Source organism: Aricia agestis, chromosome 7 (genome assembly GCF_905147365.1).
Source record: "Aricia agestis chromosome 7, ilAriAges1.1, whole genome shotgun sequence".
Taxonomy (NCBI): Eukaryota; Metazoa; Arthropoda; class Insecta; order Lepidoptera; family Lycaenidae; genus Aricia; species Aricia agestis.
Window position 1 is genome coordinate 2971260 of NC_056412.1, and position 72089 is coordinate 3043348.

At 35.8% G+C, this 72089-nt stretch overlaps 1 protein-coding gene across 1 annotated transcript; it reads left to right on the top strand.

Annotated features, from left to right (window-relative positions):
- Window positions 1-15098: 15098 nt before the first annotated feature.
- On the top strand, window positions 15099-36221 carry LOC121728982. Its single transcript, XM_042117340.1, has 7 exons — window positions 15099-15227; window positions 28780-29142; window positions 29900-30017; window positions 33532-33701; window positions 35406-35477; window positions 35894-35967; window positions 36189-36221. Exons 1-6 carry the CDS (start codon window positions 15158-15160, stop codon window positions 35956-35958), a joined length of 858 nt encoding a protein of 285 aa, XP_041973274.1. The 5' UTR covers window positions 15099-15157; the 3' UTR covers window positions 35959-35967; window positions 36189-36221.
- The last annotated feature ends 35868 nt before the right edge of the window (window positions 36222-72089 follow it).

Below are 72089 nucleotides of genomic sequence, written 5' to 3' on the forward strand. Positions count from 1 at the left end.
TCATTTAAGAATAATATTATTGTCTTCTATCGTATTAGGGCCGTCCCCCGAGCAAATAACTATGACCATATTACATATTTTGCCGCGTTGCCGAGATCAGCTGAATGTCGCGCTGAAGTTTTCTTAGACTAGTGTATACTCCACTCGGGCTAACTTGTCGCTAGCGGCCATTGACTCCCTGTCAAAAACTTGTCATTTTCCATATAAAACCACAATTGACAATACCTGACACTTCATTGTCAATCGCGGTTTATATGGAAAGTGGCAGGTTTTTGACAGGGGGTCAATGACCGCTGGCGACAAGTTAGCCCGAGTGGAGTATAGTGTAGTAGACACTACAAAACTATAGTCGTACAACTCTATTATATACGTCATAAGATTTTTTTAATGAAATAAGGGGGCAAACGAGCAAACGGGTCACCTGAAGGAAAGCAACTTCCGTCGCCCATGAACACTCGCAGCATCAGAAGAGCTGCAGGTGCATAGCCGGCCTTTTAAGAGGGAATAGGGTAATAGGGAATGGGAAGGATAGGGAAGGGAATTGGAAGGATAGGGTAGGGGATTGGGCCTCCGGTAAACTCACTCACTCGGCGAAACACAACGCAAGCGCTGTTTCACGCCGGTTTTCTGTGAGAACGTGGTATTTCTCCGGTCGAGCCGGCCCATTCGTGCGCAAGCGTGGCTCTCCCACGTATATTGTGTCTCAAGTACACTTTGGCCGTATAAGTGGGTTCTAGACAGTTCTGAGACCAAATCATCTGGAAAGATACAGATACAACTTATCTTGTTAAAGGAAATTGTATTTACTGACCACTTAAGGTCAACCAGTTTAAGCCAGAAACTCTTTCTTGCACACTTACTCTTTGATCTGGCTTTCGATGACCACAGACCGCGATCTCTATGGCTCATCGACGACCTCTGTGGCTCAATGGTTAAGAGTGTGTGGCAGCTCAAGCCGGGGGTCGCAGGTTCGAATCCCGCCAACGGAACAAAAAGATTTCAATGTTCCTCGACCATGTGTATGATATTTCCATTGCCAAGTACCTGTAACACAAGTGTTTCAGGTAGCACGAGGCCAGACTGACGTGGTGTGAAGCGTCCATAGATATTATTATTATATCGAGAAGTTAAATTTCTGCACTGAATTTGACGGGAATTTATGTTGTGGTTTATAATGATGAGAAAATTATGCCGTTTTTATAACGCCTTCTTTCTTTGTTATCTTGATAATAATTTTGTATGGTAATTTAAAATCTACTCACAGCGCAAAATTTTGTGAGAAACTATACAGGATGTAACAAAACTAAGTGATAATACTTTTAGAGTTTAGGGTTTGTATGGTTCCCCTTTAACTAGTTCGCTGTGATAGCACCAGCGGTGAAATCTGGGAGCACGGCAGTGCTCCAGCCAAGCTTTTTAGCTAAGGCACGGCCGTAGCATACTTTTCTCGAAGCGGTTTGCGGCTTTTTCACACCCCCTTTATCTTCGATGTTAACAAAGCTAGGGATTTAGAATTTCATTGACTAGGAGCAGTATTAAAACTAGCTTAACCTCCAAATTATATAACATTTCGATAAATAGTTTTATAGTTACGGATGATCAAAGTTACTACATTTTGTTACTCACTGACTGACAGATCATCAAAATTACACCAGCCACTATAATAATTATAAAATAAAGAAAACTATTGATAAATTCACTGATTGTTGATTTAAATTACAAAATAAGTTGAAGGCTTGGCTTGAATGTGATCTGAAAACTTTTTACGATAGATATATTGCATGGCTATGCAATATTTTGCTTGGCTCCTTTTCACATTTAATGTTTTGGTGGGATTTGATCTTTCAGCGCTGCTCCTTTCACAGTGAACTCTTGTATAATTTGTGAGTTTCGAAATGATACTTGCCATACCAGCCAGTGATCAGCATCTTTATTACGTTGTGGTACTGGTGTGTTACCGGTGGGACAAAATATGTAACGTTTATTTAGGGCAAACTCACACCTACCACAACCATACCATATCGCAACGACAAAATATCGTCGAGCAGTGGTTACGTGTGAATGGTTTTTTTTTTTATAAAATAAGGGGGCAAACGAGCAAACGGGTCACCTGATGGAAAGCAACTTCCGTCGCCCATGGACACTCGCAGCATCAGAAGAGCTGCATATGCGTTGCCGGCCTTTTAAGAGGGAATAGGGTAATAGGGGAGGGTAGGAAAGGGAAAAGGGTAGGGGATTCGGCCTTCGGTAAACTCACTCACTCGACGAAACACAGCGCAAGCGCTGTTTCACGCCAGTTTTCTGTGAGAACGTGGTATTTCTCCGGTCGAGCCGGCCCATTCGTGCCGAAGCATGGCTCTCCCACGTATAAAATGGTGTCGCTGCAGCTTTTTAGTTGCGTTGTGGTACCGACAAAATATCGACGTGGTTGCGTTGTCGCCAGTAGTTGTGATGTGGTTACGTACGAAAGTCAATGAAACGGAGGAACGGAGGGGGGAAGAACGGGGGCGGTGTGCGCACACTGTCATTGCATCGACGTTGTGATTGCGATGTTGTCGGTATCACTAACTAGACTATTATGTTATGTTGTATAGTTTCGTATTACGGTATTCCTTTTCTTCGAAACACACAAGTGGTCGACAACGACTGCAAAATGTGGTACGTGTGAATAGTCCAGTTCATTTACAATACGAAATATACGCCCGACCACGTCGTGTGGTTGTGGTTGTCGTTTGGTTGTGGTACGTGTGGGTTGGCCCGTATAGTATGCAATAATGGCATACCTCCGCCATCCAAAAAATGACATTTTCAGAACTAACGAATGAATATTGGGCAATATATCGGAACTAATACCCAATGTTTGATAGTAAGTATATAATTTCAGATAAAAGAAAATTAAAAAAATATATAGATATTTTAAAATATGCTTTTGTCAAAAATATTATGTATTTTTAAAATTAAAGTGTTAATTTTCTAACATAATACCAACATGACCGTTTTCGATGGCCGCATCGAAACTTGATAGAGAAGCCCCAGCGTGAAGCGATAGGATAAGCCGCGGCTAATGACACCGCGGCGTAGACAAAATAGACCAGTATACTAAAATTAACAGCATACTCAGCCTTTCGGTCAGGTAGAAAAAAAAATAAGTTCAAATGTCAGGTAGAGGGATTCCTTGTCGGTTTAAATTTATATCGAATTGAAAAAATCAAAGCTTACACTTTAATTTGAGTACGCAAATTACGTTTTGACAATATTAATTTCTTATGTTTTGACAATATTAATGAAAACATAAATTAATAATTTTACGTTGCAACAATGAAACACAGATAGAAAACCTTTGCAAGTACTTCAAGCATGAAATGTAGCTTTACTCTTTATTTTATATTTAACTGAAAATTATGCAACAAGGGGAAAGAAGTGATGACATAAAATATAATTTTACAATAGTTCTTTACTTCATTTACGTTATACGAGAGTTTTCTCAATTATTATTATAGACTCATTTACTGATCGTTAATAGAATCAGGCGTTACTTTGCGGAAATCCATAGCTTAAAATTTATATATTTAGTTATAATTTTTTTAGCAATATTCCGCGAAATAAACCTCATCCTGTAAGTGAGTATACGCATAGGCATGCGTACAGCACCTCCCTCCTCTCCCACACTGCTTTTTTTCGTTTACTGATATATTTAGACTACGAACTCAATCGCTCACATAGGTGACACCATATGACACCAAATTAAATCCGGAGCTCCAAACTCGCTTTGACACCTCTTGATCCGCTTAAACGCTGCGATAGAACCCGATGGATGGAGTGACCTGAAATTACAACAAAATATATTTTGATTTAAGACACTCCCCCTACGGAGATGCCGTAATTTACCGTTTAGAGTATTATTAACTCATAATTTAAAAGCTACAAAATTATAATAAATATAAAGCAATAATCTTCAGTTTGTGAACAATCCTTTCATAGTTCTTAATTTCCTATTTTTGTTTTTTATACTCATGATGTCAGCTTCTAAAGTAGGTAATACCAATTTATTTAAATTCTAGCATACATTCAGATACATTCAGTATCTCCCTAGTATTTACAAATTACGATTATTTAAAACATACTAATAGATCGACAATTTATTTAACTACATACTGGACGTTTGATTTTTTAGGTCAATTTTGAAGATAAGTAAAAAAAATAGGATTTTAACGCGATCTCGGCAACGCGGCAAATATATGGTCAAGGTCGTTTTCTCAGGAGATGGCCTTAATTAGCAGTTGTCCGAATGTCTGTTGGTCTTGAACGACGTAGACTTTAGGAGCTGAGCGGATGTATTGCATGTTATAGCCCCATTCTATTGCAATGAGAATGGACCAAGGCTGGATTAATATACGTCCACGAGAACGCGCTTCGCCGCTACACCGCGAGATCACAAGCGAATGTAATGATTTGTCATTTACATTTTTTTTCTGAAGGCAGCTCACTGTAGCCTTGACGCACTGCGACCTTTGAAGATCTATTGTGAGTCCTTCGCAAATCGCATCACAATACGAAGTACCATCCCCAACCCAATGCTGCTCAAAAATTTAACAATATGGTTGGATTGTTGGTGCCACGAATTCCATCTGTGGATTACGTAGTAATTATTTAGTAATCTGTGCCGTGGATGAGAATTCGTATTGCTTGTGATTTCGCGGTGTAGCCGCTGCACCGCGCGTTGGGGCGGACGCATATAAATGGAGGAATGGCGCCTGAGCCAGCAAATAAACCGTCGCAAAAGGAAATGCTTAAACAAGTTAAATCAAATTAAAGTTAAGCGTTCGCCCACAGCGAGGTGGGGTCTGTTTGTTCTGTCCCGATTCAGTGGCGGTTTACCGACGACCCGCGACAGGCTCCTAATTCAAAGTCCACTCTGTGCACGAATCTAAATAAAGCCAAACGAAAAGCAACCAATTACTAGATGAAACTGGAAATAACATAAATATCTCGATAATTTGAAACAAGGCTTATCGCGATAAAACAATAATGAAAGGCGAAATTGACTGAATGGTAGAGGTAGCGTAAATAAAATTTAGTTAATTTTTCACAAATTAAATAAATTTTATTACCTGCGTTACTTCTGGATGTCTTGGACGTGATTCATTTTGACATAAAGCAGCTTAGGGTACTTAGGCTGCCTTTCCACCAGAGCTGAGCGAAGCTGTGTTGCGAGGAATGTGTTTTTGAAAACCAATAGAATCGCTTCAATGACATGACTTTGCCATGAAATCGCTCAGCGCGGCGATGCTATTGTTTCTCAAAAACACATTCCTCGCAACACAGCTCCGCTTAGCTCTGGCGAAAACGCAGCCTAAGACGAAGCTAGAGTACTCAATCAAAATTCATTCGATACTATACATAGCGAAGTTACAATATGTCAAAAATGTATGGGATTTAAGTGTCATGGCGCTTGCGATGCATTATATCAAATCCCATAATTTTTTTAATATTTAAATTTATTATCAAAACTAGCGAATACTTTTTGACTAAGCATATGAGTGCTTAGTCAAAAAGTATTCGCTAGTTTCGATACTAAATTTAACACAAAATAGCTATATTTTACAATAGCTGTTGCCCGTGACTTCGTCCGCATCAAAATAGTATAGTAACAAAGAATGATAATTTTCCCATTTTAGGGTTCCTTACCAAAAAACGGAAACCAGGGTAGGTAATAACGGACCTGATCAAACAAGGAACAAAACTGTATAAATTTCGCTTTAAAGTAGTAGAATCAGGGTAAAAGTCTCGCGCGTCATGAAAACTTTCATAAGTCTGAAGTTCACTCGTTCCATGAGAGTTGAGACCGATATGATATGATGTCTCGATATAATATTATTATTTTTTAACAAAAAATTTAACTGACCTCAAACCAACGAATTTTAAGAACAGAATTGGTTGAGGTTTAGTCGAATTTCGAAAAAGACGCTAATGAAGAATAAGAATTATTTCATACTTTTTAGATCATATTTTTAAGAATATTGTTTTTACCTTGGAAGTCGATTTCAATTTTTTGTTAAAAATAATAATTTCACTCTGTTAAGTTATCTACAAGATAAGGCTTCATGCCTAAATAACCACTACGAATGTTAACTAGGTACATATTCACATTATGTTACTGTAAGCGGAATTGTGGTAAATGCTTGCAGTTATCTAAATTAAGTTAAGTTCTGTTCAGTGTCTTCGGATCGAAATACACTTTTGTCTGAAAATTCACTTATTTGTAGCATATGTTTATTGTTAAAGTTACTAGAAACAACTTTTTAACCGCCGTTTGATTTTTAATAAATTTCAAGGATTTACCTCGACTGCTCATAGATCCCATCATCAGGTCACCACTTTCGTAATTGTTATAAAAAAATTAAATTATATCCTATACAATAATATAAGAATTTTTAAAATCGGTCCACAAACAGCGAAATAATCATCAAAAACATCAGCTTCGATGCAAAATATCACGAAAAGTAATAACAATTGGGTCATAATTGATGACTTCTGGTATAAATATGGTTGTGATGATAATGATAATCAAATTGATATATTGGCTTATGCTTTCAGTTGTTTAAATAACGCCGAAATCCCCGAACCTGTAGGTTTCAAAAGTTCTGTTGGGTACTTTTGGATCCAGGGTTTAACCTGGTACAAAATCTTACTTTTCAGTAGTATTTACCTCGAATGCTTCAGAAAAAAATGAATATCTCTATATGTTTCCATACAAATTTAAAAGATTCCCCTCGATTCCGCATGGATCCCGTCATCACCAGATCACCTTTTTTGTGAACATGGTACCAAAATCGAGCTAAACCCTATACAACACAAAAAAAATTTTGAAAATCAGATCATAAACGGCTGAGTAATCGTTGAACATACAAAAAAAAGATACATACAGCCGAACGTATTACCTCCTCCTTTTTGGAAGTCGGTCAAAAAGTGACAATTCACAAGCTATAAATTTTTATAATTCCAAGTTGTTTTTTTAATTTCATCATTACTGTAAAACAAAATTGTAAATTCGATTCCATTTTAACGATAACCTTACATTTTTCATTCAGTATGAAGAGTGTTAAAGTTTAAACTTGTGCAATTAAAAGCACCGCTGTTCGGGTATCCATACTTACTCATACTTACTAATAATATTATAAATGCGAAAGTTTATCTGTCTTTCTGTCTGTTATTTTGCTGAAATTTGGTATGGGGAAACTTTGAATCCCGGGAAAGGACATAGGATACTTTTTATCCCGGAAATTTTTACAATTCCAAAAAAAAAAAGAAACTAGTCTTGCTAGATAATATAATTAGAGAACGGACCGATTTGGCTAATTTTAGTCTTAAAATAATCATGGAAGTCTAGAGAAGGTTTGTAAGTGACATGTAGTCTAGATTCTAGTTAGACATACTTACTATAAATGAATTCAGTTAAAAAGGGCGCTAGCTTTTAAAGTTAATTAAACTAACATCTCCTATTGAATCTATAATAAAGCGGAATGAAAGTTTCTTTTCAATAAAAAGTAATACCGTTCTCGATCCAACGCTTCATACAATTATTTAACCGTTTGTTAATTAAAGCTATGAATTTTAAGTCGGGTTTTTTACTGACGCTTTATTAATAAAATTGAAATTCTCAACATATTTTGTTAAAACAATCTTCTGCTTCATTTTCACATTAACATTTTTAAAACCATGCCGGTTCATATACAATTTATACAATTCGAAAATGTGAATAAAAGAAAAGTTTTTGGCTTTTCAACACTTTACTAGTTAGAAATTAAATTATAATAATAATTTATAATAATATCTATGGATGCTTCACACCACGTCAGTCTGGCCCCGTGCTAAGTACCTGAAGGACTTGTGTTACGGGTACCAGATAACGGAAATATATTTAATACTTTTATACTATACTTACATAATATATTAAAGATTTTTATTATAATACTAGTTGCCCGCGACTTCGTCCGCGTAAACTGCATACAAAAAAGTAAAATATATCATCCTCTTTTTCGGAAGTCGGTTAAAAAGTAGCCTAAGTTATTTCTTACTACATCAGCTATCTGCCAAAAAAAGTCCCGTCAAAATCGCTCCAGCCATTTCGGAGATTAGCCGGAACAAACAGACAGGCAGACAGACTGACAGACTGACGACAGACATACAGACATACAGACAAAAATTGTAAAAAATGTTGTTTTGTGTATGTAGCGCATATACATTCATATGCATGTAGTAAAAAAACGGTTCTTTTAATATTACAAACAGACACTCCAATTTTATTTATATGTATAGATGTATAGATTATGTTACACATAATATTTGATACACATCCATGACCCAGGAACTTTTTTTAAACTTTTTATTCCGTCGGCGGGATTCGAACCTGCGACCCCCGGCTTGAGCTACCAAGTACCAACAGCCACAACAACTAAGCCACAGAGGTCGTCGTATTAAAATATAAGGTAAATATTTATTTCTCAGTACAATACAATATAGAGCTATTTAACAGTACATTCTTGTCCTCAGTAATTAAGTAAGTACATTCTTAGTCCCAAATATTATATTGTACGAGTCTGGTGCCCAAGCTAGGCTGGGCCTGTGTTTCAGGTCACCAGGCTCATCATCCTCACAATTTTAATTACAAAACATATACTTTTTCCAAAAACCAATTACATTATTATGGCAGAAACAAAATCAATATTATGTGTGTGTATGTGCGTGTGCGAGTGTCAGTGGTCAGTGCGCGTGCGTGTGTATGTGTGTGTGTGTGTTTAGGTGTGCGTGAGTGGGTGTGTTAGTTGGATCTTTTCATATTATGTTGGTAAGTATAATTTCAGTGTCATCATAGTTTAATCCTAATAACCACATTGTCAATGTATTTTTACATTAATATTTTGTGAGATGAAATATATTTTTCCAGCCTGTGTGTTTTATTGTAAAGGTACTTCACTTTTTCAGTTTTCATCAAAGTTACACAATCACATCCTCTTAGGGCGTTTCTGCACTACACGGAATTTTACCGTCCGGCGTTCATAACTTTCACGTTTGCCATATAAATAAGGTAGGAAATCGAGATGCCGCGCCGCGCCGGATGGTAAAATTCCGTGTAGTGCACAAACGCCCTTACAAGAGGGTCAGAACAAACATGTGCTACAATGGTGTGAGGTGATGTTCAAAAATCAAAATCAAAAATGTTTATTGATTTCTCCCACAACACAAAACAAGATGTACAATTATTTTGATGTACCAAGTTACAAAATATTATAGCAGGAGACTGGTGCCCTTACTAGGTTGCCCTGTATTAAGGGGTCACCAGGCCCCCCCTCAGAAGGTAATACATTCAGTTAAAATAGTGATTAACATCAGGTAAGTCACAGGTTGTGAGAGCATTTTATAAGACGTGTGTGTGTGGTGTGTGTGTGTGGTGTGTGTGTGATATTGTTTGTGTATTATTTTTATTCAGTGTCAACAAATTATCCTGTAAATTAAGTGCACAATTTGCAAAAAACAAACCTTTTGTTTTTTTGGAATGAATTCCGAATTTAGCTTCGGTTCTAGCATGAATAAGATAGCGTTTCGGATTTGAATAAGCCTGTAAAAGTTCGGTCGGATCACAGCGCCCTCTGCATATATTTTCCGGATTGGACTTCTGCGGACCCACATACTGTGGCTCATAACTTTGCTATCCCGGCTTTTAGTTTAAAACCTAATGAAAGCGTTTTATTTGTCAACTGATACTAACGTTTCTAATTCGCTTTTGTGCGCATTAGTAAGTATGCAACTTATAATTCCTACTATGTTTCTCATAATATGTGAGACAAAAATATTTTTACGAATCAAACAAAACATTAAGTTGTCTCTATTTGATGTTACGTATGACACCTGATAAGTTATTTTATAATTATAAATATTGTGTTATTTTAAATTTTTTTACTATGTAATAATTTTGAAAACGTTATATTTTATTATTAAAAATTATAAAAATATGTGTACTGACTAGGCGGAGAATGATCGTGATTTTAAACTTGTAAGATGAGACTGTATTAATAATAAAAATAAACAGTAAATGACAATCAGCTCTTGATACTGTTGGGGTGATAACAAAAATGAGAAAATTGCCTACATGCATAATATTATGTGACTAGCAAAATGTTTCAAATTAAAAAAAGAAACATAAAAAAGTCCTCAATAATAAATATCGTCATTATCGTGGTATTCACCGAATACTTTTTTTTTATTTTGTTTAAAACTTTTATTTCATGAAATAGTACATCTTGTTTGTTTACTATCTTTTGTATCTACACTAAATTTTATATTAAAAAGATGATTATTTCAGATCACGAATCATTTTTAGGGTTCCGTAACAAAAGGGTAAAAATTTGACCCTATCGTAAGTAAGACTTCATTGTCTGTCCGTCTATCCGTCTGTATATCCATCAGCTGTCCTAGCACGGGGATTGTCGATCTAGAAGAAATAGATAAAAACAAGAAATAACTATAGTTTCTTGGAAAATAGTTCCTGATTTAAAGTAAATAAGGTCGTAGATTCATCGGCAACAATAATCATTTTTTATGTAAGTTTTTCAAGCAACTTTTACGACCTATTGTTTTGCGAGCTCGGATTTATAAACATTTTATAAAATGTTACACAATTTGTCTAGCACTTTGGCGATATAGATTCTTTGAGGGTGGAATTATCAATTTTCCCACGCTAAACAATGGGTAATAAAAACAGTTCACAAAATGCACTTCAAAATAAAATAACATTGACAATGAATCTACGACCTTATTTACTTAAATGTAGGATCTTTTATCAAAAAAACTATAGTTATATTTTGTCTACGAAGATCGGAAACAAATTTCAATCCCCGTGCTAAGCAAGCAGGTACCGCTTTAGCTAGTCTCCTGAGTCCTGATTTTTTTACAGATTGTTTTCTTCTGCTGCCGCTATAACAACGAATACTAAAATCAAAATAAATTATTATGTCTGGGCTCCCATACAACAAACGTGATTTTTTTACTTTTTTTGCTCGATATCAATAATGGCAGCAGGTAGGATTTTTAAATTTTCACAAAATCCTCAATGGTGTGTTTACTTTAATAATTATGAATAAAATTATTAAAATAAAAAAATATTGAATTTAACTAAAAAACATAAAATTTGTCTAATTTTGCTCTTTAACGGTACGGAACTCTTCGTGCGCGAGTCCGACTAGCACTTGGCTGATTTTTTTATTTGAACTCAATAGTCAATACTCACGTAACTAAAAACACATGAACAGTTCCATCACTCCTGATTTACATAAAACTTTATGAGTGAATGAACATCAAAACAACAAAGTATTCATTCAACATCACGTTCGTGGATTTTCAACGAATGAGTTCCGAATCATGTTATTTGCCCAACCATTATTGAGGCAAACTGAACTTACTTCGCAATCAACATAACATTTGCATCCATGGTCCAGCGGTTCTGACTTTGACTTTTCATTTGTAGTTGTTGTGATTACTAGGCGGCTCACGGCGTTTCCCCTAAAAATATAATTTTTAAGGTCTTTAAGGTTGTGACGTGATTATTTGATTGAAGTTAGTAAGTAGCACAATATAATTATTACTCTCGCAATATTGAATAGCTAGCCTAGTTACAACAACCATGTGATATGGGAAGCTACGACATTATTTTCTTATATCTATTACAAAAAAATATATTCAATTAAATAATTATACACTTTCCTTGCACTTATTCCATTTTATTTTAATATATTTATTACAAAATTGTTAAATACACGACCGGTTTCAAAAAAATCATCATCAGGTTTTTTCGAAACCGGTCGTGTATTTAACAATTTTGTAATAAATATATTAAAATAAAGTGGAATAAGTGCAAGGAAAGTGTATAATTATTTAATTGAAGATGAATTTCCACCAAGAAGTGACAGTACATTCAATATTATATATAAAATATATTGTTTCCTTTTAAAAAACAAAGTCTCTTGTTTGCATTGCGCCAAAGCTTGGAGGATGCTCGTTCTATTTTCTTATATCAATATTGATGCAAGGAGGGTTGTCGATAATTTGCCACCAGGGAAATGGTTGGGTCTTTCGCGTCAATTGTCGTGTCAGACATACATATTATGACAGCTATATCAGAGTAGACAGGCTATATAGTATATAGCCTGTCTACTCTGATATAGCCGATATGCCGTGGCATGTAAAAGCCATTTTAAACATATCATATTATGACAGCTGTTTAATGCGTAAAACCCGGCCACATAGCTCTGCCAAAAGGCAAATAAAATATCGAAAACCCTCGTTATGTTACAACCTATATTCAAATATATTATAGTAAAAAATATATTATAGTCAAAATTTTGAGCACGCTATTGATCACAAAATTATTATAGTAATTATTCTATAGAAGCGACAAGTTAGGCTTGGGGCATTATATTTATTAATACGCGTCAGGATTACAAAGGAAAATATTATTTGATGTCACGTCAACGACATCACTAAAAAAATCTTCAGAAATGTGGCACGTTGATAAGGTAGGTTCGCCATCCCTGACCATTATTTATTATTATACCTCTAAAACTGCTCTGAAACAGTTAATGAAATCAGGCGTTACTTTGCATAGTTTAAATTTAGTTTGTTATTATTTTTAGCAATATTCCGCGAAATAAACTTCCACCTTTAAGTAAATGAGTGAGTGTACGCATACGCATAGGAGTGACTTAACGGACGTTGTTCGTAGAGTCCACATCCTGAGGATGCTCTGGTGTTGGGGCGAAACGCGCGTCGAGGTTTTCAACCTGCATGGTGGTGAGGGGCCTTGCACGGATTTGCCAACATTATTGCTTGTGTGGTGGTGGTGTTTGCAGGTTCTTGCATGCGAGTGTACGCATAGGCAGTGTGGGTGCTGTACGCATGCCTATGCGTACACTCACTCATTTACTTAAAGGTGGAAGTTTATTTCGCGGAATATTGCTAAAAATAATAACAAACTTTTTATGCTCTGAAACATCGCTACCGTTCGCAAATCGAGTCTTTACACAGATTTTGTGTTACATATTCTCGTATTAAATTGAACAACTATTCCAATGGAAATCCGCAGTATTAGCGCCTCGCTAGCGGTTACAGATAGTTTCAGTCGAGACCTAGTTCTGAACTTATACGTAGAAATCATAGACAATAATGATCTACCCGACTGTGAAAGTTACTTTTATTTTAGTGAATGTTTTTGCAAAGTAATTTTTGTAAAACAGAGGGCTTTCCGAAATAGGAATGAGAGCTGCCGTTCGATATGTGTGGGATATGCGTGGAGGCCGCAAAAGAAGATCTTCCGACCGAGCGAGATGTGCTCGGTCAGGCCGAAAGTATATCCGTACCAAATTACAGAAAAATCGGTTCAGTGGTTTTGGCGTGAAGAGGTAGATAGACACACTTTCACATTTATAATATTAGTATGGAAATCTGATTACATCATAATAATTCCTGCATTTATTCCTAGAATTTAAAGAGAGATTTTCAAATATTCATAGGAAATATTCAACTAAGTAGCAGTGTTTGCGATGCGAATCATTATGTGAGTGTAACAATTGAAAATTCCGAGTTCGGGCGCTTGTTACTGCGGGCAAGTTACAGACTCAGTGTTTATATGAAGTAATGAAGCGAACACACTGGGTTCCATTCGTAGTTTTTAGTTCATTTGTCTACTTTCCGTTCGGATGCCGGATTAATATACCATTATTAGTGTAAAAGTTTGTCCGGATAAAACTTTGTTACTCTTTAGCCGCGTACTGACCAAGCAAGCAGCCTCGCGAGGTGAATCTCCGGTTGGTCAAGACGTGCCTCGCCCGAGGCAAACGCACGCGCTGCCTTGCCCAAGCATGCCGTGTTCCGAGCCGAGCGTTGTCGGTTTTTGTCGATGCTCAAAGGCGCATCGGTACGTCTAAGTTTGCCGCGCTCACTCAAGATTGTAGTGTTTTGCCTCGCTTTTTCGTTGCGTATTAGTTGTGTTTCAAGTTAAAATAAGCGTCGATGCTGGCTCGTGCAAGGCAGCCTCGAATTAGAAAACTTACAGACCGAGGCCGCCTCTCGCGGCTTGCATACTGTGGCAAATGTCTGAGGCTGCCTCGCGAGGCTGCTCGCTTGGTCAGTACGCGGCTTTTTATGTAATGCCTAAACAATTTTGAATGTGGTTAGTTAGTTTAATTCTTAATTTTCTTGAAAACATTTTTCTAGTCTACACAAATATTATATTATAAATAAATAAATTATAATATTACATGTTAGTTCAATAAGGTCTTCAAATTTCCTTAGCAATAATTGTGATAAACTTTTCTTTATGCATAGGTACTAAATGTGCTCACTGCCCATTTCTTTTGTACAATGACATAAATCATGGGAAAGATCTCATAATTACCATTTCTTACTTCAAGCATTTTAAGAATCTCACACAGGTAGTGGCTTCTGAATGAAAATTACTCGTATAAAAATAAACCGAAGATAGACATCGAATTCTATTTTGTTTATTTTCCCTTAGTATAAAGTATAAACGATATTATGAAACCATAACATTTCTCCATTGGACACATTCGAGTAAGATTGAATACACAGTTTTAATAAATTCGAAAAGCTCTAGAAAGCTTTAAGCTGTGAAAAACTCGAAGTAGAAATCTCAGCAAAAGTTGTTCATAAAAGCTCACAAATCGCGCAATAAACCTCGAAGTTTGTAAGCTCCGGGCAAGCTTTTGGATACATGATATCAGACCGGAATCGGGCTGCCCTAGATTTCGGATTCTAAAGTCATTTCAAGAATACTGTATTAGATTTTCATTCCACTAGTAAAAAGATTAATTGTTTTAAACGTCCATAATATTTTGTGTTTATATGTTGACAGAAGTCGATTAGTAGCAAATTATGAGCGGCTGGCATTCATTGTGCTCACTAATTGGGGTCAATTACCGAGTACAGTAAAAAGCGATTGAGTACGAACTAATGACAGGGCACGTGGTGCCGCGGGTAAACACAAACAACCTCCTCAGTCCTCCCTCAGTGTCGGGCGGGAGCTCGGAGAGGGCGGACGTGTCGGCGCCGCGCGGAAGTTGGTCGCGTGTGTTGTGTTGTGACGATGGTGCGGTGTAGGCGCGGGCTGCGGCCGGCGTGTGTGATGGTCCTATGGCTGCTTACCTGCGTTAACGGTAAGCGAGTTACGATAGCCATCCTGTGGAATGGTGAAGGTGCAGATTACCGTGACAGGACGTTGAGTGTAATTGCTGCGATCAATGTGGAATTGTGGACTAAATAAGTTAACGAGTGAATTTCGACACAAATTTGTAGGTAGTTGATGCCGTACTCGTAAGTGTGTGAAAAAGTTAACAGTGCAGTGCGGAGATAAATGACTAAAAGGGATAAGTTGACAGTTACTGCTACACAGCTGTAACCCAGTGATAGAGTTCAAACTAATCGAGGCATAAAACTTTATACTTACACAATGTAAATTTGTATGAATTTCACCTCATATTTTTGATACCACAGAAGCGTGAAAAACTCAATTCCGATGAATTTTCCGCGCGGCACAACATGCCATTTTATTTCAATACAATTTCTGTATTTTCACATATGACAATATTTTTATTAAAATTGTTTCTATATTATACTTACCATTGGTTTGTTAAATGTCCCTGCGAGTAGCATTTTTATTTACCGTAAAAACTAAATCCAAGAATTCCTTGAAAAGTAGACGTGTTAAAGTAGTTCCGTCGTATGGAACAGTAACTAACATACAGATAAACAAACCGATTGCAATAGCAAACGAAAGTACTCGTATTTGACTCTTCTCACTGAGAGAACATATTAGTAGGCACTTCATAGTTCAAGGTTGTGTCGTGGTGATGCGAAAACACGAGAGACTATGGGCCAGGCTACAACACTGCCTTGCGGTGTCGCATCGCAAAAACAACATCGCACAGAAATGCGATGCGATGTCGCAACGCAAAAATTTCATGTAGTAAATTTTCACGATGCGTTCTAAGGCGTCGTGGATTTATACGATGCGAAGCCGCAACGCAATTTTATTGCCTGGGCCCTATACTACACTAGCGGCCCGGTACGTGCTAAGTATTTTTTATTTTATTTTTTAATATAGATACTATACATTAGAAATGTTATACAAAGTGACATACAAATTATAGAACTAGCTCGTACTGTCAACACTGAAAAAAGTTTCAATTTGACAGCAAAATCCCCATTAGTTAATTGAATTCATTAGTTACAAAAAATGTGATACAATTTGAAGCACTGCTCGACTGATTTTGTGCAAACTTCACATAAAGCATCTACTTAATAGTTCCAACAAAGCCGAAACACTGAGTTTGAATGGGTGAGTCCGTCCTTGTGAGTTATATATATAATTACAACGAAAAGGGGCATTAATTTTTATACATAGAGATAAATATTATAATATTCTTATTACCTCGATGAAACTTGGGTAAGATTAGGTTAGTTCTTAGTCTAATATTATGCTGGCAGTTATCCGAGTCCCGCTCTCAAGCCTTTAGGGAGAGGGTAGTAAATTATATAATATTATATATAAAATCATAGAATTTTATAATATTATAATAGAAGAGTTTTATAATCGGCTCCTAAAAGAGGAGGTTCTATGCTCGGCTCTAATTTTTAGGGTTCCGTACCCAAAGGGTAAAAACCGTACCCTATTACTAAGACTTCGCTGTCTGTCCGTCCATCCATCTGTCTGTCTCTAGGCTGTAACTCAAGAACGGTAATAGCTAGAGAGTTGAAATTTTTACAGATAGTGAAATGTGTATATCTGTTGCTGCTGTAAAAACAAATACTAAAAACAAAAAAAAAAATCAATACTTAAAAGGGGATCCCATAAAACAAACGTGATTTTTTTTTGTCTTTTTTGCTCTATATCAATTATCAATAATGGCAACAGATAGTTCTTGATTTTTTCTCGAAATCCTTAGTTATATGTGTACTTCAATATTTAATAATAATATTAAAATAAAATAAAAAATTAAGGGGGCTTTCATACAAAAAAAAAACATAGTTTTGGCATATTTTTGCTCTATAATAGAACGTGTACTATTATTATATTCATAATAATAGTGCACGTTCTATCTGCTGTCTCAATCCAATCTCTCTCCGTAGGGCTGCTAGAAGAGATTTCTATTAGAAATAAGCAGATCCTTTGTTTCGTTTTGCTGTGTATATTGTCTTATTGTAATTGTTTCTTGTGCACATTAAATTGTTAAATAAAAAAAAATATAATGCTATGGAAACCTTCGTGTGCGTGTACTCGCACTTGGCCGATTTTTATAGATACTGATAATAATATATTATTATGTTCTCGTGATCAACTGAAATAATTTACTGTTGAACATAACAATACTTTAGTCAATTTGGCTATCACACAAACTAAGTTTTCTCTTTATTCCACTAAAAGATAGATAAAATACAATGGTAGATAAATGACTATTGACTGACGAGGCATTGTTGCGAGTCTTTTATCCACGTCTAATGAAAACAAACTGACATTATTGTATTCAAAGTGGTTTCTATTTAATTTCCAAACGTTTGTTAATGAATTTTCATTGACACAGATTATCTGTTTGATTCTTTTAAATCTTCTAGCTAAGGGGTTAAAGTTTATTATGGGGTAAATCAAAATTAATTATAGTTGGAAATATAATAAGTTTTCTGGAACTTTGTCCAAGCAGAAACTCCTTTATTACGCAAAACATTACTGTATTATATTTTTTACACTAAACATCCTTTGTAATATAAGTCCTTCCCCAGGATTCTAAGGCCGGTATAAATAGTCAGTACTTAAGATGCGACCCGGTCTCAAGACCCGGTTCGGCTCTATGATTGGTCCAAATTTTGACAGCCAACCAATCACACAGCCTGAACCGTATCTTGAGACCGAGATGCATCTTGAGTACTGACTATTTATACCGGCCTAAATGTCACATAAGCAGGGACGTAGCTACCACTGTATCTGCCGTATCAATTATACGGGACTCGATGCCCAACGTGCATGCAAAAATTAATAAAAACTGTCGTACTTTTACTTTTTTTTTCACAGATGACAAAGTTAAAAAAGCAATTCCTTTGTTACCCGCGAAATGCATTTTTTTTTTTGTAAAAAGTTTCAACTTTCCTAAAGGTTTTCAAAAAAAAAATACGAGGCACGTACGCTTTTTCTCGTGAGTTATCAAAGTACAGATGTTTACCGATTACAAGTGAAAACGTGACAGATAGACAGACAAAAGTTAAAAACTATCAGGCCTTATCCCTGCGGATAAGGCATTTGTTTTGGTAAACATCTATCAATAACCCAGGCCAGCGACTGTACGTAACATTATAGTAATAACGATAATATTATGACATTTGTCCACTGGACAGCATCCAAAGACAAAATACCTAATAAAGACGCGTCCAACAGACCAGAGGTCGGACGGGCTTTTAGCTGATTGCTCCGGTCGATATAGAACGGAAATCATAATATTTCTCTGTCAAACTTCGGGGCTTGTGTGCAAATGTTTGTGGCTTATTTGCTTTCCCCATTGAATATTATATTGTTACGCCTTTTCCACTGACACTGTAACTTTGGCCTACGCCTCCGTGCTCTAGTGGCATAGAGCGCGGCTCTTAACTCGTCGTCGCCGGTTCGATTCTCGCGTTGGAAACATGTTGTTTCCAAGTTTGGTTAGGACAATGCAGGCTGATCACCTGATTGTCTGACAAGTAAGATGATCCATGCGTCGGATGGGCAAGTAAAAAGTCGGTCCTGCGCCTGATCTCTCGCCGGTCGTATCGGTCTTCCGTCCCACTGGGTTATGAGAGTAAAGGAATAGAGAGTGCTCTTGTGTAATGCGCACACACTTGGGCACTATAAAATTACTCCTGTGTAGCTGGCCTGGGTTTCAATGAAACCAACCACCGTCACCGAAAATCAATTCAATATCAATTTCATTCGTAAACCACTTTTTATGCGACTTTTCAAAATTTCTTTTTGCATAAGAATATTGTATATATATATATATTTCATTTTTTGTTAAAAATAATAATACCTGCCTATAGTCACAGAATAGATAATAGTACAAGTTTATAGTGTAGCTTAGAGCAACACGGGATTAAAGTATTAGAAATTTCATATATATACATATATGTATATATATGTATATATATATATATATATATATATATATATATATATATATATATATATATATATATATATATATATATATATATATATATATATATATATATATATATATATATACATATATATATATATATATATATACATATATATATATATATATATATATATATATATATATATATACATATATATATATATATATATATATATATATATATATATATATATATATATATATGTATATATTGTTTGGGACTTAAGTGCTAGTTTCCCGTGACATTTTGTATATCCAATCATAGTGCGCGAAAATGTCGTGATATACGAAACGATACACGTACGCGTCGCCTATTGGCTAATTGTTCCTACCCCCCTATCCTAGAATATTGTAACTTTTGCGCTAGAATACATTTTTTGATACGCTAAGAATATACGTTGTTATTATTTCAAAATTCACCATAGGCCTTAGTAGTTCGAGTTTTTTCGAGCCTGTATATGTAGCTAAACACACGCCGCTACAATATATATATATATATATATATATATATATATATATATATATATATATATATATATATATATATATATATATATATATATATATATATATATATATATATATATATATATATATATATATATATATATATATATATATATATATATATATATATATATATAGGCGCGCCAAGTAAAAACGGGTCAATATGACCCGACGTCATAGTCGTTGTAGTATTTTCGTGACTAACTTTTATCAGTATTTAAATATTGTTTTGCCTTATTTTTTTACGTTTTGAAGAATAATGTCAGTAACTAACAGTCCAGAAAGTATTTTAGAGTTATTAGAAGAGTTAGACTTTGACGATGACGAGTCTCAGGCTGCTTTTTTTTCAGCTTTTGAGCATTGAACTTGAGGACCATGTATCTAGGTAAAAGTGAAAAAATCCTTGGAACTTACAAAAGATATGAAGTGTTTCCATCTAAAAAAGATAAAAAAAACACTTCACACATGCACAGCATGTGCAATTTTTAAATGCTAGGGCATGACATATTGTTTATAACTGTAGTAGTTCTATAACTCTAAATGAGGAAGTAGAAGACTGATTTCTTTTTATTTTCATGTTAGTGAGTTATAGCAAACTCTCCTTAAATTCATCAATATTTTTTTCTTTCATAGGTAAGGAAATTTTGCGAAAATATAAAATTAACGTACACGTTAAATTTTTAAGGTTGATTTTGCATCTGCCGTAAAGAAAGCCAATAACAAAAATATTTATTTTATAACACAGGTTTTTTTTATTCTATGCACAATAATTAAAGTTCCCTTTTTAAATAAATAATAAACAAAATTGTGGTAGCTTACTTAGTTTTATTAAAATTTATCTACAAAGTTCGGGTCAAAATGACCCGACGTCATAGTCCATGTAATTATTTTCACGTCATTGACGCCGGTTAATAAAAAAAGATCAGAATAATCTTTATTGCATTTATGTTGTGTAAATTGGAACTTACAACACAGGTATATATATTATGGGTTACACACATTATTAAAATAGCTTGCAATATTATTATTATTATTTACTTCCTTTTTCATAACTTGTTGTTTAAACGAATAATATTATTACACTAATTGTACACCTACTAAGTTTAATTTTCCTTTCATTACCATTAAAAGTGGTCGCGTATGACATTATGGTCGCGTGTTTATAAGGCCGCCTTTGCCCAAATTTATTTATTGAGTTTAGTTTTAAGTAAATGTTAGTACCTACTTTTATTGCTAATTGATAAATAATATCCTACTTTCACCTTTATATTCGACCACAATTTTTGTTTTTCAAATTGTATACTTTGTTCAAATGCGCTTGGTGTTGGAGGGTCTATTTAATGAGGAAAGCTTTAGGCTATAATGTGATATCGCACTGTGACTAATAGCAGCAAAGAATTACAGAAAAATGTCTATGTTTGTTATTATGTGTTAACGCGGACGAAGTCACGGGCACCAGCTTGTTCTCATATAATATTATAAAGCTAAACAGGTGTTAATATAATGATACTTCGTGACAAATGGCCAATAATAGCCACTTACGAGCCACACGAAATATGATAAATCATTTTCATAATGACCTGTAATTTTGTTTTTTGTTTCGAAAGTAAAATATTTTGTTTTAAGGTAAACGACCCCAATCGTTAACATCATTTTAGAAAATATTTTAACAGGCATTATTTGTATGGACCTAGGTCTATTAGTACAGAACAAAGAGTCAATGCAAAAAGTAAGTCAGGCAACTTACATTTTTTCTCGTAAAAATAACGGATAGACAAATAAAGAGAATATAAATACACACACTAGATTATAATCTAAAACATTGAAACACGAAGCAAAAAACAATAAATCCGAAATGAAAACATACTCTGAAATTATAAACGGATTTTGTAACGTATAAATAAGTAAATCTGTAATATTCCAGCCGACTATCATGTTGAGACTCGCTGAGCCCTGTGCTATCGAGTGAAAAGGATTAAGACTTCAAAACAAAATGAAAGCAGACATGCTGTCGTTATTTTCAACAGTTATAATTATATTTTGGACATCCATACTAATATTATAAATGCGAAAGTGTGTCTGTCTGTCTGTCTGTATGTTACCTCATGCGAAAGTGTGTCTGTCTGTCTGTTACCTCTTCACGCTCGAACCTCTGAACCGATTTTGCTGAACGTTGGCATGGAGATACTTTGAATCCCGAGAAAGGACATAAAATAGTTTTTATCCCGGAAAAATGTACGGTTCCCGCGCGATAAACGAATTTTGGCGCAACGGAGTTGCGGGCGTCATCTAGTTTATTATATATCATCAGAATTGAAAATTATAAGACATAGGTATTTATACTAATATTATAAATACTATCTTTTTTATGAAATACGGGGACAAATTTATTAAGCAAGCAATATATATAGCAATTTATTTTTCTCCTCGACTGTACGTACGTTTTGTTTCGTGTTAATAGTGCAATAAATATGAGCTCGCACAGAAATGATGTTTGTGTCCAGCGTCCGGCGTCCGGCTTCCGGCACGTAACGTTTCTGTTACAGCTTGTCATAATCCATGCAGTACAATAAAATGTGAAAAGTAAATGCCATGCAAATCCGCACATATACTGAGATTAATAATGTTTTTGTCCTACGATAAAATGTAAGATGGCTTTTTATTAATTTAACTTTTAATTTCGATGATTTCTTAGCTGTTTTTTGTTATAGTTCAATACGAAATTGCAATTAACTGGTTCCTTTGATGATTTTGTAGAAGTTGGCAACCAAATTAAATTTAATATATCAATTATAGTGTCACAGAATGGTGTTGGACGTTTTCAAAAATGCCTATCATTTTTTGGCTTTGCAAGTGGAAAATAATGAATTTAAAAAGGTAAAAGAAAGAATGAAAATCATAATCGACTTCTAGCGTATTCCTAAATCCTAATGAGCCGGGACACATAAACTCGATACGACGTCGTGTCGCACCACGTTTCACGATGCGACGTTGCGTCGTGGGAATCTACGACGAACATCGTAACGTGCAACGACATACCTATAATTTATATGCTCGTCGTGGATTCCCACGACACGACGTCGCATCTTGAAACGACGCCGCGTTGTGGTACGACACGACATCGTGTCGTTTTTTGTGTCCCGGCCCTTACGCAGCTACGTCGTCGCTCTACGATCGTGTAGAGGTGCAGCTACAGCGTAGCGCTACGGGATTGTAGCTGTGCTACGCATTTTACTTCGCTACGATGATGTAGCCGCTCTACGTACAGCGTAGCGCTACGAATTCGTAGCTGTGCTACGAATTTGTAGCTTTGCTACGACTGTCGTGTGCTCTGCGGACTACGACGCGACCGGCTACGGCGCGGCGTAGCAATGCTACAATACGTTGCAGTATCGATGGTTGTATTGTCAAATGTCCGACTTGTTTATTTCTTGTCTACCTCCCTTTGAGGCACACTAGCAGTCTAGTTAAAAGGTAAGGCGTCGTATAATATTACTTCGTTTCTCATATTCATAAAAGGAAAGGCATACTATTTTAACACAAGATTAATCTTTAAAAGCGAAAATCAATTTTGATTTCTACTTTTATCGTCAACACTTAAAATATTATACTCAGCCTCTTTATAAAAAACTTAGTTTAAAAAAGCAAGGTGCTATCACGTTTCAAGTGGTAAATTTACTATGTCTTACCTATGTAAATATAAAGCACAGTTCGGCTAAGCCACATAAACTTAAACGTTATCTGAGTTGGACCCTCGCCAGCTTCGTCCACGTGCCCTCTCCCTGAATAATGAATGAAGCACACGTTTGCGGTTATATTGAACAGTTTTACGATTTGTATTTTACGACGCGTCTTGGTAACTGCTCATTTTCCTCTTTATGTCGCGGCTTTAAGGAAAAATTTTCCGAATTATATAGGTATATTAAGATGCTTAAAACGTAACACTCATAAATATTCTTTGAATCTTATTACACACACAAAAATATCAATCGGTGCAGCGATTTGTATAGCCATGGTTGTATCCGATCCGATCGCGGATTCTTAGAAATCTATTCTTTACGCGATCCAATTCGACCGCTTGGGAGTTGATAGGTTAATGTCGAGGATGGGGGATCCCACAATCCCAACTATGTGGGTCTCTGATACGAAAAGTGGTAGTGGACCACTACTTGTGGACTACCTGTGGACCACCCTATCCACTAAAAACTCGGCTGCACTCCGTTTTACGCCCTGTGCGAATCGCGCGATCGCGTGAGTTTACGCCACGGCTATTTGTCAACAGCCTTCGCACTGGATTGTTGCTTGCTTGGCATATGACATTACAGTTGCCATCCCGTTATTACAACAATAGCTTTCCTGGGCCTGTAGACAAGTGGCAAAGCGCTAACGCTAACGCTAGCGCTACAAAATGTATGCGATTTGACATAAGTCATCGCTTTGCTAGCGAATACTAATGTCAAATCCATACATTTTGTAGCGCTAGCGTTAGCGTTAGCGTTTTGTCACTTGTCTACGGGAGCCGCCCTCCCAGTGAAAAAAAGTTACAACATTTTCCATGATAAGGATGGGCGTTAATTATACCATACCATATATATGTCGTAGGATGATTTGATAAATCCGTGTTTTCGCGAAATCCCTAGAATTTTCGCGAAAATTCGATTTATCAAATCATCCTACGATGTCGTAGGATGATTTGATAAATCGAATTTTCGCGAAAATTCTAGGGATTTCGCGAAAACACGGATTTATCAAATCATCCTACGACATATATATATATTAATATAGATAACATTCCATTAAATTTTCATAAATAATACCACAAAATTGTTTCAAAACATTAGTGTAATGTGCACGAGACTGAAACACGAAGATAAGGCGTCGGCCACCGGACTTTCGGCCCGATACTCACGTACAAATACTCTGTTTACGTTCAATCCACACAAACAAATGCGAAAGTGTGTCTGTCTGTTCCCTCTTTACGCAAAACCGCTGAACCGACTTTGCTGAATTGCTATGGAGATACTTTAGGTCTCAGGAAAGGACATAGGATACTTTTTATTTCGGTAAAATGTACGGTTATCACGCGATAAACGAAGTTTGGTGAATCTGAGTTTCGGGGATCATTTACGTACTCTAAACGTAAACTTAAGTAATGTATTATGACTCCAGAGCCCCTAGCCAACACGTTTTCTTTATCGCTTTATTTTATAGAATCACCGATCAAAACTGTATGTAATTGACAAAAACAATTGATAACATAAAGTCGACATTCGACTCATGTCGTGTCAATTTCATACATTGTTGTATTGGTTGTATAATAATAACTAGATGCAATGAAAATTATTTGCATTTCATTTTATTTTCTCTTCGGAATTTATGGGTAATTAAGTGTATTAAAACGTAAATTAACTTTAAAAGCAGTTATCTACCATCACTGAGTGTATGAAGAGAAACACTCAACAGCTCTTAATCAAAATTGTTTCGAAAGTTCCAATAAATTCTGTTAAACTAACCAGATTGTTGTATAACGCGGTGGTTTTTCTCAGAAATATTAGCTGAGCGATAATTCCAACTTGGTAAATGAATAATACATTAAAGTTGCTATAGCCCTTTTGCGTTGAAAAGGCACTTTATCTTACGTAAAGTGATTCACGAGAAATTTTGTACCCATGGATCAATACATTTATGACTTGATTCTATTAGTTAAATGAGTAGCAAGCTAGCGAGAATGCTCGCTCACTCACGCATGTACTATTTAAATGTGATTTTAATGTTTTAAAGATATAGCATGATTTTTAGCTGTATGTGTTAAGTTGGCAACAATAGTTACGAAAATTAAACTTCTGTCTACGTGAGAAGCGTTTGCATAACGTAAATTGAAGTTTGATGAAGCCGTAACCAGTTTGAAAGTAGGTTCATAGCCTCACTTCCGACAGTTCTGTATGATGTCAAGAAGGTAAATGCGAAATAAATAGCTTCGGAAGCAGTCGTCTTGGCATTCAACCAATGAAATATTCACCATACATATTCATTGCATTTCAAATTTTAACGTCATTAAAATAAGGGTTGCATTCGTTTGAATATAAAAGGCAGCTCGTTGGAAAATGGATGCAACAGTAATCATGCAAATCAAGTAACATTGTTTTCATAGAAGCAACAAAGGATTGGAGCGTGTCAGATGTATCGATATGCAAACCTTTGTGTTTTGCAAACGTGTATCTTTTAAGGCGACTGCATAGGTGCAGTATTCGGACATTTGAATGCATAAAATCGGTAGAAAATACATTAAGGCTCTCCCCCTACGGAGATACCGTATTTTACCGTTTTTAGAGTATTATTAACTCATAATTTGAAAGCTACAAAATTATAATAAAAATACAGCAATAATCTTCAGCACATGAACATTCCTTTCTCTGTGTTTAATTTCCTAATTGTGTTTATTATACTTATGATATCAGCTTCCAAAGAAATACTAATTTATTTAAATTTAAGCATACATTTAGCATCTCTCTAGTATTTACAAATTACGTTTATTTGAAACACACGCCAATAGATCGACAATTTCATTAGCTATATTATATTTGTCGCTTAAATTTTTTTTAGGTCAATTTTGAACTAAGATAAGTAAAAACATAGGATTTTAGTGCGATCTCGGCAACGCGGAAAATGTATGGTCAAGGTCGTCAATGTCGTTTGCTCAGGGGATGGCCTTAGCTGACGCAACAGGTTCTCGTACAGAAAACGTGTGTATGCGGCTAGTCTAACACCACAATAGAGAAACAATACGTCAAGCATGGCTCGAATTATGTTAAACATCACTTAATATGTATATTTGTCATACTACCGTATTCAAAAATTTATTGATATCTCGTCATATTATTGTGATCATATATCTTTGTATTACAATAGTAAAAATGTTATGTAACAAGCAATGATGAAATACTCAAAACAGATATGTTACTACCGCGCGCGTTGTGAAGATTCAAATACGGCCCAATTAGGCCGTCTGTTGTTTAGTCTGCATCGAGCGCAGTCACGAACGTGCCGCGTCTTGTCTTACCTAAATAAATTGAAAATGACGTCGTGCGCGTTTCGAAAATGTATCAATTATGACTCAAAAAAGAACAAAACACATGGAATCTCTTACCACATGTCTTGATTGCAATAAATACCTCGATTATTTACATTTTCAATAATTTTTTCGAACAATCTGGAAAAAACGAATTTTCGTCATAGCTCAGGCGAAGAAAGAGACAGCGATACGATACGACGTTTAAAAATAGAACTGTCTCTTTTATTACGACGTTTAAAAATAGAACTGTCTCTTTTATGAATAAACATTTGAAATAAACTAAAATAATTGACAAATTTTAAAAGTTGACAAAAATAAAAATAAAAACATTTTTTATATTTATAATGAAGTTGCTAATGGACAATGTAAATGGGAAAATGTAAAACTGTTTTCCCACTTGTAAGTATGTATTTGAAAATGAATCAAAACCACATAAATACTACATTTTTGCACTGAACATTATAATAAAACTACTCAGAATACAATAAATTAGTACATAATAAATTGAATATCTAGTTATTAAGAATCTTTTTTTTAAGAAACTTTGTAGATTTTAATCTTTGCAGAAGTGAAAAACGCGCATTTTTTTCAAAACTGACATTTATTTGATTCTGACATGACACTTGATACTTGAAAGGGCTGTGTTGCTCGTAAGATAATGTTGTAATTATCTTAGATTCTATTTGTGTAAAAAAACATAAAGGTTGCCATTTCAGAGATGTTTGGAATTTTAGCTAGATTGAGAAGGTGGGAAAATAGTTCCCCGTGCCCGATTAATGGCTTAATTTGGAAAAAAACAATATAATTGACTTGACTTTATATCAGACGAAGGAAGGTTAAAGGTGTTAAGAAAAAAATAAATTGATCCGATTTATTTATGTTTAGCCTCATAAAACCTTTGAATTTACGGCTAATTTTAAGCTAACTCGGTCCTCACAAAATCCACTAAATAATTCAAGTTCAAAACAGCATTCATTAGCTTTATTGTTTAAAATAAATTATTCGAAAGCTTAATATTCGTATGAACGGACTCATTAAGACTGAACACAAAGACAATAATTATTAATATTGCAATCAACAATGAAGATAACTGCTCGAATAATATTATAGTAACGACTTGTAATTATCAATGCACAATATTATTTTGTTGAAACAATTTGATTGCGAATATAATATTTAAACAGAATTGAGTAAATAGACTTTAGTGCTTTCATTAATTACATTATTATCATAACGCTTCCGTGGTCTAGTGGTATAGAGCGCGGCTCTTGACTCGTGAGGTCGTGGGTTCGATTCCCGCGTTGGAACATGTTATTTCCAAGTTTGGTTAGGACAATGCAGACTGATCACCTGATTGTCTGATAAGTAAGATTATCCATGCGTCGGATGGGCATGTAAAAAGTCGGTCCTGCGCCTGATCTCTCGCCGGTCGTGTCGGTCTTCCGTATCACTGGGTTATGAGAGTAAAGGAATAGAGAGTGCTCTTGTGTACTGCGCACACACTTGGGCACTACAAAAGTACTCCTGCGTAGCTGGCCTGGATTCAATGAAACCGGCCACCGTCACCGAAACCGGTGTTAACCGGTTATTATATTATATTATCATAAATTATAATGTTTTATTATTTCATAGTTATATATTTGAAACCCTGGCTAAAATCATGACTGAGATAATTCACAATTAATTTCGCCACTAAAATGTTCATTTTAGAGCTAAAGAGGGCGAATGAAGCAAAAAATCAAACATCGTCTTACTCTCTTCACAATCACGCCCGTCTTTCATGTGCCAGGTGAAAAAGGATAACGGATCATCGCAAAAAAAACGGAAATATAATGTGGTATATAATATGTTTAAAAAATTAAACAATTCGGGACTTATATAAAAATTTATTATAAAATCGATAGTTTCATTTTTATAATGCTACCTATTTTTCTATTGTTTCAGAATTCGATGCCCTTAAAATAGTGAAGCTAATAGTGCCAGACGTGATACAATATGGTGCGCAGGACACAGCGCTTTTGGACTGTGATTACACGTACGGGAACGATACCCAGGGGATGGTGCTAAAGTGGTTCTTTCAGAGTAGGATGCGGCCAGTGTACCAGTGGATCGCCGGTCACATGCCACAAGCTATCAACGTGCTGCGCGGACGAGTGGACCTGACGTACCGCGCTTCCGAAGACCCATTCAAGATGTACCGCGCGATAAAGATCGTGAAGATGAGCACCGAACTCTCCGGGGAGTACACTTGTGTGATCTCGACCTTCATGGCCGAGGACGATGCTACCAAGAGGATGGTCGTGTTCGGTATGTCAGCTATTTATGTATGTACCATCGAGGAAATTGATTCCTAGACAGTTGACAGACCAACGTCATTTGGTCGGAACAAAAAAAAACAAAAAAAAAGAAAGGTCAATTCAATGTTAATTGTGATCTTTCTGGCTGGGTTTGACCTAACGCGACCAAACTACGTAGGTCCCCCATCTGCCTATCAGCGTTGGTCGGCGCATCGACGCAAATTCGCGCGGATGCGCGCGCCTTTATGAATTATCAGAAGTAATAAAGTGCGTTAATGCTTTGGAGTTAAGGTTGAATTTGTTATGTTCAGTTTTAATAATTCGCTTCGATGCGCTTCGACTCTGCGCTATTATAAATTGACCCTAAAACAATTATAAATAGCACTTTTGGGTTAAAATTATTGTAAGCAACTGCAGGTTGGTTAAAAGCAACCGGTCGCATCATTGATCGATTTCACAATTTGGTGATAATGTCACATTGTTTAAACGCAATTGAAGACGTGAGTGGAAGAACCAGATAACTAACATTTTGTGACATACGGACATTTACTAATTTTTTCTTATATAATTTGGACAAACCTCATAACTTCTACTCCGTCACCTGGCTAACATATCTGGCTACACATAACAGCAGTTTTTTTTTTGTTTCAAATATATTTTTCGGCTCTAAAGCTGATTATGCGAAAAACGGCAACTTTTTGCTGTTAGTCATAGTGTTCTTCCGCTTACGTCTTCAATTGCTGATTAAAATCTGGTGGAATTTGTAGCGCCGGAGACGAGTTTCCGTCTGATCCAGAACAAGAGTGACGACGACACCGTCAACGTGATCTGCGCGGCCGACGGCGCCTTCCCCGCGCCCATCCTCACACTTTCCACGCCCGAAAGGTGTGTATACTGAATAAACATTAAGAGTAAAAAATAGAGCCATTTTGTCGATAAAATACCATAGTTAATAACATAATATAATATACTTATAATAAAAACTTTGGATGAACTGTTTTGTGTGAAACTATTTTGTGTTTCGGTTATTTTTCAATTTTATGCGTATAATAATGAAGTTGCTTTATTTGTATGTCTGTAAATTCTAGAATGTCATATAATTTTTATATAAGACTTGTCTTTTGTCATATTTATTGATTTTATATTCAGTTGAATTTACTGACAATTACTGACGAATGCAATAATTCCGTTGCGCAAAAGTTGATTTATTGTGCGAGTAACGTACATTTTTCCGGGATTAAAAGTTTGTCCTTTCCTGGGACATAAAATATCTCCATGCCAACAGCAAGATTTCAGTGGTTTCAGTTCAGTGGTTCGGGCGGGAAGAGGTAACAGACAGACAGACAGACTGACAGATACTTTCGAATGTATAATATTGGTATGGATAAGAAAGTGATTGATTGTTTAATTTTAATTACAATATTGATCACAATTTGTCGAATTATTATATTTTAAGCCTAAGTTCCTAAATAAAGTTGATTTTTGAGTATAATAATACCACTTTGTTACTAATACCCTTGTTTTGTTCCCTACCCTCCCCAATTCCCTTCCCATCCCTACCCTCCCCTATTACCCTATTCCCTCTTAAAAGGCCGGCAACGCACCTGCAGCTCTTCTGATGCTGCGAGTGTCCATGGGCGACGGAAGTTGCTTTCCATCAGGTGACCCATTTGCTCGTTTGCCCCCTTATTTCATAAAAAAAAATAGAAAATAAGATACTTTTTTGTAATTGGACGTGGTTGTTTTATTGTTAAAATTCATTTGCTTTATGTTAATTAAATATTACAGTGATAAGCATTATTCTAAATTAATCTCCATTTATCAAATTCGACAATACAATATTAGGGTATGTCATACCCACCTCATAGCTGGTATAATAATTTTTCACTCATTCACGCCGGGTTAAGTTATCTGGTACCGACTTTATTAATGAAGATTGAGTACAGAAATAGTTGAGGTTTAGGTTAGGCGAATTCTAAACCTCAACTATTTCTGTATCTCTCTCTCTATCTGAATGGTTTTTACTTTGGAAATGGGGTAATTCTTTTGTAAAAAATTTTTTTTTTTTTTAATGAAATAAGGGGCAAAAATAAACGAGCAAACGGGTCACCTGATGGAAAGCAACTTCCGTCTCCCATGGACACTCGCAGCATCAGAAGAGCTGCAAGTGCGTTGCTGGCCTTTTAAGAGGGAATAGGGTAATAGGGGAGGGTAGGGAAGGGAAGGGAATAGTTGAGGGTAGGGAAGGGAATAGGGTAGGGGTTAGGGGATTGGGCCTCCGGTAAACTCACTCACTCGACGAAACACAGCGCAAGCGCTGTTTCACGCCGGTTTTCTGTGAGAACGTGGTATTTATCCGGTCGAGCCGGCCCATTCGTGCCGAAGCATGGCCCTCCCACGTATAAAACAACAACGAATCTAAAAGGCAGGTAACGAATACTGATATTGTTGCTGTACTCTTATAACTAACTTAGTATCTTAATTTTACGTATACATAATATTTTGTTTGGTACATAAAATATAATGACTCTAATTCTGATGATTCATGACAATATCGTGTACTTTAATATAGATTATTTAGGTTGAGTTGCACCAGAGGCGAGGTTAAAGTTAAAGTTAAGGTTAAAGTTATGGTTATAGTTAAGGCTAAATTTAACTTTAACCTTAACTTTGACCGGAGAAATTGACAGATGACAGCTGGTCCAACAAGGTTATAAATGAACGTGGGCGGGGGCGCTGCTGGTAAAGGAGAACTGTCAAAATGGCGTGTTTGTATGATGACAGCGTTAGTTCCTTTTTTCCCCACGTGCATTTAAAACCTTGTCGAGCTCTATGGTTATGGTTAAATATGGCGTCTTGATGGCGTCCATTTTTAACTTTAACCAAAGATTTGACATTTTGCATTGTAGTTAAAGTTATAGTTAAAGTTAGTTGGTGCAACCCAACCTATATCTATGCTTACGTAGTCGGATTATGGTTAAAAATCTATATTGAACATAACGCTGCGAACCTAGTATTGTGATAACAATTTACAAAGCTATTAGCAATAAAAATTTCGATACGCTCATAAATTTCCTGCCGCGGCGAGTTTACCCGTCCAGGGATTTCTCCCGGTCACACCTGCCAACCGGCCAACAACTTTCTTGATGAAATATTTTTTGCTCGATTTTCCGTGCCCCATTCGGACTTACGTAATCACGTTACTATAACGTAGCTGCTTTGAAATATAGTAAGTTAAACGTCTACGGGCTACATTTTGAGAAGCGTAATCTTTTATTGTTCCAAACATGTGAAGATATCACATGTAAATATTATGGATTTTCTTTACTTTGTTGAAAAGATCAGCTATAAAATACAATTCTAAAATATTATAATATTATAAAGTTTAACTAACAATCTGATAAACAAAAAACAAAGAGCGTCCGTGGCCTAGTGGGGATTCGACCCCGGGTAAAGGCGTGTACCAATGAGACATTTTGAGATCTGAAGTACATAATATTATAACGGACGCTCGTACTGTGAAGGAAAACATCGTAAGGAAACCCGTACGTAGTTGGTCCCAGACGTATTGACTTGCTCATTCCTATGGACTAGGCTAACCATGCCGTATAATAAGTATGCTTGGGCCACCATACGCTCATTCAAAATCTTCCCAGTCAAATCAAATCAGTCCCAGATATTTGAAGAGTGGTTACTTCGCTCTGAAAATACTATATAAATCATCCATAACGGATGCAAACGTCTTGTTTTTTTTAAATACAAACAACCCTGACCTAGCAGAGGCGATGAAGTAGAAAAAGCGAAATGTTTCATAGAAAAATCACGCGAAAATCATAGTTGATTGAATAACTCGAGCGTCACCGGTGACAGGAGAATTCCCTCTAATATCCTCGAACACATTTATTTCTATTTCGTTGGCAGACTCCAGAAATGCCGGTGAATTATAAAACACTCACGTAATACTACGTGAGAATGATTTTTATTTCTATCAGGTCTTAACCAGATAGAACCGTTGGGGATACGTGCAAAATGCAGTTTATTTATAAACGTGTCTTTTGGCTTTTATTGGACTTAAATGACGTGTGCTCACATCGCCGACTGTTGCAAACGAGGAATCAATTTCCATTCCATTCGTAGACTTGGAATAAAAGGCCGCCATTTGGTTAATAGTTATGCTCTCTGATCGCGTGAAATAATAATATATATAGTATCAAACGGGAACAAGAAAATATAAATACTTTAATTTCCCTAGCCAAATTGTTTACGTAAAAAAATCAATTTTGCTAAAATTTAAACTTCTTCTTTTTTCAAACATCCGCCCATCACATAGACACACTCTATCCTAGCCAACTTTTACTCTATGTTAGTAGCATTTTACTGATTGTACACTGTGTTCTAGGCGTTTGGACGACGTTTCACATAGCGCAGAACTAGTCGGTGATCGTTACTCCGCCGTCGCCAAGGTCACACTCAGGGATGAGATCTTGCCATCACCTGCAGAGTTCGTCTGCACCCTGCGGATCCCCTCAGCCAATTACGTCGTGAGGAAAGAGGCGATCTACTACCCGGGTAGGTATGCGTTTCCTCCATCACAAAATCGCCGATCAAAATCTATGGTATTGACATGACAGTCAATCCCTTAATTAGAGTCTAATGTCGAATTAATAACGACGAATAAAGAACGAGCATTCCAACGATTTCCCGTCATGTTGCGAAATTGACGCTTCCGGTGTAAATTGAGCCCTATTATGAATTATTGGAATTTGAATTTTTAAACGACTAAAATTTCTTATCGACAAAAAAATAGTAGGTTCATACTAGCGACGACTTCATATTATTACGAACGCATCAGTCAATTCCATATTATTATTATCTTATTTTAATCAGCGATCCCATAAAACAAGTGATAAGAAAAACGTGTCGAATAATGCCAAATGCTTTGGTGTCTAAAATGCGGCTTTCCCATAAATCGTTTCGTTCCTTTTATTATGAATCTTAGTTTTGTCCACACTGTGCCTTTTTTTGTTCATCAAGGGCATGCGTTATAGCGCAGTAAACATCGCACGTGAGGCATGCCCGCGACGCTATGCTATGACACTTTTCTTTCCAACGCGGGTGGACATTTTGACGCATTCAATTATTGAATATGCTAAACGAAAGTTGAATAAAAAGATGCTGACGAAAATTGAAGATTAAATTGCATAGTGTGGACATAGCTATTGGGATGTATTTGAATTTTTAATGTCATAGTTATCGACCTATTGAGATTAAAATTTTAAAAAATAATACTTATATTGAGATTAAAATTTAAAAAAATAATAGGTTCATTAAATAATTATGCCAAAGTGGACGTTTTGAGCCCCCTGATCCAATTTTTATTAATAGTAGCCATAGTTTCATAATAATAACCCGGGTAGCAGACTATTATAATCATAATTTGTGTTATCAGATAAAGCTTTTGAATGATTTAGACCAACATCATGGAAATAATACAGTGTACAGATCATGCACACTACATGTAAAACCATGAACAACTTAAAAATAATCTCACTTTTAAGATTTCAATTCCAAAATGTCTAATCTAACAAATTTCTTTGTAGCACGAGTCTGAACACGTAATAGATGATAAGAAAATAACAATTTCTCGTAGTATTTCGGACGTTTAAGCTTTTTATCAGGCGACGGTTGTGTGCACACTGCACAGACATCTAGCGGGCGAAGCCCTGAATAATTTCATGCTTCGTTACATCTCTTGTTTGAAGAATACCGTAATAGCGGGTCTAAACGAAAATAAAATCCCTCTCATTATTAAGAAATTCAAAGAATCGAGAAGCTAAAAAACTCATAATCGATGAAGATTGAAGAATGTATTAAAATATTATATCGAAGTTACCAATTTCGATAATAATTACTCTCAAGTTACTGAATAAAGTTTCATTATTTGATATTTAACTGAGGGCACTTTATCTACACAGACTGTACTTTTTATAGAATAACGTAAATTATCAAGTGTCACTGAAAAATATTTAGTGTGGTATTGTTACCACTCGATGGTGTTTTTTTAACCGACTTCCAAAAAGGAGGAGGTTATTTTATCAGTACATAAATTATAATACATACTATCTAGCTGTGCAGTTCACAACAAGTCCTTCAGACACGTATTGTCAATATCCATAGAAAAAGAAATACTGCTAATTTTTATTATCATTAAAATTACCAAGTTTTATAAAAATAGTTATAAAAACATAAAGTAATAAAAAATAATATTCTCAGGTCCAATAAGCACCACGCCCGAGATTGTGACAGCAGTGGACATGCAGCTGGCAGCTGCAGTGGGGTCCTCAGGTGAAATACGATTCTATACGTAACTGTGTCAAAAACTGGTTCCACGAAAAGGCTATCGCGTAAGGGTTGATTCAGACCGCAGCGCGACGCGTAGATGCATTTCTACATTTGTATGGATTCGACAGACTTCAATTGGCTGAGACGTCACGCAAGTCAATTCAATACAAATTAAATATCGTCATGTGCAAGCCGGAATGAATTGATTTGGAAATAAAATCAATGAGTGCTGAAGATATAATTTTATCGCATGTCTTTTTATACACTTTTTACCACTATTATTCATTTCTGTTATCCGACCATATAACTAACTAATTCGCCATCTATTGATACGCCTATTATTAGTACAATGAAAACGTTTATTGACACTTCCATTAGAAGCCATTTTAATTTTTTATTAACAGTTATTTTTGTTACAGGCACATCATTGTGTCTTCTGACGTGGGCACTTCAGTTGATGTTGGCTCAAATATTGTTAGTCTAGAGTACTAATGTAAGTATAAGACCAATTTTAAAATAGTATAAAGATTAAGTAAAGCATTCCTACGCTACAAAAGATTTTTAAGTTATCGCGACGGACAGTTTTTGTTTCTAGTGCTGGTAATTGACAAAGTTATTTATTTTAAACGCAACCATTAACGTAATTTCTAGCATTGACTTGACTATTAAGTCTTATAAAATCATTTTGAAATAACACAGGGATTTTTGTTACAGGTACAGAATAATTTATTATTTACACTGGATGTATTATTTTTAAGATAAATTTAAAGTCACCTATCTTTATGAAATGCAACTTTTATATTATATGCATTGCATACAAAATCTTTGTAAATGTGAAAATGCATTGTTTTTTATTTTTGGCTGTAAGTACTTCACCGACCTAATCTGGTATAATTTAATAAATAATAACTATTTAAATTTTTTAAGATATAAAATAAACTAACATGGAGTGAATAGATATGATTTTGTAGAAAGAAGAATAGGTTACACCGGGTAAGAGCCTGTCCACATATCCACGTCATGACGTCGTCAACGTGGAACGGTGCGGTGACGTGGCACGGTACGTTGACGTGAAATTTACGTTAACGTAACGTAAAATGCACATAGCAAAATAGCAATATTGTACGTCGCCATGCCTTGTAAAACTGCTACATTCTTCACTACTGGTCTAGATGTGGACCGCACAATACGTGAATACGTATTGCTTTTGCTTTTGCTATTGTTAAAAACGGAGAAAGAGAAGAAAAAAGACGTGCATTTTTACGTTACGTTGGGTAAATTTACACGTCACGTCAACGTACCGTGCTACGTTACCGCACCGTTCCACGTTGACGACGTCGTGACGTGGAGATGTGGACAGGTCACAGAGAGATCTTAGATCTGTGATTTTCAACTGAAATTATAAATGTGTGTTCAATTTTACTATAGAAGATATTATGTTGCTTATAACCTTAACTTGAAGCATTTAATCATTCACTACGCAATGACCAAAAACATTTAAGAGGAAATGGTAGTAGCCGGCCCCTAGACGATCAATTGTATTGTGCAATATCACGCTTAAATTTTATTGAACAGTTTATTTGATAATAATTAGATAGAAGGCGCGCGATGTTCAATATCAACTCTAGACGGTCAATAATATTACGGAATACGTGATATTTCGCAATAATCTTGGGGACTAATTTGCTCGTCTTGGGGCCCGCTTAGATTTAGGCACTTGGTAAATGTCACATGTCACACACTGTACATATTGACGAAGATTGTCACGTATCGATTGTTTAGTGCGAATCTCTCTTCTGTCCATCATATTATATGTTTTCTTTGACTGCTCTGATGTAAATAGTTTAACATTAAGCAGTTAAGCAGTTAGCCTTAGTTAGCAGTAAGCTAACTAAGGTCCTAATTTAAAACTAGAATTAATTTAATTTAAACAATAGCAAAAAGACATCTCGTACTTTATTATATATTATGTGTTTTTTTTAACTATTTATTATTAAAATTATTAAAAAAAAATTGTTAATGACACTAAAACACACAAACAATCCTAGTAGGTACAAGATAAATATTAGAACGATATTTTAATTTAAGAATTTACTTATAAATTATCAACTTTCTCACTAGGATAACATGTTTTGTGGTAATAGAGTAAGATCCAGCAACATTCAGTCTTTCGTCATTTTATCACAGGTGAAAGTTTTCCTGTTTAATATGACCCCTTATTTATAGAGGTAAGAACGACCAGCAACTATGGAGTTCCAGTCGCGACTAGTTTAGGAAGTATCCAGTTTCGAAGGTCTACCTAATCTTTGATGAAGTATAAAGATCAATTTTTCATCTTATTTCCTCCGTGATAACTGCAGGAATCTTGTCTCCTACTGCTGGTCATTATTGGCAGTTGCATTTCACTGCCAGACACCCCTAAAGTATTTGATGTCATCTGGCAGTGGGAAGCAACTCGGCCTACTGTCGTAAGTTTCCGCCAGTGGAAGACGAGATTCCTAGAGTTATCCCGAAAAAAAAAGACAAAAAATTTACCTTTATACTTAATCACAGTTTAGCTAGACCTTCGGAACTGGATACTTCCTAAAGTAACCGCGACCGGAACTCAATAGTTGGTGGTCGTTCTTACCTCTATAAGGTATGAACCTTTCAGGTTTTTTAAAATGATGAAAGTCTGGCTGTCGCTGGCTCTTAGGCCATAAAGGTAACCAAAAATAGTGCTTCTTCTTTATTTGAGGCGAGGTAAGTTGCCAATGTCAAAGTGGCTGTTGTAGACTTTGCTCTTCATGCAATGACAAGAGCTTAACTTAATATATCTACAGTAATTGTCATAATATTGTAATAAGTGTAAATGATATTTAGATAGGATACAATTGAGTATTTTAAGGCGTTTTAGGTGATGGATTATGGTCAATTCAGACCGCAACGTGACGCGTCGATATGCATTTCTAAATTTGTATGGATTTGACAGATTCGCAAGACGTCTCACGCAAATAAAATATGTCAATTCAGTACAAAAGAAATGCAACTGCGCGTCGCGTTGCGGTCTGATTTAACCCTTAGTCTTGATTGTGTGCTGCGTAAAGTTTAATATTGATTTTTTGATTACCGCTCTACCAGGTGAGGCCAAAATGTAGTAACGCTATCTCGTAATGTGGCACTTAAAAGACAGCTGTCAAATTCACAACAATCAAAGTAGCCGAAAAAATGACTAGCACTGGTTCACTTAAATGACAGCTGCTTAGAATCCACGCCCACATGATATTTGTAATCTCTGTAATTATATTATTATTGTGTGAATGTCAAATCAATCGACCTAAAGGTAGCCTTTCGAAGCGAGCGTCAGTGACGCCGCGACCGTAAAAATGTATGTAAATGACGTCACAGTTGCCGCGTAGCGTCACTGCGCTCGACCTCGAACCATAAATTTTTCAGTCGCGGCGTCACTGACGCTATAGACGCTCGCTTCGAAAGGCTACCTTTACAATTAGAAATGTGACGGGTAATCACACTAGTCAAGCATGTCAGACTTAAAAAGTACGATGAATAATAAAACTGATACCAAAGAAAACTTAGTAAAATATAACGAAAGAAAAAGAATAATTCAGAGAACTTCAGTGGATTCGAAACTCTTCAATCCTTCATATTATGAATAACTTATTTACTCGGCATTTCCGAGGTGTTACAATTTTTATAAATGGAGAGGAATTATGGCAGCGTTATAATATTCCGTTCGAGTAATTGAATACGTATTGAGGAGCGAAACCGATTGGTGAGCTGGAGGCTTACTCCGAAGTGCAAATTTCAGTGTTTCGGCCGAATTATCGGGCCGTTTTCTATTTCGAAATACTTTTGTTCGAAAAGTTTGTGAAGTGCCTCCGAAGTTTATCACTAGACTTATGTATATCGATAGACGTTATGCCCAATGTGACTTCGGAATAATGTAATTTGTAAACTTCGGTCGGCTTTCGGTGAGATCCGAAGATTTGAATGCGTCGTTTCGTAGTAGGCCTCCTGAATCGGGGGAATATCATATCGTACACGCGAGTAATACTTTCAATATTTGATTTATCCTGTAATGTATCTTTCGCGTGGAACACACCAGAATTGGGATTTTGAAAAAAAAAGTATTGATTTTTTTTATGTATTTTAAAACTTTATTATTAATTATATTGATTTTTAATGCAAAAAACTTGAAAAAAAATTTTTTTTAATTAATTATAAACAATTAAAAATTGATAAAATTCAAATAAAAATCACGTGACTGTAAACGCGCCATGATTGGTCGCCATACTTGTGACGTCATAATGTTAAAGCAATTTCATGATAGTACAGTGTTTATGGCTATTATCTTTGACTTGATAAAAATATCTCAAATTTATTAGTGAAAAACGATTTGAAAAGTTTATTTCGACTAACTATGTGTGATAAAGGATTTATAAAAGCAAAATCGGATAATATTCCTGATGTTGATATATTTATGATCACTAATTTTTTTAAAAATGACGTTCGGTTTAATTCTGCTGAAGTTCGAGGTGCTAAGGCATCAAGGTAAGTCTGTTAAAAAATACTATTCTAAATGAAAATAAGTATTTATTCTCTATTAAATATAATTAATAATTATTTCATTAATTGTAGAGCATCACGTGAGAGTTACGGTGATAAAGCTATAGGTTATGTTCAACTTAATCGTAAGAATGGTATTTGTGTTTTAAAAGGACGTGTGTGTCCAGAACACCGAGTTCGGAGTAAAGCTTACTCAGTTACTCTAACTATCAATGAAAAATTAAGAAAAGTTATAATATTATGTAATAATATTATTAAGTAATATTATTATGAATACTTACATTGAAATGATCTTCACAACAAAAAAAAATTGATTTTGTTTTTGAATAATCTCGGTGCACTGCTTGAAACCATTTCTTTCGACGTTTTTCGTCTTGTGGAACATTTAAAAACATTTTTTCAGGAGTTGTTTTTGTAGTATTTGTACATAATGGTACAAAACAAGAGCGATAACTTTTGAGTTTTGACATTTTTGATTATTTAACAATGCCAACAGAATTTACTAGATAAAAACTCAAAACACTGTACTAATTATTATATCTCTGTATGCTACAATGAGCAAAAACTAACATTGTGACGTCACACGCGCTCGGGTTTATTCGGGAGCTGTCGGCGGATCTTCGGTACTGAATTTAAAATTTAATTTTTATTTTGAAATAACTTTTTAATTATTGCAAAAAAAAAATAGTTTTGTTATAAAACTTATATATGATCTTTCCATTTATCACAAAAAAAAAAAAATTCAAAAACGCAATTGAGTTGCGAGATTTTGTTTCTATTCATACCTTTTGTTATACTACTACTACCTGCAGTAAAGTCTACCTCTATTTTTTCAAAACCTATTTTAATTTTTAACAGCATTTTTTTAGGGACAAAATTTATTTTATGATTAATATATTTTTAGAAATAGAAATTTTTGTATCCCCCGTAACTACGATTGCAAAACTTCGGGATGCCCAAGAGAAATTATTCTGTCTTGTCTCTTAACGAAATTAAACAAAAATATTGAAAAAAATACGTATTAGTTAGTCTAATATAAAGAGAAGAGCCGTCGAAATCTTCTCACACAGGGTATCGAAATTTGTTTCATAAGTGTTCTATAAAATTGACTTTATCATTATTGACAATACATGTGATGTAAAAATAATGAATAAGAAGTTGAATAATTGGGATGGTTAACCGTATGCGTTACCGGGCAAAGATTTCAACAGAGCAGGTATGTGAAGATGGATGATGCTGCCGTGGCCAGGAAAGGATGGCGCGATGAGCTGGAGCAAGCCAGAGTCCAGACTGACCAGTGGTGGATGACCCTTAAAGCCTTTGCCCAGCAGTGGGACAATAAAGGCTGAAAAATAATGTAATCAGGTTGCTTTGTAGCCCACCCGTATGTATCTATATACCTGTATATAAAAATGGATTTCCAATTGTTTTAGAAACGCTATAACTCGGTAACGGCTGTACTGATTCTGCTAATTTTAGTCTCAAAATAATTTTTGATGTCCAGGGAAGGTTTCTAAGTGACACGAAGTTCACCGGGACAGCTGTTGTTATTTTCCTTCCAACACTAACATAGATGAGGTCAAAAATAAAATGTGAGTGAAAAAAATTACTATGTATGTAAAATAGCTACTGTAAATTATTGTTATTTCTCATCATCAATAGTTGAAAAATGCATCTTCCCATTTTGAGTCACACAATCTATTGAAAAAATAATATTATTATGTACAAACGTTTAACATTTAAAACATACTTGATCTCAATGTTTTATGTAATTAAAAAATATTTATTTCTAAATACTTAATACGTATTTGATAAGTGAGAATATCTTATAATATATTTTATGAAACGAAATAAAAATTGTAAATATTTCATATGTGGCCTAATTGTATAACCTATTCATGTTTTTTGTTGAAATTTGCTGTACATACTATGCTAGTGGATAAGATCCAGTTGTCTATGAAATTTTTAAATAAACGAAGCCGATGTTGTGCAAAGTTATTGTCGTTTTATCTATTACTAGATGACGCCCGCAACTCCGTTGCGCCAATATTCATTGCTCGCGCAGGAACCGTACATTTTTCAGGATAAAGAGTATCCTATGTCCTTTCCCGGGACTCAAAGTATCTCCATACCAAATTTCAGCAAAATCGGATCGCCGGTTTGGGCGTGAAGAGGCGACAGACAGACAGACAGGTAGACAGATAAACAGGCAGACTGACACACTTTCGCATTTATAATATTAGTATGGAAGTATGGAAATGGATCTTCTGAAGTTAAAAAGACTGAAATTGACACGGACTATGAAAATATTAGGACTACTTGAACATTACCTTAAGAACTGGGTGCCTCACTACAAGTCTTAATTAATATGCAGCAGATATTTTTATTGTCCGTGGTTGGTATCAATAGTCTTTTGACATAAATTACGTAGTATGGTTGTTATAACACCTCATATACCTACGAAATATCAAAATTATGTGATAAGTCTCGTGTTTTGGATCAAAATAAAATGTGACGATCTTCACGTATTGCTTTTTTTAAATATTCTTTATCCCGGGGTAAAAACATATCGAGCAATCTAATATGTGGGTGACTTTCTAAGTACAACTTCCTGCTTATGTATAAGGAAAAGTGATCTGAGGCTTGGAGTATATTATTTATTTTCACACAGAAAATAGAAAGGAAAAGCAAAATTATTATTATTTTTTAACAATAATATATCAGTTTCTGAGACTCCAATTTCTTTAAACCAACATAGGAACCGGTTAAGCAGTTTTAAGCGTAAAGGTACCTAATACTCAACAGACATGAAAGACAATTTTTCTCATTTAGTATGGAGCTAGTATCTATGGCACAGATACTAGCTCCATACTATATGAGAAAAATTGTCTATACGTGGGAGAGCCATGCTCGGCTCGGCACGAATGGGCCGGCTCGACCGGATAAATACCACGTTCTCACAGAAAACCGGCGTGAAACAGCGCTTGTGCTGTGTTTCGCCGAGTGAGTGAGTTTACCGGAGGCCCAATCCCCTAACCCCTACCCTATTCCCTTCCCTACCCTCAACTATTCCCTTCCCTTCCCTTCCCTACCCTCCCCTATTACCCTATTCCCTCTTAAAAGGTCGGCAACGCACTTGCAGCTCTTCTGATGCTGCGAGTGTCCATGGGCGATGGAAGTTGCTTTCCATCAGGTGACCCGTTTGCTCGTTTGCCCCCTTATTTCATAAAAAAAAACTGGTTAAAATAGCCGTTCAATCAAACAGCTAGCCTTTTGACTGACAAACGCCATTCAATCACACGTCTAGCTTTTTAATTGAATACTGAAGTCGCTCAAAACGTTAAACACTACAGCTGATTCAAAAGCCGCCGTTTGATTGAATTAGTTCAACTTAGTTTAAATTTGTTTACAATATGGCGTCAACTATCCGGTGTTTTGTGGTTGTAATTAGGATATTTTTCGTAAATATACGTTACAAGTGTTATTAAAGAGACAGAAATTATTGGGGCACATACGAGTGAATCAAAATTTAAACTAATATTCGTGTCTAGAAATTACGGTATGAAATGAAATGCCTCACCAAGATATTTATTGCAATTGTGTTCAAAATGAGTTAGAATACAATTAATCTGCTTGTTACGAGTAGCATTAAGTTTAGTGCTATTAGGTGACCTAATGGTCACCTAAGGAGACCTAATGGTCTCCTTAGTTAATTTACTATTTTAATATAATCAGTTAGCTAAGCGTCATCTAGCTATAGTGTTGAAGGTTGCAGTCAACAGGTCGGCTAAATGACATACTAGCCGTGTGATTGAGTGGGGCGTTTAGTTAAAGGGCTAGCTGTTTGATTGTATGGCTTATTAACCAGTCGACTACGACATCTGCATACCACTAATACAAAGATTTTTCCAGGTTTAGGTTGACTACTATAGCACTAACACTAGATGACGGCCACAATTCCGTTTTGCCAAAATTAGCTTATTAATTTGATAAAAATATGTATCGAACGTCCTATCCCGGGACTCGAGGTAGATCAATACTAAATTACAACAAGACCTGTTCAGTCGTTTAGGCGTGAAGAGAACAGACAGATAGACACACTTTCACATTTATAATAATAGTATGGATTATAAAGTCGGCAGCACAATAATGCTACTAAATTTTTGCTGCAATTTCAAGTAACTTTTGAGTTATTGAATATATTCAATAACTCAAAAATTACGCATACGTAATTTTTGAGTATACGTAAGATAATATTATGTTAAAAGATATGAAACTTTTTCGATCACTTGCCAGTTAGTATTACTAAATATAAGGGGGATTGGGAACAACAGATTTATAGAAACCTTCGTCGGTCAGAGCCGCTCAATTATTTACTCCGGTAACTCGAGTGAGGCCGTATTTATTATTCAGTAGAGGCCGAAACTTGATGGCGGTAATGCGTACTAAAATATATCTTAAGTGGGACGCACTTGGGTCGGGTTTTGATTGAAGGCCGGACCGGGAAATGTTTTGTTGACTGCTAATTTTCAGAGATAATCTTTTTGGGAAACTTCTTTGTAACATCCACGTGCCTTTGGAATTAACTTTTGCGGATTCGATTCGAATCTTTACAAGTAAGAGAGTTAGTAATTATTCAGTATTCTAATTTAAATTTTGAACACCAAAGTAGAAGTTAATATATATTTTTTAATTTTCTTTTTGTAACTTTGGTAATTTATAGTTACTGATAGAATTATTTGATGTAAAAATTAAGCCATTTTTAAGTGGCAGACGATTGATATTATATAATCTTATATCTTTAAACGAGCAATTCTTGTATATATTATTAAATATATAATTCGAATCTCGGAATCGGCACTAACGATTAGGGGGCGATAAATAGATCTAGCTAGGAATAATTTTTAGAAAATGCCATTTTATTCGTGTTTTATCGAATACCGAGCAAAGCTCGATCAAATAGCTAGTTATACTCGTACGCGATCGATGTGCGCTGTCCTTATTTTTATACCATTCTACCTTAACTATACTAAAATGTAGGTCTTCCTGCTCTTGCTAAGCCCTAAGTCCTAACTATGTAACTATGTTAAATAATTTCGCATTTGTCATTGACTCATTTTAATTACATCTCCCATTTCAGAGCGGTCTGTCTTCTACCGACTTTTTCAAGCACAGGCGTTTCTAAAGCTCTGTAAGCATGCTTCAATGAATAAAAAGTATCATTTAAATATTTAAACGAGGAAGCTTTTATAATTTAAATCAGTCAATGCTTGTTTCACATGATTTTCCTGACTTTCTTAAGTTTCTTGGGTGAAAATAAGTAAATTGTTGTGAGACAAAAGGTTAATTTAAAAAAAAAAACTTTGAAATAAATCGTTACATTAAAAAATAAACAGAGACTACTTTTACCACACACACTTTCGCATATTTTATAATATTAGTATAGAATATTAAAATAATATATTTTATAAGAGAACGTATGGGAATTATAGGTAGCACAATTATATTGACAAATAAATTATACAATGAAATTTTATACTTTGGCAAAAAAATGTATTGGAATGCATAAACAAGTAATATAATTTAGTTACTGCAGCTCTAGGTACTTCCTAATAATAATATGCTCTTAGGCTGCGTTTCCACCATAGAGAGAAAGCCGTGATGCGCAAGGTGTTCCTGCGCATCGCGGCCCCCCGAGTAGCGGGGTGGTGTCGGGTCTGTAGATGATCGCTGGTTGAGTTGTGGTAGGTTCTATCGTACCCGCAACTCTGCCTTAAGCGATGAGTGGAACACCATGGGGTTTTAGTGGGTAGACAGGATTCCCACATACCTCGGCCGATATCTCCAATTTGCCGGGGATGCGTAAAGCATTTCGCCATGATAAAAAAAGGCTGCGTTTCCACCAGAGTTGAGCGAAGCTGTGTTGCGAGGAATGTGTTTTTGAGAACCAATAGCATCGCCGCGCTGAGCGATGTCATGGCAAAGTCATGTCAATGAAGCGATTCTATTGGTTTTCAAAAACACATTCCTCGCAACATAGCTCCGCTCAGCTCTGGTGGAAAGACAGCCTAAAGTATTTTAATTATTACTACTACTGTCACTTTGAAAATCCGTTATGTAATTTTACAATTTTGTGAGTTGCGGCAACTAAGGGACCTCGTTAAAATGATTTTGAAGCATTTGCTGAAGTTTGTTTACGCAAACTCAATTCAGAAAACGGGAGCATTTTTAGCAAGAGGAAAAATAAAATCATCTCCCCGAGCATTTAAAATCGCAAACACGAATTTTTCTGTTTTAAGTGACATGGCCTACATTTCGTACTGACGTATCATGCATATTTTATTGCAGGCGATTTTCTTTTTATTTGTAGGTTCGGTGATATCTTTTCAAAGTTACATCATGCAACATACAAGTTTTACTATTGAAATAGGTTTACATTTTTATACATAGTTTTAAGAACACATTTTTATTTTAAAATGGACGCTTAAGCTTATAACATTAATAAATGAATAATATAATTTCTGAGTAAACGATATATAAAGTTTATAGGGGAAAAAGGTGGTAATGTGGCCCCTGCATTTAAATATTGCCCCCCTTCAATATTTTAATGTTTTAACAACACTATCCAGTATAATTTTGGTGGAACGGGATGCTCGCGGCATGCTACTAATTTAGCACCATAAAAATCACACAGACAGAGGCTGTCAAGTTCGATTGTCATTTGATCGAGTTTTTTTTTTTATGAAATAAGGGGACAAATGAGCATACGGGTCACCTGATGGAAAGCAACTTCCGTCGCCCATGGACACTCGCAGCATCAGAAGAGCTGCATGTGCGTTGCCGGCCTTTTAAGAGGGAATAGGGTAATAATAGGGGAGGGTAAGGAAGGGAAGGGAATAGGGGAGGGTAGGAAAGGTTATAGGGTAGGGGATTGGGCCTCCGGTAAACTCACTCACTCAGCGAAACACAGCGCAAGCGCTGTTTCACGCCGGTTTTCTGTGAGAACGTGGTATTTATCCGGTCGAGCCGGCCCATTCGTGCCGAAGCATGGCTCTCCCACGTATATAACTTGCGACCGGTGAAACTTTTAATTGTGTGTCATTTTATTTCGATAGTTATAGAGCCATCAGTACAGTCTCAAATTTTTGACTAATGGGCTATGTAGACTGTGGAGGCTCCAAAGGTGACTATTACATTTGTAATTTTTGCCGTAAAGTTCCACTTGTGCAATACATTAAAATGTAACATCCCCGGGGGGTCACATTACTATCACTAATTGATCTCAAAATACCAAATGTGATTGATTAATTAAGAATAATTAAAACTTTCGATTATTCTGCATGAGTTTTATTTATTCCCTAATAAGACATGTTTAAACAAATGAATAAGAAATCCCATCATGTATTTTTTAGGTTTCTGACTCTTATATTTTTTAAATAATGATTCATAAACAAAGTGGGGGACACATTATCACCTTCTCCTATAATAATATCACATGTGAAAACAATTATAATTGTGTAGATTCTTTACTCCACATATCCCTCATATTGCATATTTATACAAAACAATTATTAAAGAGAGCAGTAAATGAAGAAGCTTTTTAACAGAAGTAAATGAGAACACTATTAACTGAACACATGAATTGAACACGATCGGTATAATATGAATTTCGCGCATTCCTATGCATAGTGTGGTATTCCAGTAAAGTTATATTGCGTAAGTTTATACTTCAGGGTAAGTTATATTTACCACAAAGTAGTACAGAGAGAGCATTCACGCGATCATCCAGCTTACGTCTCGTTGCAATTCAGATGTTCCACCGACATTACAAAGTCAAATGCCGCGGCAAACTCCTCAAATAACACATAATTATTCTAAGTGCTGAAAGTAAAATTTGGAAGGCTCATCAAACATGAGAAATTTGAAAATTGTTTTCTGTCTAAAAAGGTGTTCCTATACAGGGCGTAACAAAACTTTGTGGTAATAGTTTAGGATGTGTATTGTGTATTTGTGCCTTATATAGAGTTCACTGTATATAATATATAAATATCAGCGCTAAAAGAGTAACTTTCCTTTCTTGGTATGGGCATAAGCGCCTCAGCGCCGTGAATTTCCCCATACAAAAGTTTAAAAAAATTACTCTGCGCTCATATTTTCACGGTGAACTCTATACGGGGAACTCATACACACCCTAAAGTATTATCACTTAAATTTGTTAGACCCTGTATATCGGTTCTGTCTTTACTATTTTCGATAAATAGTTGTAAGTAGTAATTCAATTCACAGTTGTTGCTTACAACAATCAATAAAAGGATTCGATCAGAATTGTCTCATTAAAAGAATAATACAATTATATAACATTACTGTTTACAGCAAATAATTTACCTTTGTTGCCCGCTATAAAATCCAACCACTCCATAGCTTTTTTTTTTTTTTTTTTTTATTTATTTAAGTAATACAAATTATAACTTATGTCTAATTGAGAGTGTACCATAAACCTGCAAGGTTTGTCTGGTACAGCTTAGAAAGTTCACCACGCGCAACATTTTATCACTATAATCTAGTAAGAAACTAATAAACAAATAAACTTATCCAATAATCTATTGACTATAGTTATTCATCCTTCACGGGGAAGTACAGCTAATAACAAAGATAGTGTAGTATAAACTAAATATGATGTATTTTGCAGTTGCAAATAAAAACATTATTACAATTTAATTTGCTAAACTACATCACTTATCAGTAAGTATAACAATATAGTGTCAGCTGTGAACTGCGGACTGCGACTGGACCGGTTTTTGTCGTAAGCATCGACCCTTCACATACAGGATGTGTACACACTGATTTATTGGTTTTATTTTAAATGTAATAATCGTATTAACAGAATATTAATACATCAATCATTTTAGGATATGGTTAGCTGTTGTTATGCTATGTACCCTAGCCCTACGATATAATATTATATCTTGGGGTCGGTAGATTGCTCATACCACTAGGGTGCATGCATGGATGTATACCATAATAATATTATATAAATTCACCGAGTATTAATGAACTGATCCTCTCCCCCTTTTTCATTTTTATGATCATGTGTTACAAGTTATTTTTATGTATTGTTGCCACTTTTAAATAAAAAGGTATTTATACCCTATTGCACCCTAGCCCTGCGACATAAAATAATATCTTGGGATCGTCGATGACTCATACCACTATGGTGCATGCGTATTGTATATAGTATGTACTATCAGTATATAATATAGATAGTGAAGCCAAAAAAGACCACAATTAACATAATATTATTATGTTAATTTTGGTCCTTCACAGCCTCACCATAATATCATAGTAATAGTTTTTTAATAATTTTCTATAATAATTTTCTTTAAATTTACTTTTTACACTTTGTGGGATACTATTTATTAGAGATGGTAGCAAATATTCCACAGTTCTTTTGCCATAGTAATTTTTAAATTTCGGTATTTCAAATATGCCATCAGATACTTTTCTAGTCGTACATCTGTGATGTGTAGGCATCAGTAGATTTTTATTTAAATACTGTTCACATAGTAATAATAGTTTAAATTTTTCAAAAATAGGTAATACCTTACATAACTTAAATAAGTATGAGGTATCATCGTACTTGTGTCTTAATTTTGATGGTATTATTGTTTTTAAGAGTCTTAATTGTAACTTATATACTCTGTTTAAGTAGGTGTTAAATGTTCTCCCATAACTTGTTAACCCGTAGGAGATAACTGACTCTGCTAGGGCCACATACATATTTAATAAGATGCGGTATGGAACTTTACTTTTTATCAGTTTGAATTTGACTAGAATTGCCCTCAACTTATCACAAACAGCATCTACATGATATGACCAGTTAAATCTATTATCCACAATTAGTCCTAGATACTTATGATGTGTCACTTGTTCAATTTTCATACATATTGTGTCTTTACATTCTTTTTCATCATGTAAGCACTTGTGATCGTGCGCAATGATATTAAACGGAGGAGAATCTTTAACATGTGATGAGTGAACATGTATTATTTTTGTTTTCTTTGCATTTATTACAAGGTTAGCATCATGGGCCCATTTAGCAATCCGCGTAAAGTCTTCTTGCAACAGTTTAGCTGCCCTACTAATATTTTCACTAACAGCCATCAGACAGGTGTCATCTGCGAACTGGAATAGAGGACAATTCTTTACTACATTTTCCATGTCATTAACATACGAGAGATAGTGCTTTGGACCGATCACGGACCCCTGAGCTGTTCCATCTTCAATATCAGCATCATCACTAAATTCATTTCCTATTTTTACTTTATATTTTCGACCTGATAAGTAATTTTTGCACCATTTTAATATGTGACCCCTAATTCCAGAATTGTCTAGTTTTTGCAGTAGTGTACTGTGTTTTAAAGTATCAAAGGCTTTGCTAAAATCTATAAAAAGTAGTAGTACGTGTTTTTTGTTATCTAAACATTTATTTACCTCGTTTGTAAACTTGGATAATAACTGTCCGGTCGATTTCTTAGGTTGAAATCCATATTGGTTAGCTGATAGTATGTCATTTTTAGTATAAAAATTTTGTATTTGAGAGCACACAAACTTTTCTACTATTTTGTCAATAACTGGCAATATAGTTATAGGCCTATAGTTGCTATATTCAATGTGACTACCACTCTTATAAATTGGTCTTACGATTCCTGTTTTGAGATGCTGCGGATATATTCCACTTCTCACGCTTGTATTAATTAATTTTACTATCACATTTATTATTTTATGAGCGACACTTTTTATATCTATACATCGAATCCTATCAATTCCGGGAGATTTATTGTCATTAAGTCCTTGTATAATTTTGAGAACGTCTTTAGATGTTGCTTTCTTAAAAAATATTGATTTATTTACGGGAACTTCGTAATCTGCTTTATTTAAGATGAATTTACTACAATTTGGCAAGATTTTCTTTACACTTTCACGAAATTCTACAGCAAAGTTATCAGCTATTTCTTTAATGCTAATTTTATTTTTAAATGATTTTAATATTGTTTCTTCTATAGACATCTTAGAACGCCCCGTTAGATTATTAAGAGTTTGCCATAGCTTTTGTGTGTCCATTTTATTTTTCTTTATCAGATCAATGTAATACCTGTTTCTAGATTTTTCTATTAATTTACGTGTTTTATTTCTAAATTTATTATACTCAATTCTTAACACGGCATTAGTTGAGTCCTTTTTTAACTGGATAAATAGTTTATCTCGCTGTACACACATCTCATTAATTTTGTTAGTAATCCATGGGTTTTTATTCCTTTTGCTATTGCAATTAACTTTTTTGTAGAATGTGGCTGAATTATAGCACTCATTAAATGTATTTTTCAAAGTGTCATATATCTTTAAGGGACAATCTGCAGTAAGTATATTACCAAAATCTATTTCTGACAGTAACGACTTCATTTTATTATTATCAATTAACTGTGTATATTTTGTATCATCCTGTATGTAAGACGTCGCCTTATCTATGCATGACATAACTACAGCGCGGTGATCAGCTAGACAAGTGCCCAACGCAGCCGAGTAAACGTCTAATGAGTGTGTTTTAACAAAAATATGATCTAAGCAAGATCTGGTTATTTTATCTTTTAATTTTTCTAATCTAGTATAGTCAGATATAACACTCGTTAGACCACAGCCGGACATTTTATTCATGTAATAATCACACATGTTATTTCTTTGTTTGAGGTCAATATTTATGTCCCCTAGCAAGTATACATCAATATTAGTAAACGAGGAGTTATTTAGTATATGCTTAATCTCACTAATATATAAGTGCTTACTCTCAGACGGCGGTCTATATATTGCACAGATTACTGACGAATAATTGGAGGACGTGCTGATTTTACCTATTATCGATTCACAGTGAGTAAGAGTAACATGGTCGTATCTAGAAAATGTATGACAATTTTTAATGTAAACAAATAGTCCTCCACCTTTTCGGTTTTTACGTAGCTCGCTGTGCAATCTATATCCGTTTATTTGATACATATTTATAAGTTCATGCGATATATTTACCTCAGACAATATTAATACATCAATACATAATTTAGATGACATAACAAACTGCAGTAAACTAGAAAAATTTTTCTTAAGCGATCTTATATTAACATGCAATAACGTAAGTTTAATCATCTTCGAATTTATGTAAGAAAATTTCTTTCTAAAGTCATTAATATTAAAACAATTTTGTAACTCACAGTGACTCGATGATAAATCATGTCCAACTGGGTCTACTTTTACCGATTCATAGTAGCTACTTGTTCAAGTATCGTGTCGATGTCTTCCTCACATCTCGCAACGTAGGGCTTCCCACCGTCATCTATACGAGCAAGGACCTTTCCATCTTGAAACCATACGTGCTTGAACGTTGGCCGAAGTTTTTGCTGCGCCTGCCACAACAATGTTTTATTGCTTTTGGAAAGGGCTTTTCTAATTCGAACTGTAGAATTATTTTTCTCTAATGCAGAGGCGGCATCAATTAGATTATTTACGGTAATAGGCTGTTTTTTTGCAGCCTTCACCCAGATTTCGGTTTCGATTATATTTGACAATCCTACATGAATTAAACCTGGACGGTCTTGCCTTCCATTTAATCGCTTAATGAATGATATATTTTTATGATCCATTTTTAAGGCGGCGGCCATTTTGACTCCGATGCTAGATAGATCTTCGTTCGGCGTTTGTGGAACTCCAGAAACTTCTAGTATTTTGTCTAGATTCTGTTGTTCTATGTTGCGAACGTACTGTTTTAGAGCTTTCATTTCTAGTTGTTGATGTGATTGTTCATTTTTTATTTGTTTATACTTGTTCTGCATATGTTTTATTTCGTCGCCGTGACATTCCACAGTCTTGTATAATTCGTCTATTTTGCTACAACAAAGGTTTAAGGATCTTTCAATAGGTTGAAGTTCCTTTTTCAATACCCTTTTCATTTCCTGCGTTATATCATTCAAAAACTTGCTGGGATCGAAACTACCGATACAGTCACCAAGTTGTACGGATGAATCTTCCTCCTCGTCATCTGGTATAATAAAAGAAGACTTTCTACGTGGTGACTCGGCCTGACACTCGCCACAGGTCCAGTCTAGGCTATTAGCATTGCGTATTGCAGCGAGTTGTTTTGTGGTTAATCCTGCACAAGTTTGTGTAGCGTGCACAACCTTTGAACAGCTGTGGCATTCCAAACCAGGAATTTTTTTGGTGATACTTTTATCACATTTATCACACTTTGTAGGCATTATTATTGTTATAAAACGTCACTTGACACGACTCACGAGGTTATTTCTAATACGCGTGATCGTAAAGCAACTGATAGCTAATAGGCTACACAAGCCTATTAGCTATGTCCACACTGTACACTTTCATCTTCAATTTTCGTCATCAACTTTCATATTGGCGCATTCAATAATTGAATGTGTCAAGGAACGCAACGCCAATATTGTCATTTTTGAAGTTTTAGATACGGTCAGAGGGTATGCGTCGCGGGCATGCCGCACGTTCGCTGTTGACTGCGCTATAACACATGCCCTTGACGAACAGAAAAAGACACAGTGTGGACAAAGCTATTAGGACTTGCTTCAACTGACTTAGGAATTAGGAGCACCTAAAATATTTGTTCAAAAAATATGAATGCCAAGAACAGGCTCGCACCTGCACTGGTCCATGGAAGTCGAGGATATCATTAACTACATCCGCGAGCAGACCACCTTCACCTTGAGGGTGGAGCGTCTGTACTCTCGCCACAAAGCTAACTTTGTTTCCTTTGTGGTGAGAGTACCGACAAAACTTTTGTCCACTCTCGAGGTGGAGGAGGTCTGGCCCGCCGGTGTAGTTTACCGAAGATTTCAGGGAAGGCTCCCCAATGAAGCACGCATCACGTCCCCGCCAAGAAAGACTACGTAATAATAGTGTGAATGTGAGAGTGTTGTGAGAATAATAATATGATGTAGGATTCTTATCATGTGTGTGTGTGCATCCGTTGTCTGATTGCCATAACACAAGTTCAACTTAGCATGGGATTAGAAGACATGATGTACACTGTCTAATTTGAGCTATTGTGTGTTACTGTATGAGTATAATAATTTGAAGAATTGAAGGATATTCTGTAAGAACGTAAAGTTTTTTTTTATGAAATAAGGGGGCAATCGAGCAAACGGGTCACCTGATCGAAAGCAACTTCCGTCGCCTATGGACACTCGCAGCATCAGAAGAGCCGCAGATGCGTTGCCGTCCTTTTAAGAGGGAATAGGGTAATAGGGGAGGGTAGGGATGGGAAGGGAAGGGAATATGGGAGGGTAGGGAAGGGAATAGGGTAGGGGATTGGGCCTCAGGTAAACTCACTCACTCGGTGAAACACAGCGCAAGCGCTGTTTTACGCCGGTTTTCTGTGAGAACGTGGTATTTCTCCGGTCGAGCCGGCCCATTCGTGCCGAAGCATGGCTCTCCCACGTACGATTGTGTATGTATATTGCCTTAATTCACTCTGTCAAGTTTGAAAAAACATTATGTCTCGATAAAATCACCCCATATTATAAAACCCCACTTACATGATAACCCTGGCATTAGTCGGTTACGAGCGCCTGTTCCCGGCTAGTCGGTCGGTAATGGCCGCACTTGTTAGCCGGCTAATGTGTTGCCAATAACTGCCCCGGCTAATACACTGGCTAATCAACATTACTCGCACCGGCGACGATGCTTGCACAGTTGCTTTATGATCTCATAAATTGGTTTTGCTTAATTTGTGCAGCTATTATGCGTCATACTGATTTGTATTTTGAGGTAAATTATTTTATAATATAATATCTAGAGTCTAGGTGTATTGAAAGTTACATTATAACAGTAATATTTTAAAAAGATAAAACTGGCTTCAAAATTGTGTGTAAAAAGTTTTTTTTTTTTTTATGAAATAAGGGGGCAAACGAGCAAACGGGTCACCTGATGGAAAGCAACTTCCGTCGCCCATGGACACTCGCAGCATCAGAAGAGCTGCAAGTGCGTTGCCGGCCTTTTAAGAGGGAATAGGGTAATAGGGGAGGGTAGGGAAGGGAAGGGAATAGTTGAGGGTAGGGAAGGAAATAGGGTAGAGGTTAGGGGATTGGGCCTCCGGTAAACTCACTCACTCGGCGAAACACAGCGCAAGCGCTGTTTCACGCCGATTTTCTGTGAGAACGTGGTATTTATCCGGTCGAGCCGGCCCATTCGTGCCGAAGCATGGCTTTCCCACGTATGTGAGAATTAAAATTTCCTTTCCCAAAAATTGCTGAACCGATTTTGATGAAACTTAAAGCATTCCCTAAGTTGAACTATACCTAGTATACCAAAAAAACAATTACTTAAATCAGACTTGTTGCTCTGGAGATATGCGAAAACATACAAACAAAACATACATACATTCATACATACATACACTTTTGAAATTTGGCACATTAATTGTTCAGACGCTGATATAGATTAACATAATCACGAAAACTGGACAGCTCTGGAAATATTACATACATAGTCAGATTGATGAACTCCTTTTTTGAAGTCGAGAATCCATATCCATACTAATATTATAAAAGCGAAAGTGTGTCTGTCTATCTGTCTGTCTGTCTGTTATCTCTTCACGCTCAAACCGCTGAACCGATTTTGCTGAAATATGGCACGGAGATACTTTAAGTCCCGAGAAAGGACATAGGATAGTTTTTATCCCGGAAAAATGTACGGTTCCCGCGCGATAAACGAATTTTGGCGCAACGGAGTTGCAGGCGTCATCTATCAATACAATATACAGGCCAAAATCATAACCCTCCTTTTTGCTTCTTCGTAGTCGGGTAAAAATATAAATTGTTTTTGACACATGAGAGAATTAATTTTCAGATATTCGACTTATTTTAATCAACTTAAAACGCGTCGCACAGGATAAGACCCCTACAGAAGTGAGTCTCTCAAACGAAGTCCTCACAAGGCGTAAAGCGAATCAAAGCATTTTCAAAGGGGGGCCAAGTTTTTTATCCTCGCCAGACGCAGTTTCTAGGGCCACTCAACTACATCAAAGGTTCTACGGGCTATGTTTGTACCTAAAATTTTACTTATTAAATATTTAAGACATCTGCAGCTACAATTTTTAGTTTCTTTGAGGTACACTTGAGATTTGAGTTAATCTTTATATTTTATGTTATTTTAATGGTAAAATATCACAACTCCGACATTTACTTGGCATAAGCCTTTGCAATTCGGTGCATCGCCGCGTTTCTTCGTATTTACGTACCCTACGGAGATGCCGTAATTTACCGTTTTTAGAGCCTTATTAACTCATAATTTGAAAGCTAAAAATTATAATAAAAATACAGCAATAATATTCAGCATAGGCACATTCCTTTCTCTGTTATTAATTTCCTATTTTGGTTTATTATACTCATGATATCAGCTTCCAAAGTAATACCAATTTATTTAAATTCAAACATACATTCAGCATCTCCCTAGTGTTTACAAATTACGTTTATTTGAAACACATCAATAGATCGACAATTTCATTGACTACATATTTGCCGTTTGAATTTTTTTTAAGTCAATTTTGAACAAAGATAAGTAAAAAAAAATAGGATTTTGGTGCGATCTCGGCAATGCGGCAAATGTATGGTCAAGGTCGGTTGCTCAGGGGATGGCCTTAATAGAATGGTGGACACAAAGTGTAAAAGAGATTAATACGTTGCGCTGTTAAAGCTATATCTTAAGATTACCGTTATTTCTTATCGTATGTCGCCACAACGCAGCCACAATGCGATTCCTACGACTCAATGCACTACAGCACTCCAGCCACACTTAAATCTAAATTCCAAGAGACTGCGTATCTAAAACTTTGTCCTAAAATTTGTAGTTGCTTGAAACAGCTGTCAAAATATTGTTAAACCGTTCAGCAAACATAAAATGCCGTGGCACACGTAGCATGCCTTTTAAACTGCTATAACCGCTGGGAATCGAAATCAGCGGACTTGGCAGACGGCCAATAAGAACACCTTAAGTCGAAATAGGCCCCTTACACACTGCGACTTTTAGCACCGATAGCACCAGCAATTTTTGCATCGATGCTGTTGCGCGTTAGTATCGATACAGTGCGCGTTAGCATCGATACACACGCGCAACACCAGCAATGAACAGATTTTTGCATCGATGCTGCCGAGCGTTTTTATCGATACAGTTGTGCGTTAGCCAGACACACGCGCGACAGCATCGATGCAGACGCGCGTTAGCATCGATGCAGAATTGCAGACGCGGGCGGACTGTAAATGGGTGGACCCAATACTGCCTCTGTTTACGTTTGCATCGCTGTTAAAAGTCGCAGTGTGTAAGGGGCCATACACGACGAGCTATTGCATATACGGATGCGACATTTTGATACTTTAAGCTGCAAAATGCTCAGGTATGACGCCAACGAATAACGATTTCAAAATTCATATTAAAGTCATATTAAGGTTTTTAAATAAACAATTTAAATTTCATTGTGGCAGACTTTCAGTCGTCTGACTGCTGAAGTTTAATGAAGTGTTTGACAGATAATGTATGAGGCTTATGTCATAATTATAAATTAATTACCTTTAAATTATAATAATTAATGTTCGTCTCTGAGTGCAGCAGTAAGCTATCAGGGCCCTGATTCTCATATCCGAATCTGCTGTAAGCCTCACATAACCTAGCAAGGATTGTACAACTGGCCCCTAGCTATTAACCACCCAATCCTTTGTAAAAAATACCAAATTATCAACACCCTTTAGTTACGTCATATCAAAGCCTGTATGGAATGGGTCTTATTCGATTTTTGTCCTACGTGACTGTGGAGGCATTCATTATTTCGATCAGTGCGCGTGTCTACGCATAATCAGCTGTTTCTTTCTGATGAACGATGGAGTGAGTGTGCAAACATATAAAATTAATTAATTGTAAATCCGCTGCTGATCCGGGGCTGGAGCCCCGTCCTGATAACCCTTTATACTTCAGGAAAATAAAGTTACAGTGGCAAAGTTTGAGTTCCGCGAAAGTCAACCGCGTGATTGTTAACCGTCAAAATAGAATGTCAAAAAATGACTCTTAACTTTATGAGTATTACTCGTATATGGGCGCTGTTAAGCATTCGTGTACTAACCCACAAAAAATTACGTATTGAGTTATGAATGCAGTTATGTCCTTTAGATGATTTAGAACAAGACTGCATTTAAAATTTGACAACAAAAAAATGTGGGTTAGGACACTAATGCTTAACAGTGACCAATTATATAAGGTAAGATCTTGTGATGTGGAGTTTAATTGTAAAACGTTTTTACTTAGTAGTGAGTAATAATAGAGAATTAAGAATCTTAATGCGCTAGTGCGCACACATACATTTATACTAAGAAATATAATATATTATACTCGTACATATGTATTTTGGTAATGTCCACATTACATATACATATTTTAAATTTTAATTCATGAAGCTTGGATCTGGAACAATTTCCTGTCTCTAAAACTATTTGCTTATCACTCCGTAAGTAGGTAAATCTTATAATACCTTTGTATATTTAATCGGATTTATACATTCAAAGTGAGGTAACAGGAACTTGCTTAATTCTAAGCTCTACTCACGTCTTGTTTCATTCCATACATAGAGCTTAAAGCTTGCCTGCTTCATTCTGATTGTTATCTTAAAAGCTCGAGGTTATTAAGTGTAATTTACATTCAAACGTTATCAAATTATGTATACTCGTTATGTTTAAGGCTCACAAAGTGGTATAACAATTAATGTTTAAATAGGGCTATAATAATGTTAACGTTCTCTTGTTTTAAATTAAGTCTAGTAGTTTGACCTTTTCAAAATTGGGGCTGGCTAAATAATCACTGAATGTAATTATTATTTTTATTGTATTAACCATTTTTATAATTTTAAATAACAATACACGATAAAATATTTTTCATTGTTAGTTTTTTAGGGTTCCGTACCCAAAGGGTAAAAACGGGACCCTATTACTAAGACTTCGATGTCTGTCTGTCCGTCTGTCTGTCTCCAGGCTGTATCTCAAGAACCGCTATAGATAGACTTCGGAAATGTTCACAGATTGTGTATATCTGTTGCCCCTATAACAACAAATACTAAAAACAAAACAAATTAAATATTTACGGGGGCTCCCATACAAAAAACTAATTTTTTTTGCTAGTTTTTGCTCGATACCAATAATGGCAATAGGTAGGCACTTGAAATATTCACAAAATACTCAGTTGTATTAATAATAACATTTAAATAAAATAAATAATTAAGGGAAGTGTGGCGGTACCCACAATTATTCGCCTAACATTCCTGCATCGCGCTATCGAAGTTTTCTGAGCGCGTCGGTATATATACGATAGCTGAGATGTATCACGTCACACGTGGGCTTCGGCCTGATCGAGCATATACCACCTCGCTCGGTCGGAAGATCTTCCTTTGTGGCCACCTCAACTCATATCCCCACATTGGTGACCCTCGACAGAACACGCCTCCTTCATCATCACTCCCCGCCCCTCCGCAATGCACCAGCCAGCATCGCCTCATCGGGTACCTCGTCCACTAGCCGCCGTCCACTAGCCGCAATGTACCGTCGCCTGGGCGACTCCGCATCGGTATCATCGGGCATACTCACTACACTGGCCGGTCAACAAGCAGAGCACATCTCTCCTGGTCAGCACGTAGCATCGGCCCCGCACGGCAGCTATCCGACTCACTGGATCCCGTGTAGCAACTTACAGTTCCGACTCACTGGGACTCACTGCAACAGTTCCGACTCAATGGAACTCACTGGCACTGGTGACTCAAGCGACAAGACTTCAAGATTCGACCTCCGGTCTTCGGGGGGGAGTGATGTGGCGGTACCCACAATTCGCCTAACATTCCTGCATCGCGCTATCGAAGTTTTCTGCGCGTCGGTATATATACGACAGCTGAGATGTATCACGTGGGCTCCGGCCTGACCGAGCATAACACGTCGGAAGCACTTCCTTTGTGGCGGCCACGCATATTATTTCCACAGGGGCTCCCATACAAAAAACACATTTTTTACCTATTTTTGCTCTATAAAGGTATGGAACCCTTGGCCGATTATTATCTTGAATACATAATAATATTAGAAAAATTTCGTCTACGTACTTACGTAGACGAAATTTTTCTAATATTATTATGTATTCAAAACACACTTGTGTTTTGAATGAAAAATTGTCAAATATGAGTCCCGAGAAAGGACGTAGGATAGTTTTTTTTACGAAGAATGAGGTGAACAGTTTTAGCAAATAGAGCTCAGTAGTGGTATCGGAACTAAAATGGAGGTGAGGCAAATTCGATTGCGGCAGAAAGCACTCTCCACAATTTCTAATTTTGCTCATGTAACGTTGCTGATCCGTACAAGTTTCACTCCGAAGGGTTAAAACATTCAAGCGTTCGAAGCGCTACAAACGAGTATTTTGTACAGCAAATTGACGTGAGAGAGCCATGCTTCGGCATGAATGGGCCGGCTCGACCGGAGAAATACCACGTCCTCACAGAAAACCGGCGTGAAACAGCGCTTGCGCTGTGTTTCGCCGAGTGAGTGAGTTTACCGGAGGCCCAATCCCCTACCCTATTCCCTTTTCTACCCTCCCTTATTCCGTTCCCTTTCCATCCCTGCCTTCCCCTATTACCCTATTCCCTCTTAAAAGGCCGGCAACGCACCTGCAGCTCTTCTGATGCTGCGAGTGTCCATGGGCGACGGAAGTTGCTTTCCATCAGGTGACCCGTTTGCTCGTTTGCCCCCTTATTTAATTAAAAAAAAAATAAAAAAAAAAATTCAGCCGCATGTCACCGCAATCACCTTATACTAGAGGAGACCGTGGGAGGTCGACCTTCACCGATCTGATAACCAGATGAGACATATTTTTTATCAAATGTAATTTATAAACAAATATGCCTATAATTACTTGCCTATGCCTATCTAAAAGTGCTCATGGCTATTTTTTTTAAGTTTTTAGCTAGGCAACAGTACTTTAAGTATGATTTTTTGCAGGCAAGTCTATATAACTGATTTTGTAATAAAATAATCTATAATTTGATATAACTTTCGATAAGTTAGCAGAACGATTGAGTCACCTATATTGACTTATCTGTTCACATCGGCTTGCCACATTACATACACAGAAATGAGTAGGCAAGCCTACTGAGGAATATTCTGTGTGTTAAAAACTAACAGTGAAATAAAATTCCTTTGATTATCAAAAGAATGAAAGATTAAAAAAAATCCATTAAAGTTAATTTAATTAAAAATAGCCATGAGCACTTTTAGATAGGCAAGTAATTATAGGCATATTTGTTTATAAATTATATTTAATAAAAAATATGTCTCATCTGGTTATCAGATCGGTGAAGGTCGACCTCCCATCGGCTCTTAGACCATTAGTATGAAACCGCCGCACAGTGTGATAAAAACCTCGATTTTGTTTCACAACGTTTTTCTTTCAAAATACTATAGTTGATAGCTATATAAACATTAGAGTAAAACTCCGAGATCGATATTCTTTTTAGTTATTTTTTTAAAGAGTGTCAAAGTTGGCGTTTTTCCGGGTAAAAAATTTGCATAAAAATTAATAGAAAAAAAACTAATCAAGTAACATTAATTTTGTTTATACCAATTAAACAAGCACTTAATACTTGACTTTTTCTCCGAATTTGGTTAACCTACTGTGATCAAGTAGGCAGATATTTATTTATTTAGTAATTTTAGTTTTTTATTTGTTATTTCGCGATTAGATCGAATTAGAAAAAGTTTTAAGCATGAAATGATAGTGTGAGTAATCCTTTATCAATGTTATCAAAAATCACACTCTAATAACCTCTGTGTCAGAAGTAATATCCAATTCAATTTTTTTTTATAAAAATTCGGATTTTTTTATACCTAGGGTTGTCACTAAAGTTGATATTTTATTTTCCCCGACTACATCAGAAGGTGATTACTGATTAGATACTGTTTGAGCATATAAAATCATTAATTTACGTCATATTTTTTCACTTTTTAGATTTTTTATTATTAGACCTACCTAAACGTGATCCTGATATTTTTTGTATAGGATATCGATTGCGAATTTGCGTATCAACCGGATAAATCAAACAAGAGACCTTTAGTGACAACCTTAGGTACAAAAAATCCGAATTTTTATTAAAAAAAATTTAAATACGATATAACTTCTGACACAGAGGTTATTAGAGTGTGATTTTTGATAACATTGATAAAGGATTACTCACACTATCATTTCATGCTTAAAACTTTTTCTAATTCGATCTAATCGCGAAATTTAAAATAAAAAACTAAAATTACTAAATAAATAAATATCTCCCTACTTGATCACAGTAGGTTAACCAAATTCGGAGAAAAAGTAAAGTATTAAGTGCTTGTTCAATTGGTATATACAAAATTAATGTTACTTGATTAGTTTTTTTTTAATTAATTTTTATGCAAATTTTTGACCCGGAAAAACGCCAACTTTGACACTCTTTAAAAAAATAACTACAAAGAATATCGATCTCGGAGTTTTACTCTAATGTTTATATAGCTATCAACTATAGTATTTTGAAATAAAAACGCGGTGAAACAAAATCGAGGTTTTTATCACACTGTGCGCCGTAGACCAAGCGCACATGGCCGCACGGCGGCCAGGCGCCACACCATACTTTCGATGGCCGCCGCGACCTGGCCGCTAGTGCGCACCCGTGCTAAATCGCTAAACGTAGGCGTGTGTTGTATGCTATAAAAAGGTGATGATATTATAATATAAAAAAAGACACGCGCGACGGCGACGACGCGACAAAGAATACGCGGACTTTACGCAAACGGCAAATATCACTTCATTATGTCAGAACAAAAATGTTGCTAGTATAGCTAGTAAGAGTGAATTTACTTAATTACCTTTTCAGATTTTTGCTTCGTCTCGTGGCAAAAATCAGTACTTTACTCCACAGTCCACAGTAAGTATAAATATTATATTATTTACTATTAGCGCCACAATCCGCTATCGTGCTATGCTTTGTATAATTCAACTGTTTTGTATAATTCAAGTTTTGCATAATTAAACTGTATCGATGCAGCTGAAATTGTAGCTTTTAAAGGTTTCGTCCTAACACTACCTCGCTCGGTCGGAAGATATTTTTATGGGGCTCATATTCCTATAATTTTACAGTTTATTGATTGAAATGTGACTGTCACCAAGCACTACTAATACTTTAGCCACAATTTAGCGTCAGCGGAGATAATAGTTAAGTTTATTTTTAATTTAATTAACAATGCAAGAGGAGTTTGAATATTACTTAATTATTGCTTAAAATTCCAAACGGTTCATTATCATGCAAACTCGTATATTAATAACTTAAATAGGATAGCGTGCAATATAATTTATACCTCATAAATTGAAGCAATGCGGTGCCACATAGCTGGCTTTAAATATCATAATAATATTATTAGCATACAGCACACCCTGTAATAATACTGGTAAAATTGTTAATAATATATTATTACATACACAATAACATAGATATTATTATTATTATATAACAGAATAAAATATAGCTCATATTATATAGACGAATTCAGCTTTTTGACGATATTTTCTGTCTTTTATTAAAATTGATACAGATTGATTTATTTATTTCAAATTATAACAGTAGTCTTAGAAGCAATACATTTCACATAAACGTATTTTATATTATTTTTGATAAACGAACAAAAACTCTGAACCACTTAAAGAAAATAAGTTTTCAAGTTAAAAGCTGAAATTAGTTTTCAACGATACTCAGCATTCTAATTGTTAAGGAATGTTCAGTTTCATTTTGTTTTTCACAATGAAACCATTAGCTGTGACGTCATGAGGTCGATAATTGGCTAAGTGGGTTCTAGAATGTTCCCGAGTCACGCGAACTGACTCTATAATTCACTACTGTGTGCTTAAAACGGTACAAAATAATGGTAGAAGTTCCGTCCATAGCCTGTGGGTAGAACTTTGGTTCGCACTCGCAAAGCAAGTTCGATCCCAGGTGGAAGCATGTTATACCATTGAGACATTTTCATCTCAAGTAGGTACATAAGGTTCGTACGGTAAAGGAAAACATCGTGAGGAAACCCGCACATGGTTGTTCCCCTGTATTGACCTGTTCATTCCTCTGGACTGTTGCCGTATGTGCTTGGGCAGCCATACGGACATTATTTATGCCCCAGGCACTACTGTCCTTTGCTCAGAAGATACTGTATAAATCATCAGCAAATGCAAAGGCTTAGTTAAGACCTCGTTCGGAACCAATTAATATCTATGAACGCTTTCACACGTTAATTTGGTCCGGTACAGCCACAAAGCTCTTAAGGCTCACAGCAATAATATCGACTCGGTAAGAGATCGTAACCGTATCGCCTCGAGCAGTTTAGTATCCGAGGGCGAGGCGATTACGTTACGATTCCGATAAGTGTGCGTTGCAGACTGCAGTAAAGAGTTGCATCACAGATTATATCAAGATATATCTTGATCTATTTCTGTCAATTGCATACATACCGAAGCGTTGCCTTACTTTGGTGGTTGTCCCGTTTGAATTAGACCGGCCGGTCGTGGAGGAAGTCTTGTGTTAGACAGATCCAGAACATCCCTCTTTATAAAGGGTAGGTTTGTCGCTTCTCGCCGACCAGCCCCACATACCCCCAGATGCATAAGGTTCATGGAGTTGCATACAAACAATACTGAACAGCTCAAGGTGGATACACCAGCTGGATAGGATCCCTTTCCGAGTTGATAATTATGTATTGTTACTTTAACGCTAGACGTGAGGTGTTTTCACCCAAGCACTCCAATGACATAAAAATATAATTCTAAGGCGGTCCCTAAACCTACAATAATATTGACACAATAATATGGTGCGATAAAAATTAAACTAGCTCATACTGTTCAATATTAACCCTAAACGATTAATGATATTGCACAATACGTAATATTGGGAATAAAATTGATCGTCTAGACTCTACCTAGAGGCCCGCTAAAAATAATTGTCACCAGAATAAAAACGCTAGTACCATTTTGAGTTAAATTGACATCAATCTTTCATGGCACTGCCATAGTGCCACAAGATCCTTGCAGGTTATACTTGGATATTATAAATGCAATATTAGAAAAGCTTTTGTGATTTTTCATTCAGCGCTCGGCTTTTGTTAATAAAATTTACGACTTTTAAGATGTCAATCTCGTATATTGCTCGGACTAGAATACGAGTATACGCCGCTCGTAAGAAAATTCAAGAATACTATCTCAAAAATGTTTTACCGATAGCTCGATAGGTATCTTATTTATTCTATTATACTGAAGTAAAATGAGAAAATCGGCCAAGTACGAGTCGCCCATGAAGGGTTCCGCAGCAGCAATAAGGTTTATTTTTATGAAATTAAAAGGTTTTTGATTTATTTTTATTATTCAGTTGACTTAATGAAAGTTTATAGATTTACTTGATAGATTTCGTTTATACCAATTTTCGTTGGTAGTTTTTATAGTAATATACATCATATATTTTTTTTAGACTTATCAAGCCCCTACTTTAGAAGTTAGAGGGGGGGACACACATTTTATCACTTTGGAAGAGTCTCTCTCTCTCAAACTATTCAGGTTAGAAAAAAAAAGATTATAAATCTTAATATGATTTTTGAAGACCTATCTATAGATACCCCACACGTATAGGTTAGATGAAAAAAAATATTTTTTGTTTCAGTTGTACCTGTGGGGACCCCTAAAATTTTTAATAATTTTTCCATTTTTGTATCAAACTCTTAATGCGGTTTACAAACTACATCTACTTACTAATTTTCGATAGTATAGCTCTTATAGTTTCGGAGAAAAGTGGCTGTGACATACGGACGGACAGACAGACAGACAGACAAACATGACGAATCTATAAGGGTTCCGATTTTTGCCATTTGGCTACGGAACCCTAAAAACTGAATTTAATCCTTTTTTCAAAATGGCGGAAAACCCACAACACAAGGTTATTTTGGTCGATAATTAGTACTTACCAGTACTTAAGCCATCTCCCACGTAATATCCAAAATTTGGCTTTCTCGGTTCATTTACATTATAATTGATTTTTGCGATAAACAAAGTTATTTCAAAAGTGACATTTTCTACCACTTTATAATCAAGACAAAATAATAATAACTAACTTGCATTATATTGTGAATTATTATGCAGGTTAGTTATAAAGATCTAAGAAATAATAATCTGCGAATTCGTTCATGAAAGAATTTTCCGTGCTGTTTGCGTTTTAAAAATGACTTCATTTTTCACGTAACGCCTTAAAAATATTCAAGAGAAGTCGTAATTTATGTAAACGCTAGCGCACTATTTTATTTGTCACGTTTTATGCAGAAAATTTCTGCATGAAATTTTTGAATTTCTTCCTCAAACCTAAAGTTGTACTTAAAGTTTATTCCGTGACCTCAGGCCAACTCCTTTACGCTGAGAGTTAAGGTTCTTCTTGAGTATTCGAACAAAACTCACCTAGACCCTTGTATGAGCTAGTTAGCCATACTAGGGTCTAATACTTTCTATTTCAAGAGTAGATGTAAATTCATTATAAGGTAATTTTCAAGGACTTCATCTCTCGAAAATGGCACTATATTTTTTAATATAAAATGAGGGGAGCAAACGGGTCATCTGATGGAAAGCAACTACCGTTATCCATGGACACTCGCAACATCAGAAGAGCTGCAGGTGCGTTGCCGCCCTTTTAAGAGGGAATACGCTCTCTTCTTGAAGGTTTGCAGGTCGTATTAGTCCGGAAATAAGGCAAGCTACAGTTCCTTCCAGAGATAATAAATACAATATTAGGTATATGCTATAATTTCTATAAATTTCGCACTTACCTGAATACTGTTATCACCAAGGGAATTCACAAAAAAATACAATATTATTATTAAAGTCAATGTCTATTATAATATTTGATAATATGTAACTTTAAGTTAATGGGGAAATTAATTTTTATTAGAAGACCAGAGTTTAATTGAAATGGAATGCAATGAAGTATTATTTCTGTAACAACAAATTCTCCACGGATATAGCTGACAATGGATCTAAAATGCTCCTGAGCGCGGCGGGGCGGTGACATCTGACGGCCTCAAACGAGCTTTAATGAGGTAAATACCATACTATGGTAAATACAATGAAACTGCTATTTTAAAAGCTTTTATTTAACTTGCTCTGTATGTATGTAAGTAGGTATGTATGTTAAGGTGGAATTTTGGAACTCAATTTTGAAGTAGATGTATTTAACCGATTGAGCTGAAATTTTGCATGCACGTTTAGTTTGGATGACCATGCACGATATAGTATGTGACATCACTCTAAATCTAATATGGCTGACCATCTAAGATGGCGAAACAGTTATTTTATATGCATTCCTATAATAATATGGATATTAAATGAAACGGCTTTTTGAGAGTAACTCTAAAAATAATGTAATGACATTCTACAATCTACAGCCAATATGGCGGCTCATCCAAGATAGGGGAATAGTTATTTTTAAAGCACTTCTGCAATATGGGTATCAAATCAAATCATTGAGAGTAAATTGAAAGTAAAATCAGATTTTAACAAATTCTTGAAACAAAACAAACTACAATCAAACAGACTAAGAGATCTAGCCACAGATAACTAAAAAACAATAAATAAATTTTAATCAAAAAATTTTTTGAAAAAAGCTTTCATATAAATACTCTTAAAAGAAGAAAATAAACTCCTTAAATATTTTAACTAGTAAGTTATAACCTCAATGTATTATACAATTTACAGGATAATAAAAGCTTGTTGCGAGACTTAACAATTTGCATTTAATTTTATTAAAATAATAAATAAAATATCAGTTTGCTCAGTTAAATTGGTACTAGTTTATTTACAAACGCAAAACAGAAGAGGCACTTTGTTAATGTGTGTTGGAGACACACACAAACTAACACAAGTTTGAGTGTGTCTACAGCACACATCAGCTAGAAGTTAGAACGCACGTCGGATAGAAACCGCAACCGAAAATGTGCAATACACAAAGGCGTAGGCGCAGCGGCGAGGCGTCACAACTCTCAACTCATCCTTAGGGTTGATTCAGACCGCAACGCGACGCGTAGATGCATTTTTAAATTTGTATGGATTTGACAGATTTCAATTGCGTCAGACGTCTTGCAAATCTGTCAAACCCATACTAATTTAGAAATGCATCTACGCGTCGCGTTGCGGATCATGATTTGACAGATTCGCAAGACGTCTCCCGCAATTGAAATCTGTCAAATCTATGCGAATTTATGCCGCACCGCGCCTCGCCTCGCCTCGCCTCGTCGCGTTGCGGTCTGAATTGACCTTAAGTGAGAGCGCAGACTAGACAACAGTCGGCCGAATGTTCTCGCACGATTCCATTTGTGGGGTAATACGTGTGGTGGCCAAAGGAAGATCTTCCGACCGAGCGAGGTGGTATGCCCGGTCAGGCCGAAGCCCACGTGATACATTTCAGCTGTCGTATAAATACCGACACACTTAGAAAACTTCGATAGCGCGATGCAGGATTGTTAGGCGAATTGTGGGAACCGCCACACATTCATAGTGATAGATAGATGGTTAAGTTTGAAGGCAATCGTATAGCCAATCAAACTTAATTATCGGCCGACTCGGTATCTTTGTAATATGCGCACTTCATACAGCTTCATACTGATCAAGAGCTAAACCGATCAAGAGGAAATAATTCTAACTAAAAAATGAGGATTCGATATAATGTAGCTAGATACTTATAAGCCAGATGATGAAGTAGGTAAGTTACAAGGTATGTTGAAATTAGAAGGGAGAAAATTAATAATTATCCTTAAGGCGCTCCGCGAGCATTCACGACCGTGTAATGTAAGTAACATTAAAGATTCGACTTTGAGCTTTACATTACAATACTACCTTTTTGACGAGCATTCGCGTGTAATGTAACATTCGACATTGAGCATTCCATAGCTGGTTGATGTTACAGGTTGTATCAAAATTCAAGATATTACACACTGTATCATTACAAGGTGCGCATTGTAAAGAAGCGCTTACACGGGCAATAATTACGGCAATGATTGCTCGGCGACACGAGATCTGGAGCAATTAGTGGATCAATATGGAGCAATTTATTTTATATCACTCAATGTCATTTTGCTCAAATATTTGATGGCTACATCACTCAATATTGTATTGCGCAATATTGTTGCTTGTTGCCGCAAATTGCTTGATGTAGTCGTGACGTCAAAGTTGACAAGAATTGACTGTAGTGGAGCAATTTTAGTTGCCTGTATAAGCGCACCATAATGCTCGGCTCTCCTCCTTCACTGATGTAATGCTCGAATCTGTAACGTTACATTACAAGCGAATGCTCCCAGTGAGGGAGCACCTTTATGTTATAAAATATTACCTACTCGGTCCATTCAGTAGCAGACATCCTATTTGTTGCCTTATTATTACTCAGGCCCAGTATCATTGCTGTACTGATATCATTTCATAAAATAAATGATGTTATCATCTACACTAATATAATATTATTTGCTACAAATATGACAAGAGTCAATTCAGGCGAGCAATAGCTTCGAGACGTGGAACCTAAGCTGTATTCTCACAAACTTACGAATTACTTCAGCAATCGAAAATGAGCTATATTTGGAAGAAAATAAGGTGTGTTAAGGTTGCAAATATGTCTGGTTCCAGTAGCACATTTGGCAGGCGCCCAGCTGAGATTCGGTAGAGATGTTTGGGAGACAGATCGCTGGAAAACAGATTCTCGCCGCCATTGCACGAGAACAATATTTCTTGAGTCTGTTATTTTCAAACGATAAATAAATAAAAAATAGTAATTGCACAGGCAGATTGTAAATAGAAGATAATATTAATAGTAGAATGAGTAAATTTATTACAAAAATGATAAATGCTCCCTCAAGTTATCGACAAACCGCTTTAGAGTTTCGAGTTTAGATAATAAAGGTATCGAATTAAAACATAATAGTAATTCTGACTCAGTCTGTTACATTAATAACAAATTATGCTTACCATAAATTTTTAAGCGTCACTAATTACACTTAAAAAGTTATTTACACACAAAAGTCAAGTGCACGACGTGTTGTAAAGTAGCCAGTACACGCTACACAATAGCCCACTGCAGGCCATCGTGAACTGTGACCACGATCACTTGGTGTTAAACACAATGGCGCATGGCTCATTACTGTCTGACAATCCACTGGCCATCGTCCGCCATCATACACCATTACCCCGTCTACACAATATCGATGGCTTGTAGTGGGCCAGCATGGACCATTGTTAAGAGGCACAGCGGCAGTTTGCCAGTTTGCCACACGTATTTTTTTGTCACATATTTTCGCTCACAAGCACGACAAGTGAGCGAAACGAGAGCTTTCATTTTTACATTTCCAACCGGAAAAATGTAAATGTTTCATGAGATTTAAAACCTTTTTCTTGTGATAATATTGTGAAAGACTTCAATTAACAAAAAATATAATTGGCCGCTTGTACTCGTATAGTAGTGAATGCTACGGAAACTTGAATTGTATGCCGTTTACTTAAGCTGCAATAGTTTGATCAGTTAATTAAAAGGGTAGTGTAACGTCCGCTTCTCACGCGAAATCGACGAGGTCGTCGTTTCAGTTGCCTTTACCACAATTTTAGTTTATACAGTAGCACAGCTTGACCTGAATTAAAATTAGGTGACCCAAAAAAAAGATACAGAGAAGGAAACACGCGCTAGCGCATGGCTTACAACTGTAGCAAAAAGCACAGACATAAATCAATATAGATACCGCATGTCCCGCGAAGTACATACACATGCGGTATCTATCTTGATCTATGTCTGTAGCAAAAAGTGTTGTTACAACTTTTTGGACTTAATTTTTTCCGTCTTTTCGCAACTCGAACTTCGTTCCAAAAATGAGTCATTGTAATGTCATAAAATAAAAGTTAACCGGTTCTTCCACTCACGTCTTCAATTTTAGTCTTAATTAAAGTTATAAATAACTGAAAAGTCATCAGAACATTTAGTTCCGGAATGTTTCTTTGAACATATTGTGCAGAAGTTGGAACATTAACCTTTATTTTCTACGAGGGCGAACGCTGAGGGTACACAAGGCCCCTGGTAGTAATTATTAACGTTATATCAAGCTAGGCTATATAATTTTATTTTTTGTACCCAAAGGAGGGTTATAGGTTAGAAATAATAATTTAAACAAACATTAATTTAACAATTAAAAATGTTTAATGCATTAATTTACGTAAACCTAATTATTTAAAACCATTATTACCATTATTTGCAACCATTATTTGTAAAATAAATACAGCTATCACTATGCCAAAATACATTTTGAATTAGAAATAAATAAATTTTAGTACACATAATTTCGCCGAAAAGAGATTACGCACACAAGACATCATTAATGACGCTCAAATAGGATGCCACACGAATTTTTTGTCTCAAAAAAACCTACTTACAAAGATTTTTTTGGTTAGTAGTTTGATCGAAAATATTGAGTTTATGTCAAAATTTTCATTAAAGTTAAGAAATCATTAAGCGCCACAGAGTGTGACCATAATATTAAATGTTAAACATCGGAGTAAAAAGCCCAAATTAAATTAAACTTCCCGCAAGATAAACATCAAACAAAGCCGCAATCGCCAGCTTTAGTGTTTTAAACGCTGCGAGGAATCTGTTCAAGGGGGTCATTTGGGCCCTAAATCACGCTAGGACAGGGTTAATGGGTGCGCGCAGCCCCAGGCGATCACGTACGGCGAATTTCCAGTATCTTCCTAAAATAATAGAACCATTATCTAATAGTTATAATATTATCATATATTATATCATACTAGCTATTTGACCGAGCTTTGCTCGGTATTCGATGACAATGACATTTTCTAAAAATGATTCCTAGCTAGATCGATTTATCGCCCCCGAAA

Bases quoted from the DNA above. Each gene is read 5' to 3' on its own strand.
- LOC121728982 (XM_042117340.1), top strand. From the start codon at position 15,158: ATGGTGCGGTGTAGGCGCGGGCTGCGGCCGGCGTGTGTGATGGTCCTA. The intron at 15,228-28,779 runs GTAAGCGAGTTA...CTATTGTTTCAG, and splicing joins GCTGCTTACCTGCGTTAACG to AATTCGATGCCCTTAAAATA. The intron at 33,702-35,405 runs GTAGGTATGCGT...TAATATTCTCAG, and splicing joins AGAGGCGATCTACTACCCGG to GTCCAATAAGCACCACGCCC.